Genomic DNA, 69,785 nt, shown 5'->3' with positions numbered 1-69,785 from the left:
GATAACATCTAGACGTTTATTAACTTGCAGGCTCTGGGTGTCTTGGAGACCTGAGGAGTCTAGAAACCTCCAGCTAGTGAGATCAGGCTCTGAAAAGATGCCTGAAGTTACGTCCCTCTGTCTTTTCTCAAGCAGCAGATCCCTATGAAACCCAGCATTTCTCCTGCTCATCAGACCCTATTGCCCTCATCCATGGACCTGCTAACAGGGCTGCAGTGGGACGCAGCGCTGCGGTGGCCTCAAGCACTACCTGTGGTCTTCAAACTATGCTTCAGTCGCAAAACACAATAGACTCATAAATGCAGCGCAGAAAGATGGGCCAGAAATGAAACACATTCCACTAGGTTGGGTTTGCAAAGAGAAGAGGAAAGTTCATCTGTGCTCGCGTAAAACCATACAGCCCCTCCTCTCCCATAGCAATGGGGAGCAACGTGTCCAGGCTGCCTTCCTCGTAGGAGGGGGCTGGTAGTCCCAGGCATACTGGTGACACCAGGAACCAAGGGGGGGACTGGAGGTTGGGAAGCAAATAGGGTTGTGCTATTGATCAGGGAGAAATGAGACACAGCATGATGGAGAGCCCATCTTACCCGTCTCGTCTTGAGTTCCCTTAGCTTCTCCTCAGCCAGAGGGATGCGGGAGGCCCACAGCAAAGGTATTACAACAGTAGCATCCGGACACACGCTGGGAGAGGCATGCAGTCCGTTCAGACACAGGCCTCCATCTCCTGCTGTGGCTGTGTGCAGAGCATGAATCTCTTTGGCAAGCCCTGAAACACGGCCCCCAGGCCAGAGGGCAGCAGAAGCAGCCCAGGAGCCAGCAGCACAGCAGGCTGGCTAGTGCAGGGTACCACAGCCGGTTCAAACAGCGGTCGCTGACGATGTGGGGAAAAGAGATAACATCACCGGAGCGGGGTTTGCTGGCCGCCGGGCAGTGCAGAGAGGTCAAATGCTGTGTCCCCATGGCCCCTGCCTCCCCTGCAGCCTTCTGCCACAGGGCTGCTACAACCTCTGAGCGCCCATAAACACACACCCCATCTTCCTTCCCTCTGCAAAGAGCGCAAACATCATTGATTTCAGAAGAATCCGCAGGTCTCCCCGCAGAGGTGTTTTGCACAAAGGCAGAAAGCCTGGGGTGGTTTTTCTATCCTGGTAGCCCTGCAAGCAAAGCAGCAGGCAGCTCTCCCTTCTCTGCCCTCCCCTGGCTGCTCAGCCTGCCGAGAACTGATCCTCAAGCTGTAGGAAGGATCCTCCAGGGTCACGCCAACCCCCTCCATCCTAGCCTTGCTAGATGAGGCAAGGCAGGGGGAGAGGGGGCAGAGATGCAGTCCTGCCCACCGCAGCCCCACAGCAGAGACCCAGAGACCCTCCTTCTGCCCAGGGAAGCTCCGTTGCAAACCTGGAGGACAGGGAGAAAAAATGGAGGTATCAGAACCATGGTATGAATCGCAGGGAGATTTCAGACTGATAAATATTTCAGACTGACAACTATTCCTGTCCTTGAAAGTTCATTCATCAAACTCTCAGCAAGGCCTCCACACCCCAGGACCATAAATACTAAGGCCTATTTTAACAACTGATTTCAGCATGGCCAATAGCAAAAGTATGGAAACCTGTTACAGATCAACCTATACCCCTGCATATTGCAGGGTAATTTATTGCACCTATAAAGGCTATATTCAAATATACTTATGTTGTAATTACAGTCCCTGGCTGTGCGGGATCCATTTGCCAGCTGATTGTACCTTGTTTAGATACAACTCTGCACGATGATGAAGATTTAGAAACAATGGCAGCTATTAGTATGGCAGCAATATAAGCAGCCTCATCCTTAAGTGCAGGGATAGTTTTACTGTCTGTCTGTGGACGGAAAATTTGATCCAAAACCGGGAAAACCTGCTGGCTGTCAGGAGAATAAAAATGTTGGGAACCAGGGGCTGTGATGCTCTCACTTCCTCGGCACTGATGCAGTTTCTGAACAGTGCTACGCCAGCTCATCCCTGACCCCTGCAATGGGTATCACGAACTCCAGCAGGCAGGCACGGGTCCTGCGAGCCTCAGACCCCTGGAGGACTTGAGGGATTGTTTTTTGTGGGGAGTATTTGTCTGTTTTCTCCTTAAATTAGGTCCAAATTTTTGGGTTGCCCAGATAATCCCCACATGATGGAGCAGCACCAGGAGCCTCTGGCTAAATGCCACAGCAGGAGTGAAGCACAGAGCCGTTCATTGCACCACATTCCTGTTAGCGATGGCCTACAATAATAAAGGGGAAATTTGCTCTGCTTCTGTGTTCCATGAATAAATTTCATCCCCAGATCCTTGCACCAGACCCAGACTGTGATATCTAGTGCTGAGCAGCCGCCAGGCTTCTTGGTTCCTACCTCCAAGCACCATCTTGGCTATGAGCTCTTTAAGCAGAGCTTTTGCCTACCAGGCACTCTTAAGCACATTTCATTCATGAATTAAGTCCCTGACAGCCCATATCTCTATGATCAATATGTTTGTTTATTAGCAGCAGCTGCTGTGTTTTAGCAAAACTGGAGGGCTTCAGCAGGAGCAGTTTGCTCTAACCACAGAGCAGGGCTTGGGATGGGGAGGAGAAGGACCTCCTGCTGGCAAATGGGAGCTGGGCTGGATAAGATTTCACGCTAATGACCCTTTAATTGAAATCACTGCTTGGGACAGATTGCTCAGCTCGGGGATATCTGCACTGATGGCTCCCGGTTTGGCCACTCCTGAGATGAGTCCATTAACTCAGCAGCAGAGAACAAAAGCAAGTGAGAGGGACAGCGAGGGTCGTCCATCCCCAGCAGAGCTGATCTGCACATCCAGGGAAGCCCAAGCCACCAGCTGGTTGTAAATGGAGACCCGCACAAAGGGAGGAGAGGGTGTGCAGCTTGTTGGACCTTACGCTCCTGCTTCACTGTGTCTGCTGACACAGGCTGGATGTGACCCCTACTGTCTCATTGTCTGGGCAGGGTTGTCCTCATGTGCTGGTCCTGTGTGCCCAGGAAGGGGAATCAGGACACCTGGGCCTCATCCCCAGCTCATGGTCTGACCTTAGCCTTCACTTTTCATTTGCTCCACCTTCCTCTCTCTCAGTCTCACTGCATGGATGTTGCAAGGCAGTAATATCTGTCTACCCTAATCCATGCTAGGCAGGAAGACGGACACAGCAGAGAAGAACAGTAGCTGGAGAGAAGGGAAAATCCTGCTTTCTTGTCTTCTTGTGCAAGTGGCAAGGCAAACTCCTTCCGTGAGGTCCTTGTTTGCTTTGCCTTCCCCTCCCGTAGCAGCAAAGGCAGCACCGCACAGCACAGGCATAGGCAAGGCTGCTCCTGTCTGGACTGGCAGCACAAGCCAGCAGCTCAGGATGAGGGTGAGCCGTACCCACATTCGCCCCATCCACCAGAGCAGGGCATGTGTGTGGGTCTGTGCCATGTAAAACTGGAGACCCTTCTGCACTGGGTAGGCTCCAGGTGAAGGGCAGAACATGGGCTTTCCTCCCTGCAGAGACTGGGGAGCTCTGATACGAAATGCAGGATTGGCACTAAGTCCTTGACAGCCAGAGATGCTCCAAGTTACGGTTCCTGCTCCGTGCACCTGCCTCATTCCCAGTAAAGAGGGAACCTCCCAGTCCCTGAGGACCCTTTGTATCACAAGGTTTATTAAGGGACAGAGAGTGCTAATGAAACCCGGGCTTGTTAGACGTAGGCAGCTCTTTGGGGCCTGTTTTGTAAGTGGAAATGTTGATGTGTGTCTCTTGCAATGCAAAGAGATGTCTGAGTGCACAGAAAGGAGGGTTACGAACCTGCTTTGAATGCATTTATTATTCCCATTAATTACTATGCCTGCTAAAGAGGACCAGCTGTTCTAGGAGGCTGTGGTACCAATTTATCAGGAGAAGATTCCAACAGAAGTCGCAGAGAGTTTTCCTCTGAACTTGGGAGGAGGAAGATGGAGGTTTTTTAATTAGAACTTGTTATTAATGGGAACGTAGCAAATTAAAAATAGTCTCCCTTCCCCCCTCCCTATTATATGAATCTCTGATCTCAATTAGAAAGATCAGGGACTAACCATTGAATAGGAATTACTGAGATGAAAACTGATTGAAAGACAAAAAACCAAAGACAGAAGCATCACAGGGAGAGAATAGGAGACGAGGAGCGGCAGGACCGGGAAACAATGAGCGGAGGCTGGCGGAGGCTGCCTACAGCTGCTGGGTGTCAGAAACACAGGCGAGAACTGGTGGCTTTCTGCTTTCCCCTGCAGTGAGGACACCCTGCCAGGGCTGCTGCTAGCAGGGACTGTCCCATCTAGAGCCATGGCAGCTCATCTCTGCTTGGTCTGGGACTTAAGACTTGCTGCTGGGCGTCGTTTGTACCCCAGCTTTGCAAGCTCAGCAGAGTGGGACCATAGGGTCTGGCCTATATGGGCATTTCTATAGGAAGGGCAAGTCCCCGTTTTCAGGCTCAGGGCTACCTGAGGTGTTTCTGTGCGAGCCCACTGGTAGGTTCAGGCTCCTGTCTGCTCATCCTTGCACCTGCAAAAATGTCCCATCTCATCTTGCCTCCTTTCTTCAACCATCCTCCCATCTCACCCCACCATCGTTGCACGGCCCCAGAGCAAGAGTCTTTGCCCCAGGCTCTGCCCTCATGCAGGCTATGAACAGGCTACATCATGCCCCCACCTCTATGGTCTTGTCCTGCTGGTTCTCCAAACCAGCAGCACTGAGGATGCCCTGAACCTGCTGAGTTCTCAGCAAGAGATTATCATGCTGGTCCCCAGGCCCTCCACCCCCAGAGCTTTAGCTCTGCCACCCGGGCGTGGAGCGGAGCTGGCTGCAGGATCAGTCCCTGCCATGTCTGTGTGGGCAAGGAGGGGGTAAAACAGCCTGGTGTGGGTTGGGACAGGGCTTTGTGTTTCGTTCGGGTTTTGCCAGTCTGAGTCACACCAGGCTGGGGAATGGGCGGTCAGCAGTGAAACCTGGGGTGATGCAGAGGGACGGCTGGGTCTGACCAAACTCATCTGCTGCTTCCTGCTGTTTGAAAAACTTGGTTAATGACTTCTTAATGAGAATCTCATCTGCTCCTTTCTCTGGTCACCTGTGGATCAGAGCCCCTGTCTTCCTTCCAGCAGATAATCCATGCCATATTCTAGGGCAGGCAGGGACCTTAGGCTGAAATTACAGCCTTGCTTACTAATTGCTGCATGTTCTCTCTCTGTAGGTATATCATTGCCAGCAATTAGCACAAAATCCTTTCCCACTCTTGTTAAGTTCCTGTGCTGCAGTTAAATACTCCCAGATCCCATTTAAATGATTTCAAATGCAATTCATTCTGGCTCGTTAAATAATTCCACAGCAGTGTTTGTCGTCTTCTCTCTCTGTTTTCCAACAGCCACTTTCTCCCAGAAAGAATACGATGACTGAAGAACAGATAAGAAGGGGGAAGGGGAAGCAATACAAAACCTGAGAAATTCAGGGTCCATCCTCTTCACCCATATTTTCACTTCTTTTTTTCCCTTTTAATCAGGCTGACACTTCTCCTGGTAATTGGATTTTGAGATCTTATGGCCCAAGGAGAACAGGTCATGCCAGGGTTCTGCCCACGGCATGATGCAGCACGTAAGCAACTGGAGGGAGCTGCCTTGTGCTTCCCACTGTGTTTTCCTGAGTCCAGAGCTGTGGATGGGCAAGGTTGAGAGTCAGTGAGACAGCAAGTAGCTGCTCAGGTCCAACTCAGGTTGCCCTGGGGACAACCTGATGTGTTTCTTCCGCTTACAAGCCTTATCCCTCCTTTCCCTATCATCTCCTCTTTTTCTTCCTGCATCACCCAGCTTCTGTCCCCATGTCTCCATGCTGCTGGTCCAGTGCCCCATGGCATTGCCCACCTCTCCTAGAAAACACGATCTTTACCTTGACTCACACATTACGTGCAGAGCTATTGGCAGGGGGGCAGGACGGGCTGAGATTGATGCCTGCCTGTCATCACCATCTACATGGCATCCCACAGCATTTGTCTGTGACAAGTGACAGGACACAGTCACAGTCACAGAGTCCTGCCCTTTGACCTGGGTTGTGTATGCCCCCAAACACAATCCTCATGTTGTCCTTCCTAACGCGGCCGTATTACATCATCTTTTGGTTTCAACTCCTGGTGGTGCTGCCGAGTCTCATGCATACCCTGCACACTTCCCAATATAGGATATTTTCCTTAAAGCCCCAGTTCCTGGAGACAAGTGATTCAGCAAGACTCTCAGCTTTTGTTTTATACTGAGGGGAAAAAAAAAGAAAATAAAAAAAAAAAAAAAAAAAAAGGAAAAGTTCTAGTTCTTGTGGCTGGGGAAAAAATAAATAAAAGCTGTGTTATTTGAGTGCAGCCTACTGGTTCCAGAGCCAGAAGGCAAGTGGAAAGAAAACAGCATTTAATATCTATCTTTGAATTTGGAGACCAGGTTGGCGAACTCTGAATGTCTGGGGTCAGCGGCACAGCATCTGTTGTGCCTCTGCAATGGAGAGGAGATGAAGGAGCCCTGCTTATCTCTTTAGGTAGATCTTCATGGCTCCACAGCCAGGGCTCTGTTCACTATGAGGGACATTATGGCAGGGAAGAGCTCTCCACCTCCATCAGGAATAGCCAAACTCCTACTGTGATTTCAGTAGCTTCTTATTCCCCCCGTATCTGCATGAAATGCTGCCACTTGCTAAATTTAATGGCTAACCCTTCTCCACCTAGAGATGTTACCTGAAGTGATCTCCGTATCCAGCTTGGTAAGTCAATGGTTTTCAATCTGCAGCTCTTGAGGTCTGGGGATCCAGCAACTACTTGCAGGGAGTCATGTAAAAGTTGCAAAGAAAAGCAATTTCGTTTCTGCCATTCAAGAGTCCACGGCTGTGTTACTGTCAGAAAATTTGTAGTGGTCCTTAAGTTGACAAAGCTGAAAGCCACTGTGCTAAATGCATTAAAGATCCTGCGGGATGAAAGGTGGAAGAAAAAGAGAGCGCTATCAACAGAAGGGGAGCTGCCAGACTGCCGGTTGGGGAAGGAGGAGAAGGACACGTGGGTGGAGGGATTCCAGGGTTCAAAACCAGACTTTGTGTTTATTCCCGTGTGCTTTTGTTTGTTTATGCCAGAATGAGTTTCGAGTGAGGTGCATGGATGAACTCCTCAAGCCACTTAGTTTCCAGGGTGAGAGCAGGCAACATCAAGTGCTCACAGCTAAAGTCCTCCTGAAAGGCTTGGATGAGAAATGTAAGTCTGGTTGGAAGGGAATGAGCACTGAAAGGGGTGAAAACTAACCAGAAATATCACAACAGTGTTCACACAGTAAAGTTTGCTACCAGAAAACAACTTGGCCAGCCACAAGCCTCAGACTGGGATGCCATCTTATTCCCAGGCAGCCATGGCATTGCAAGGATGGTCCTGAAAAACACCATTTAAAATAAATGGGGCAATGTAAGGGAAATCTCTGCCTGAAAAATGTGTGTCCCCATCTGTTAAACAATATTCAGGTGCTCCTGCATTTACGCTTCCTCCAGATTTATGCAGCGATTGCTTTCGAAGGCAGATTGTCTATGAGAAGAACAGATGGAGGAAACAATCCTCCCATCCAAGCTTTGCACCAGAACTGAAGAAGTTTGTAATCTGGTTCTTGTTTATGGAGCCAAGGCTTCAAATTAAGCCCCCTCTGGTCTGACTCGCTGGGTAGCTCAGGAACCCACGGCAGAACTGAGATACTCCTGGTTTTACTTATTCGTTTCTGCTGGTTTCCCATCAAGGGCTATTTTCTGAATGCAACAACAGTGTCAGGGATATTTTCTGCATGGGCACCTGCTGGGGTCAAGAATGTGGGCCAAAGATAACAGGACAGCTGAGCCAAAATTTCCTTCTTCCCCACAGGTACAGGAGAGAATTTTTTCAGGTGTCTGAGCCAGCTTCCCAAGCTTCAGGACCAACTGGTGAGCAAAGTCTCTCCACTAACCTGAAACTTCCATCAGCACAAAATTTGCTGTAAAATGAAAAGTCATTTTCTGGAAGCAAAATAATACTCAGTCATATCGGCATCTTAGCTCCCAATCTCTCTGTCTTCTGTATCTCCGTCAATATTCAAAGGAAAACAATGTGATTGTTAATTACAAACGGTTTTGAATGCATGAAATAAACTGTTTCAGAGCCAGAGCCAGCCAGAGGCAGGAAAGCTGAGACTACGTGTGTCGAACTGCTTTAAAGGGCTGAAAGTCCCATTATAATTAAAGCTGATGCAATCGTCGTAACAGACACAAGGTGGAAACGTTACCTTGCTTAGCTTCCCACTTGTCTCTCCTCTGTCTGTTCTGTTTTGCATTGGACTAGGTGGAAGATGCTGAAATATCAAGGGAGTGCTTTGCATTTCAAAGAAGTTAATGCATAAGTGATATTGTGATTCATTAGTCATCTATTGGTGCATTGGTGTTCCAGGGCCCACAGATAAACTGGCAGCCCTTATTGAAAGCCAGCGCTCCCCTTTGCTCACCTGCTGCGAGTCAGAGGTGCACAGGAAGGAAGAGGCCAGCCAAAGCCCGGCAACTCCACCTTGGTGGGAAATAAAACAGAGCTGGACGTTGGTGCAGCAGTTAATGCTGAAAACACAGTTGCTTTCCCCGGCTCTAGATGATCTTTTTAATCCCATCATGATGTAGCTCACCATGGTGAAAGCTATCACAACCACCTGATGATGTGCAGGATGAAAGAGAAGCACACAGCTGTAAACAGAGGAGGAGTCTGGATGCAGTACATGTACAAGGTAATATATATATGGGCATGGAGTGAGGCACGCACAGTATCCCTGTGTGTACTGGGCAAGGTGGAACAGGCTCATATGCAGACACAGACATGCACCACACACATATGTAGACACAAAACTGCCAGAGAAGGTCCAGGCATGTGGCACGTGGACAGCCGTGAAGCAGCAGCTCACAGGGGAGGGATGCTCAGAAGGTCCTGGAACCAGCCCTGGGCACGGCATGTTCCCAGGTTGTACACTCACAGCTCCCTTCCTAGCAGAAGGTCCCACCTGAGCAGGACCACCCTTCTCCAAACCCACCTGGGGCTGGAGAAGATGTGGAGGATGGCAGTTCACAGCAGAGTGCCTGTGGGGCAGGAAAGGGGGTACCATGGCTGGAGTGTATGTAGGGGAGCAGGGAGGAGAGAAATAAAGGATGTGAAAGACAGGCTGGATTAAACACCCAAACCCGAGGAGGCCTTTGGATAGAGCCATGTGGAGGGACTGTAGGAAGGTCCCAGGAGCCCAGGACAGCTTGCAGCACCAGTTCACCTGTTTATCGCCCTAGAGGGACTGCAGAGCCTAGTGTGTTTGCACCTGCCCAGCCAAGGACGACCATGCCACTGCCACTGCCACCTCTGACTCCCCTGGCCTCTTCTCTGCCAGCACCATTGCCAGAAGTCACCAGCATGCCGTGGCCAGAGCTTTACACCTGCTGGCTTACACTTCCACCCACCCTGAAAATAGGACAGCTGCCTGCTTTGCAGTTCAAAGGCAGCCTGCCTTCGCTTACCAGCTGGGCTGAGGCTGATTTGTAGGGAAGGAGATAGTGCAAGAAAGTGTTTGTGGTTATTCTGTCCTCCGATCTGCTGCCCACATGCTCTGGGGGGCTTGGAAGCTGCAGGTCGAAGTGGCTGGCAGGCAGAGCTCCGCTCCCAGCTGAGCAGCTGCTCCACACTTCTCAGCCAAGGCTGTTGCTGTTGGGACACCTCTACAGGACAGCCAGCTAGGCTATGTTCTTGTCACCTCTTGGAAACTACTCAAAGGGGAACGTCCCTTTGCTCAGCCTGGCTCTGCTCCCTTTGGAGCCCCCCAGAATGCTCTCAGTCCCCCATGACTGCCTTTCTCTGCCCCTGCCCTGGTTTCTCACCCACATCCGTAAGCCAAACCACCTGGGGTGCTTTGCTCTCCCCTCTCCAGTCCATCTTCTTCAGCTTCATCCACCTGCCCTCACACTCCTGCACACCCAGTACCTCCTCCCCAGAAAGGGATGTTCGGAAACATGTTGGCTCCACCACAGGGAAACACTCCTGTGGCTCTGCCCCTCTCTCAACCTAATCCCAGCCACATGTCCCCATATCATCGGCTCCATATGTGGCCCGGCACCTTCCCTCCCAGTGGGTTGCGATACCTCCAGGGTGTTTTTTCTGCACCCAAACCCAGCCATGCAATTATTTTATCCTCCCCAGCTCCAACTGCAAGGAGCAAGATGGTGAGTGGTGAGACCACATCCAACCCAGTGGCTGTCCCTAAGCCTGTGGTCTTGCTCCACACTGTGGCTCTGTTCCTCCTCCTCTGCTCACAACCTTCCTCCTACAGGAACCGGTGACTAATGCTGATGGCACACGCTCCTCTCCATCGTGCATCATCTCAGCGCGTGGGCGTGCGAGGGTGAGAGAGCGAGCACACGGAGGAGGGGGTAGCGCTTGCAAGAGTGTGAGACGGGCTGTGGAAGCCTGCATGTGGCAGTGGGAGGGGGGGAACAATCCGGGGACCACAGTCCAGGGACATGAGGGCAGCGAGGCTCCCTGGCTCGGCACAGCAAGAGCCAAGGACGCAAAGGGGCATACAAGTGGCACTCTCTAGCCATTCTAGACATTGCTCCCAGGGTCTTGCTCACCCAGAGCAAGTGGGGACATGGACTTGAAGGAGTTGGAAGCACTGGGCACACTGGGAAGATCAGAACTCCCAGATTTCTCTTACATGAGAAACAGAGCAGGAGGCCAGGCAGAATGGCTGAGACCCTTAGGCCCCAGCCCCCTGCGAAACACTTCATATTGCCACAGTCATCATTTTTAAGCAGTCTCCTACACCAGCATTCTCTCACCAGCATGGTGCAGCTCCAGGACATGACACAACACAGCTCATGGTGCACCAAGCCATCAGCAGTGACCACAAAGGTTGATGTGTGGGGATAAGGAGACAATGGGGTGGCCCAGCATTGCCCAGCATCCCTTTTGTGAGCTGCTCCATCATCCATGGGGTGTCAGACCCTCAAGATAAGGAAACACTCTGGGTCAGACACTTAGGGGACCCTTCCCTCCCGCAACAGTCCCACCAGTCTCCATTTAGCCCCATTGCCTACACAGGGCACTGGTTGGTGGCCTCTGCGGGGCACAGTGTGCTGAGGGATGCATGATGCTGAGGGAGGCAGTCCCAGGAAGCCAGATCCATGCAAACTCTCAACCCAGTCACGGAAAAGTGCATTGCATTGAGGTCATCTTGCCTGCTTCATCCTGGCCAGCCTTGGGTGCCCACATGCAATTTATCTGTGCATGGGTGCACTTATGGAAGCCGCAGATATTGCTCCTAAAGGCTGCAAGACCCCAGCCAGGGCTGCCCTTGCTCTGTAGGACACACATGGTGTCTGTGGCCAGGATGCTGCTGGGATTTCAGGCTTTGGCTGCAGGGTAAGTACCAGCATCCTGTCCACCAGGTATGGAAAAACCCCTCTCTCCAGGGTCTGCTGCCCCTCAGGCTGGTATGTTCTATCATTTCTGGCAGTCATGAACTGGTAGTGAGGGCTCATGCCACATCTGTCCACCTTTGATCACCCCACCACATGCCTGCTACCCATGCACAGCCAGGGCAGCCAGGCATGAGACCCTTTGTCCTCGTCACCCCAGGTGCACCCCCCATCACCCTGCCGCGGGGAGGCTCTTTGGTGGGAGGCCAGGCAGCGCTCTTAAACAAGACGGTTAACCATGCCTTTGTTTTCCTGGCACGCGGGCATGTGGTTTTTCTTTTTTACAAGCCCACTTAAGAGCAGAGGAAGGGGCGAGCTGCCGGCTGCCGTGCCGGCATCCCAGCGGGCTCCGGCGCCCTGTGCTGCCAACCGCAGCCCTGCGAGCCTGGCGTAATGGCCTAAAGAGCAGCGGAGAAAGCCAGAGCAGCCTGCTAATGTGAGCAGAGCAGACAGCACAGCCCGCGGGCTCCTCGCCCCCCTCCTCCTCCTCCTCCCTTTGCCAAAGCCCTGCCCAGACAGGGAGCCCGGAGAGTCTGGTTTTCTCCCTCCCTCGAGAAGACTCTGCACCCTGGGACCCCCCCAGTGGGGCTGGGTGGGGAGACAGGATCGGGCTGAGGCGCGGGGAAGCCTCCCCTCCCACCCTGCACTCCCCAGGGGTTGCTTCGACTTGGCTGCTCACACCCCTGCCATTGCCCTGCCAGCTCTGTGCCAGCTGCGCGGAGGGACACGCTGTGCTGGGGCAGCGAGGAGGACAGCAGGACCAGGTCCCTGCAGCCGGCTTGGAGGCTGGGAGCCATCTAATTGATAGAGGGTCTTAATTACCTGTGCCCTGGATAGAGCCCACACGGGGAAGAATGATGGACAGTCATCTGGGCCAGCAGGTCTAAAACAGGGAAGGTCATCACTGAAGGGTTGGGTAGCAGTATTATGGAGCGAGTGCCACTGGAACTGCACCTAACAGGCACCGTTCTGCATGCTGTGTGCCAACAGGCAGGTATGAGCCATCGTATGGGACCCACTCACACCTTACCTTCCATAAAGGTCCCCAGACAAACCCTACGAGGGGCTGGAAATGCCGCTTTATCCTGGCAGATGTTCTGAGTCTTTGAAGACAGAATGGGGATGCTGGAAGGAGCAGCGCACCGGCAGGTAACCCCAGCTGGAGAGGAGAAACCATTTCTGCTTCTTTGGAAGAAAGCAGAGTGGCAGCTGAGGGCAGGCTGAGGCGTTCGAGCCTCTGTCTGCAAAGTTTCAAGGTGCAACAGTCAGCAAATATCAAAGCAGCAGGTCAGAATCAGCGTTGACTTCAAGGATTCCTCAAGAACTAAAGAATCCCCTCAAAAGCCCCCAGACCTCAAATCCCATCATCAACCCCGTGACCACTGGCAGCGGGTTTCACTACCTAGCAGCGGTAGCAATTTATCACATAAACCTTGTCCATTAGGAGCAGAATGGAGCCCCAGCCAGGAGGTTTCATGGCAGGTCCTGAACAGGTTTTGGCACCTACTGTTTGGATCAGAAACACTGACCTCGGAGGCACCTCCAACCATAAAAATGGATGGCAAAAGCAACATGTACTCCTCAGTCTTTGGCATAAAAACACTCATAAAGAAGGAAGAGCAGCACCTTAGCCCAGGTGGCAAGGACAGAGCATCTGCCAGCCCAGCCCCATGTCACCAGAGTCCTCCAGTGCAGGTCCTCGTGCCCCCAGGCTCACCACAACCTGTCCCCCTGGCACGTCCCATCGCACCAGAGACATCTTTCCCAAGCAGCCCTCATCCAGAAGGACCTCAAGGCTTTTGGCAGCTGCTGCACCACAAAGCATTTTCCCCGGCTTCTACGTGAACATCTCCGCTCCAGGAGAGCCCATAAACACCCAGCAGCAGCTTCGGCATTGGGGTAGACACAGGCTGGAGGATGCTGCCTGCCAGTTCAGCAGTGCTCTGTACGAACGCCTCAGAGGGGTCTGTTGCAAGCAGAAAGCTAGCCAAATCCTGCTTATCAGATGGGATCTACCAATATCCCTGCTCACAGCAGTATGACTGCAGGGGTGTTTTTGTCAGCCGATGACACGAGGCTGAAATGAAGATAAATGAGAGCAGAAAAAGAGAGAAATCCCTCATCAAAACACATCTGAGCTCAGGATAAAAAGCAACTCTGCAACAAGGGTTTCTTTTTTTCTTCTCCCCAAACTTTGGGAACTCGGATGTGGGTGTGAATATCACTTTAAGGATTTATAAAATGACACATGGCCTCACCTGTCAGTATGCCAAAATCTGAATGTCGGTTTTAATTACACCGAATATTTTACTTTCTTATGCAGAGGCATAATCAATTATCTTATTTAAAGGCATTACGATAATGTGTGTGTAAAATGGAGCCATTCCCTGTATTGCATTAGATTCTCTAATTATAGGAGAATGTTTGGAGCTAAAATGTCAGCCTGTCATCTGGCGGGTGTGTAATTCATGATCTGCATTCGCCAGCACGGATGGAGCTGACAAAAATTGCATTCGTTCCCTTCCACTGCTTTGGCCTCAAATTTGCCTGGTCTGGAGGTGACAAATCCCACCCCATCTTCCTTCCTGAAGCACAGTGAGTCCATTCAGTCTTGTCTTGGGTGGACGGTGCCGAGTTTGACAAAGTGCTTTCTGTTGGTGTGTGTTCCTTAGTTAACCCACCGGGTGCCCAGAGATCAAGTGTGAGGTTATATATCAAGCTCTTGGGCAGCGCGGAGCTGCTAAGGTGTAATCAGGGGCTCAGCAAACGGCTTCCTCGTGGTCCCACCAGGCAGGAGGAGACACAAACATGAACAGAGCCAGAGGCTGAAGACAAAACCCACCAGGGACTTTTCAACACACCCTCATCTGAATTACGAATAATGAAAGCCCTCCAACTCTCAGTTATTAAAGCAGAGGGATTAGATAAAAATAGTGTGCTTGTTTCTTGGAAGCTTAGTCCTTTCTTTAAGCATTACCCAATTGAAAGCAGCCTGGATGGCTTTGCTGCCTGTATTTTGCAGGACAGTTTATGATCGCATCCACATTGCCTCTTCTAGATGGGCAACCACACAGAGCAGTGGGAGGAGAGAAACCCCTTTGACTTGGGGCAGAGGGAAGGAGGAGCTTGGTTTTTTTGGAAGTTATACTAAACTTTCTCAGTGAATGAGAAACACTGCTGGGGGGTGGGGGGGGTGGCAGGTGGGGGAGGTGTTGCTGTGAGAGCACCAAAACAGTGGTTGTGACCCCCGCAGGGTGAGAGGCAGCAAGAAGCATCACCCTGGAGGTGACACCTCAGCAACACCATCACAAAGGGGAAGGTCCTGATGAGGGAAACTCCACTGCTGGCTTTGCCATTGACAAAGGGACAAAACACACCACCGTTGCTTTGTCCAGCACCAGGTGATGCCGTTTCCCAGGCAGTAGCTACCCACTCACCTTGGAAACAGGTACTGCAGGACCAGATGCGCCACACTGCACAACGCTGCCAGCTGTGGGCAGTGCAAACTCCCGGTCTGCCCCTGTGCCTGTGTCCCAGCTTTCAGACCAGGCCACCTTCTTGATTTTCTGCAGTGACTTGGATCTGTGCAGCAGAGCAGGACCTGGGTCTCCCATGGGTTTCCCGCAACACCCCTGCCTCCCTAACCCTCCAGTTCCCAGCACCACCTTCCCCACATATGGGTATCCTAATGCAGGCATCATCCCAAAGCTGCCAAGGATCCACATGATGCCATTAAGAGGCTTATTAAAAAGTGATGCTCCAATTTAACACCTATTATCCAGCACGGTGCCCTTTAGCAGCGCAGGGGAACCTGCAAATGGAAGCCCCAGCTCCCAGCAGAACCCTAAGTGGCTGAGTTTAACTTTATGGCTCCAATTAGAGGAACACTAAAGCAGCACTGGCGCTACGGATTTATTAACACTCATCCCATCCCCAGCCCACTGCTGGTCAATGCTAGCAGCAGGCACGAGCGGGTGCTCTGCCACAGCAATGCTCCATCCACCTCCAGGGGAGGTTCTGGGAAGCTTCTAGGGAAGGGATGGCATCAAACAAAGGGGTATCAAGGGAGAAGAGGCTGAACCCGTCCCCGGTGGCTGCTGCAACAGGATGCTAAGGCAAAGGGGGGAAAAGTCTTTCTGGGTCCCAGTTCTTCCTTCAGTCTGGATGAGCAGGGCGAGGTGTGCTGCAGGAGCGGGAGGGAGAGCAGCCGCCTTCACGCACAATCTGGAGTTGTTTAAAAAGTCCGTTTGTTCCAGGAGGTTTATAGGCCGCCTTTGCCTAATAAAGTAATTTTTTAGCATCTCGCGTCACCCTAATTACTTGTCACAATAACAAGAGACAGCTCTCGCGTGCTGTGCTCCCTGGCCCTGCCAGTGACAGGCATGGCCGGCAGGAGGGACAGCGGGATGCATGGGTCTGTGGGGAGCACGGAGACTTGGCGTCATGTGTTCCCACCACTCAGCCCCAGCATTTGAGGTCACTTCCCCACGCACCTGCTGTTTCCCATTTCCTCATCACAGCTCCCCAAAGCAATAGCACAAACACCTTGTGAGGGGCCCCCCCTCACCCAGGTCGTGTTGCCGGTGGGACCCTTTGCCAGCTGCAGGGATGGGAGCAGTATTTCAGCACCGTGCTGCTGCTCAGGGACTGCAAACATCCCCTCCCTCAGGCAGAGGGATGTCCCCAGCCCTGAGCCACTAAGGCCTGCTAAGGAAAGCCAGGAGCAAGGCAGGACAGCAAAACCAAGCAGGTCCCATTCTGGACCCTCCAGTAGCACATCATCCCCCTTGCAAACCACTCATGGGGCTACAGTCACCCCACAGTGCTGCTGCCCCAAAGGCTCAGCCCCCCACCAGCTCCTACATGCGCCACTGCCCACATCACTGCCTGCACCAGCAGGGCAGCTCCCACCCTTCCAAGCTTCTGTGAAAGCCCAGGTGGGATTTCATTGCAGCAATTTTCTCCCCATCCCCACTGCTGGCTCGTTACCCAGCGTGCCCCTGCCAGCGTGTGCTGTCATTTCCTCACCATGAACAATGTCTAACAGCTCTTTTTCCCCCCTTCATTCAGACAAACAAACAAACAAAGCTTTCCAGGCCTTTGTAACCAGAGGAAAATTAGTAGCAGGTGAAAACAGATTTTAATGAGACCAAACTGTTCCTAACATAGCCCAGAAACAGCGTTTCTTTCCCCTCCCTTTTGCTGTTCTGTGGTTTGAGTGGGTAAAAAGCAAATTAGGATAGGGAACACTTAAGCTTTTCTTGAGCAAAGTACAGGTCTAACAGAGAGATTGTCCCAGGCATCTGTGTTCCCACTTGCTCCCTGCATGGAGCCCCCATAACCCATCATCTGCCTGTGCTCCCCAGGTCGAATCCAGCCCTTACTCATATGCGATGGTCCACGAAGTGGGAACTTTTCAGGCTGCAAACGAAAAAAAAACTCATTCCAGTTCAGCATGAAATGTTTCATTTCACTCCCATATTAGTTAACGTGGTTTGTTAAGCTTTTTTTTGAAAAAAAAAAAAAAGGGAAGATCAACAGTAAACCACAAAATGCCAACATACGGGAACAAAAGGTCCCAAGTTTGGGTTCTGGAGAGGTTAAACTGCCTGGATGAGGTCACATGCTCCTCAAGAAACGTCACATCTTTGAGCCAAACCAGGGTATTTGACTTGAATTCATTACTACCTTTTGTTCCTCCCGCCACTATTTTCTCTGCATTTGTTTACATGAAGAAAATCTCCCCCTTCCCATTCCCCAGCTCTCCTCACATATTAGAGGAACATTATGGGTTATTTATAACTCAGCTGAGCTTGCTAAATGCCTTCTTCTAGGAAACTAGTTCATCTGTCTATTTTGACTCTTTGTTTAATCTCTCTTGCCCATCTGTTCCCACTGTCATTGCTGGAAGCCTGGCACTGCCTGAGTGCGAGTGGGCACTGACGGACACGGGCACACAGCTCAGGTTGGGGAATGTTACCTGGGTTTAGCAAGAAGCAGCAAGCACGAACCCCAGCCCTGTCACTGCCTTTGTGGACATCTCTCCAGTGCCACTGTACAGCAAAATGTCCTCAGTTCCACAGCACTGCAAAACACCTTTGCTCTGCCACTGCACTGCAAAGCGCCCTCAGTGCCGTTGCACACCCGCAGCCAGGCTGGGCACGGCGGGGGGACTAAACCAGCCCCCAGCAGAGCTGGGGCTAGCGGAGCTGAACACCCCATTGATGGGGCAGCCAAGGCTTCGAGTGTCTGTGGGGCAGCTCAGATGGGAATAAAGGGACTTGCAGAGAGGCTTGCCTTGCTCCAAGGGAAATCCCAGTCACTTGGAGCAGTTCTGGCTGGAGGAAATACAATGTACTATGTCTGGGCGGGGGGTTGTGGGGAAAGCAACTTCTTAGATGGTTGCACCCATTTATCACATGCTGGGCAGTGCAGAAATGGACCCCTGAGGGGCTGCAGACCAACATGCTGCCTGCCACCCCGGCTGGGAAAGAACATCCCCCAGGACAAGACACCTCACTGCATGGCTCCGCTTTCACTGAAAATCTGGCAAACTTGACAAATTTTGAGGAAAAACCCTCGTGCCCACAGGCTACCAGAGCCAGCTGTAAGAATGTTTGCAAAGCAAGGAAGGGGATGCCTTCAAGAATCCCACAGCAACACGGGAGGAACAGCCCAATGTGGGAAGCCTCTGCTTTTTTCCATGAGAGAAGATTTGGATAATTTCAGAAAGGTGACAGGAGTGTCAGCCTCTTCCCTGTTCCCTTACTGTCCCCAGGGGAGCTCTGAAACCACATCTGTACCAGCACATCTGGCTGGTGCCCCTCAGAGCAAAGGCTTTGCTCACTACCTGAGGACACAGCTTTGAGGCATCTCACTAATCCCCCCGCATCCCCACTTACAACCACATGGCCAAAAGCTCCTTCACTCCCCTTTCTCTTAATATATAGGAGGGAAACATCTGAGATCACTGCAGTTTTATTGTCAGATTTGGCAGCCTTTTCATATTTGCTTGGATTGAGATATAAATTGAGTTTGGTTTTCTCCCACCGACTCAGTTATTTGTTATAGGAATAAGCATGTGGTAATGGATTAGACAGGGGAAAGAGATTTCTTTCAGGCGTGTGCACGAGGTGGGATTTGCCATGCCCTGTCCCATGTTCTCCTGATGTAGCTTTGCATCACCAATGACTTTGCAAGCTCCTTCCCCTCACTATCCAGCCACAGCTGGACATGGGATTTTTTTTCATGGCAGACTTGTGCTTCTTTCCCCAGATCCTGCAGTGTTTTATTGCAGAGGAAATTTAACCAATGGTGAAGTAATTTTCTAAATCTGCTCCCCACCCTTCTCCTTCCCTCAGTCACTTCGCTAGAAACTGTGAAACATTTGTGGGGCTCCTCAGCTGTCCCTGCAGTGATCTCCCTACCCAAGGAGCTGTCAAGATCCCTTCGCCCTTCCATCTTCCATTTGTGCAGACCAGGATCTCTGCATGAGACACTATGCTCTCTGCATCCCAGCCACATCCTTCCACCCTGCCTGCAGCAGGGCCGGGCTGCACCACCACCAGCCCCACAGGGTCTGTGACCAGAGAGAAGGGCACCACATGTGGCATTAACCCTTAGAGCTGCCTACCAGCTCTGGCATTCCAACACTCCCCACTCCAGCACTGCTGCTTCATCTGGGGTCTGGCACTGCTGGGCTTTCTCCCGTGCCCCCAGCCCACCTGGGGGCAAACAAATCCTCACAAATCCCCAGGCATACTGCAGGCAGCAGGGCCCAGCTCAGTCTCCCCAGCATCCCCCCTTCATGGCACCTGTGGGGAGTTTTCATGGAAAAGCCATAAAAGTCCTCCTGTCCCCTCCATTTGATGGGGTCTGCGGGTCCTCACAGCATCCCTGAGGCCACAGCACACTCTGCAGGTGCTTGCACCACAGCACCGACACCAAACCCTCTGCTGGGCCCATCCCAAGCGCCACAGCCCCGAGCCTTGGCCACGCCGTGCACCCCCAGGGATGGCAGCACTGGGATGCAGAGGGGCCCACGCCTGCAGCCCTGGGGTGCTGGGAGCTGGGGCCATGCAGAGGCCATGTCCACAGACAGCAGCAGGCAAGCAGAGACATCAAATAGAGCCTATGGCATCAACATCCCACCTGCCCCCACAGCTCTACCTCCCCACTGCACCCCCAGTTTGCAAACCACCAGGCACTCACTGCCTACAGCTGCTCTGCAGTGGGGTTTGGCAGCTGAGGGGCTTTGCCCCTTCCAATGCTCACCCCTGCTGCAGGGCTCTGGCACAGCAATAGCTCTGCTAATTGCATCATCATAAACATGGTTTACACTGCTACTGCTGCTGTGTATCAGCTCTTCTAGATCACCCTGTGCAGCAGTCTCCATACTCACCAGAGCACCAGCCTCTCTACCGAGGTCAGAGGAGCTGGGAGATCCCCCTCAGCAGCACGCAGTGTTGAAGCTTGCGAAGGGCTGTCTGGCAGGGATGGAGCAGGCTAGGGGTACCAAAAGCAGTCTCCAGCAAGGAAACCTCCACAGCCCTGAAGCACATCCTGCAGAAAGCCACTTAGGAAAGGGAAAAAAAAAAAATTTAAAATCCACACACCACTACAAAATACCTGGGAGAAAAGAAAAGCCACACAGCTCTATCAAGGGAGGAGATTTAAAAAAAAAAAAAAAAAAAACCAAAAAAAAACCCCCACACCAACCACACCAGAGGAACCACAACTCAAATCCCCTTCCAACCCAACTTCTCCCACCCCCTAGAGCTCTTTATACTCTGCCCAGCTCTCCCAGGACCCTACCCAGTGCCTGCTCCCAGCTCCTTAGGGCAAGCACCCTATTCAATGAGTCTACATCAAGCTGAATATGAAGCAGCTGTGACCCCCTCACCAAACTCAAAAAGCCCTCACATCAGTGATTTCACCTGCAGAAACCAACTGGCTCTAGCTGCTGTGTATCTCCCTGTCCCAGTACCACATGCCCTGGTGCAGGGAAGGAGGCCAGGGCTTGCCAGAAAGCAGCAGCATTTCTGAGCAGAGCTCTTGCAAAATCCCCATCCTTTCCCGCACGATGTACAGCAGAAACAGCCGCAGCATTCCCACCTCAGAGGAAAGGAGCCGCGAGGCAGTCAGAGTCCCTTGGTGATGAAGCATTGCAGCACAGGCTGCCAGGAGCTGGCCGGGATGCTCCTAAAGAGCATTCAGCAAGCCTCAATAACGTGAATCTGCTGCCGAAGCCCCATGCAGTGGCAAAGTCCTTGGCTGAAGTTCCTATTGAGGAGGCTGACGGCCAGGAAAGCCACTGTAGGGCGTCCCAGGGCTGCACTGGACCCACTGATGACTGCTGTGGAGCCCTGAGGAGCCCCCTGCCCCCACAAAAAAAAAGTGTGTGTGTGGTCCCTGAAGACAACAAGGATGATGGGGGCTCTAGGGATTCAGGCACTGGGGAAATCTGGCTCCAACAAGTCCACACACAGCCAGGGGGGATGTGTGGGACACCAGCTCACTGCCTGCAGAGCCCGAGTCTTCAGAGATGTGTGCGTGGGGGTTAAAACCTGCCGCTCAGTTTGCACTGGTTGTGGGAGGTCCCCTGGGTTGCTGCATCCTCCCTGCTGGAGTTGCACAGCGCACCAGGAGGGGACCTCAGCATCCCTCCCCAGGGGTACCCCAGCGCTGCCCCCCGCCACAGCCTGCATCACCCAGAGGCTGGCATCTTCAAGGCACTTCACCCAAAATCAGTCCCAGACGTTGAAAACTAAATAGCTAAAGCAGCACGTTTCAGATCCTCAGGGATTTTGTAGCTAAAGCTGCCAGGCTGCAGCAGGGCTTCTCAGCTGGCCCTGTCCACCACTCATGTCTCAGCTGGGCTGAGCCTCTGTTCAAGCACGTGTGCCTCTCACAGGTATTTAAAAATAGAAATAATAACAACCTCTTCTCTCTTTCCTGCCTGGTTGGAGAAATAGCTTAATTAGTTAATAAGGGGTTTAATTTGTTGTGTAGCTGTGTGAAGAACTTGCAGAGGGCAAGCTAAGTCAGTAAGTCAAAGCAATAAACCTTAGAGGTAGGCTGGGAAGGGGAGGGTGATCCCACTGTGACTGGCCATGTCCTGCAGGGAGACCCGGCTCTGCCTCCGGCTTCAACAAGGATTTCCAGGCCAGGCCTGAGGAGCTTCTCTTGGTGGTGAAATGATTGCATCCCAGTGGAAAAGTTGGAGCAAATCAACATTTTCTGTTTTGCTGAATGATTTCTGCCCACTTTAGCAGGGCAGCTGGATCTCAAGCAAGATGCTGCTGGCCCCAGACACACAAGTCACCCCTCCTCTGCACTGAGATGTGGGGCTCCCAGTATCCCTCCAGCACTGGGGAAAGGCAGGGAGGTGACCAGAGGATGGCTATTTATTTCTATACACTCAAACCCGGTGGCAATGAAGATGTCGACTCCTGAATATGGATTTCAAAGTCTTTATCTCCAAGTGCACTGAGCTTGTACAGCTGGGGGAAAACTGCCAGGATCTCCTGCACCCCTGTCCCAGCTGTCACAGCAGGGCCAAGTCGCTCAACACCCAGCCCCTTTGGCCAGTGGCCAACTAACCAGGGCATGTACTGTCCCAGAAAGCTCCTGCCTGATCCAAAATGACATGGCAATTAGTGTTTATCCACAGCAAAATTTTAAAAGGCATAAAGTGGGCCTTTATATGGAGTCACTGCCACACTGCAGATGAGGCTTCAGCGCTCCTTGTCCCCCAGAGCAGTGCAGGGGACGAGGACCAGGGTGCTCACCAGCAGTTACAGCCCTCAGAAGTGTTCTTACAACCCTGGTTTCTGCTGGACCTTGTTAAGGGTGAGCTCTGAGACGGAGATGAGCGAGGTAGAAGAGGAAGACAGAGACCTGACCTTGCCTTTGCCACAAGCTGTTGCAGCCTGTCAAAGCACGAAGGGCTGATGGAAAAAGCTGCGCACACACGTACAAGCACACAGACATCACACCTCTCTCCACTCCTCTTCCCCATCACACTGCTCTTCCCCATCAGGCACCGTCGTGCAGCCCTGTTGATGACTCTGGACCACACTGCACAGCACTGCTCAATTTAATGCATGCCTTTATCAAGCCCGTGGTGTCCCGGCTGGGCTTCCCAGATACGGCTGCTTGACCTCACTGAGCATCGGCTGATTTCCCGGCCAGGGGAAGGGTTGGTGCTGGGCTGCTGATGGAGCTGGAGCCAGGGAAGGTTGCTGGGCTCCACCAAGAGCCACAGCAGGAGATGCCAGAAGAGCCAAAGGCTTCTCCCCAGCAAGTCAAGGCAAAGCCACGGAAAACTTGTCCGTGTTCCCACATGGCTGCTCTACACGTCCTGTTTGGGTGTCATTACAGGTAATTCCCTGCTTGACGTCTAGTCAGAGGTGGGGGAGGGAGCCACCATTTCAAGAAAAGACAAAAGGGCTCTTTCTTCATCAGCATTAACCTCAGGCAGCTCTTGAGAAAAATTCTGGGCAATTAGTGAAGCATAAGAAGATTTATAATTGAAATCTAGTTTGTAGCACTACAGGCGGCTCCCTCGAAAGACATTTCTCAGAGACCAAAAAAAAGGCGGGGGGGTGGGGGTGGGGGTGGAGAGGAGAAAAAAGAATAGAGAGAGACAGAGAGAGAGAGAGGGAACTAGTTAAAGAGTTTTAAAATCTTGCCGAAAACTCCATTTAGTTTAACATTGCATGATAGCTTTCATAATTCAGAACAAAGTGCAAAGCTCTTTAATGAGGCCATTAATGACCCTTTAATTTACTCCACCAGGGCTGAATTCATAAAACATTTATGTTCCATTTACACAGGATTTTCCTGAGACTCTTCGGGGCAAGTCAGCATCACAGAGTAGGTGGGATGAAACAGAGGGCTCTTCTCTTCTGTTCCCTCTCTTCTTCACCCTGGTGCTGAGGCTCCACGTGTGTCTTTTAAATCTGTTAGAGAAGCCGCAGGGACCCAGGAGGAAGAAGAGCCATTTTTGACCTTTCTGCATGGTAAATAGATGCAAGAGCGCTCTCTTGTATTTCTGCTTTAGGAACAATGAAACCCTTTTAAGATCTAGCTGGGGCATGAACAGCCAGCCTTAAACACCATTTTTTTAAAAAATCATTACAGCCCAGCTCCAGTTCATTACTTGCTTGCAAGATCAGATCTGCTCTTGGGGTAGCACTGTTGCTGTTGGAGCATATGGGGGAGAGATGTCCCACCAGCTTTCCAGGCTGCTTCCCACTGCTTCGGGTGATGGTGAAGGGTTGGGGGGAAGCTTGAAGGATGCGGATATATAGTGGGTGCTGAGGCTGCTGCTGCTGAGTGAGGGAAGGCTGGACTGGGACCTGCTGCCAGGCTGAGCAGAGGTGCCTGCCAGGCGGCTGCTAGATGTGGTAGCTGAGATTGTCTCTTGGCATCTCAATATCTCCCGTCCCTGCAACTGTGGGAAGCTAAGAGAGCTGGCAAAGCACACGTGGGGCAGCACCCTGCGTGAGAATGGGGCTGGTTCATCAGGAAGACCACACCTGAGCTGCAGGTGATGGTCCAGTCTGGTTGCCCCTTTACCCAGACTAAGCTATTTGTCTCTCAACAGTTTTTCTTCTGTGACAGACTGCAAGCAGGGAGAGACACCTAGCAACGTGTAATTGCTTGTATGGGCTGAAACATCTTTCTATTAAAAAAAACACAAAAACAAAACCCAAACTTACTCTTCCTGGTTTATTCCAAAGACCTCACTCATTTCTTCAGAAGATGACTGTTTCTAAGCATCTTCAGATAAAAAGAGCCATTAATCATCACAACTGGGTTCACAGCATCTTAAGTTTGCTTTTACCAGCCTTCTCATCTGCTTTGTCAGCTTCAGAACTGTTAAGCACTTCTGGTCTGCTTGTGGCTTTCACCCAAGAAGGGTTTCCTGCACCAGCCAACACAATATTCATGACAAGCCCAAGAGGACAGAGGTGCCAGCCCACAAGAATCAGTTCCCCAAAAGTCCCTGCAGGGAGGGGCAAGGAAGATGCTCTCAGGCTATCGGCAGAGGAAAAAGGTGAAGTCTGTTGGAGAGCATGTCAAGAGTCAATGTTTCTAATATCTATAAATGACAGTAACATTCCATGCCCGAAGGTCTGCGGAGCTAGGTCTCCCTGCAACATGTGTCTGGTAAGGCGTGGGGGGGGCCAGGCCCAGAGGGAGTTTTATTTTCCCTATCACTTGCCCTCTCCCCCTCAAATTCAGGTTGGGTTGTCATTCTCATTTCCTTCCTCACCTGTGCTTTTGCTGACGCAGGTCAGAAATCCGATGGACCATCGAGGTACTGACACTGCTTGCGTCTGTACGGTTCATGAGTCATCCTCCTCGTTTCACAGTTAAAAGGACTGCTGACGCTGATGCCCTCAGAAAGGACATATCATCAGGAGCACCAATACATTTGAAACTATGTCAGCGCTCAGCAGCAGCAGGCTGCACGCACACCAGTTTGTTATTGTAGGGTCTTTTGCGTGCATTGCATTCTATGCACCAGGTTTGTGGTTGTAGGGTTATTTTTTTTTACTTCAGGGGAAGGAACCAGAGAGAAGGATTGCTTGACCTGCCTGGTTCATTCGTGCAGAATTGCTTTGCAGAGTAGGGCCAAGTTTGTCAGAACACTTACATCACAAAAAGAAATTATGGCCAAAAGAAATTTTAAACATGGACAAGAACAAAATAACAAAAACCCCACAGACAGACACTCCAATGAAGAGAAAAAATAGACATCATTTTTCAAAAATTGCAAGTGATTTTGGAATCTCACACTCAAAAGTGATCTAAGCACTAAAAGCACCAGGACCCTGACAGGATAAATAGGGAACTGGTCCCAGTTCAAGCCCAAAGTGCCCAGTGTCAGCATTGCAAGTGGTGTTGCAGGCGATCAGTGAACGGGACGGAAGGGAACCTGCAGTGAGAAGAGGAGGCGAAATGGAACTGGCTGCCCGAGGCACCAGGACAGCCACAGCAGCGGGTCACCCACTCTGCCTACCACGTGAAGGGATGCTCTCTATCCTGGTGTGAAGGTGGGATGCGCCTAGGTGGACACATCTAGCTTTTGTGGACAATAGAGACAGGAAAAGCCAAATTTCCATGCTGAAATCACCCCCAAAGGAGAACAGAGGCAGGAGGTACAAGATCAGCAGGCTAAGGGGAGCCCACGGACAGAGCTGGCTGCCCCCAGGACTGAGATCATTCCTGGGATGCTGTCCTGCATAGTGACTGCTGACTGACAGCGAGCAGGGAAAGGAGCCAGGTCTGAGCAGCACAGGGATCTCCTGCTGTCACACAGAGCTGCCTGCAGACCCAGGTGCTCTGGGGACTCTCACTCCCTTTGGCTCCAGCAGCAAACACTTCTGGGCAGCTCCAGGAACAAGTTGCCTTAGCTCGATTGTTATTTGATTTCCAAAAAACATCAATGCAGGGATCCCATCCAACCTGGACCCTGGACTGTTTACTAAGCACAAGCTGCCATTTAGTTAGAAACACATGGGCTCTTATTATTACATTTCCCTGGAAAAAAACACAATGGTTTAAATGAAAAGGGAAAATATTTAGTAAAAATCAAAACTTGCACTCACACACATAGACGCTCTGAGGTTTCACAACCACTTAATTCCCTGCTCCTCCATCCCAGTTTCCAGCTCAGCACATCTCTACCTACAAAGAACATCTCCAGGGAAGCCTACAGCCAAGGGCTTCGGTTTGCTTAGGTTACCCACGTGGCCAGCCACACGGCGTCAAGACTCCAAACTATGAAGTACAGGTAGGTTTTTGAAGCTGCCTAATTTTGCACTGATTTCTTAACATTATCAGGTAGCTTACATACCTCCAGGGCTCCAAGAGTCGATTTGCAGCTATTGCCCTTGAGGGCATGTAGTACTTGAAGCCAACAGACACACCGCCTTTATGAGGATGTCTTTGTGCTTTAGCCATAATCAGAAATGCATAGTTTGAGCTACACTGAAAGAGCCCTGCGCATATATCCATGACTCACCTGAGCAACTCTGAGCAGTCCAAGATGTCTCTCCACCACTGTAACTGAGCGCACCTGAGGATCTTCACACATCCACTTTCCTTCTGCTGCTGTAAAAACCCCAAGAGAGGGCAGCCGAAACATTTAAAGCCTCAGTTTGGTCACTTTGATGGGCCACAGGAGGTGGCCGATGCTCACAAGGTGCCTGTCCTACTGGTAGTGTCGATGCTGTCTTGAAAATCAAGGTGATTTCATGGCTAAACTACAAGCTGCAAACAGGAGAAAATCAGCAGGCCAGTGAGAAAGCCCTGTTTTCCTTAGTACTGCTGCTGGGTCTCATAATCAAGACTATCGGATACACAGATGTCATGCTAGTAATGGTATAACTCTATATCAGCCTGACGGCACAATGGGTTTACAAAAGGAGCAGTATATGCAGAAATACACACTCATGCTTACTAATCCCTCGTAAGCCTGTAATCCTGATTCTTTCTTTTCCAAATAATAAGTGCAGATCTATTAAGACCCTATCACTAGCAGCATGTTAAATTCCCCTCTTCCTGCCTGGAATCTGCTGCGTACCCTATGCATTGTAGGGCAAGGAGTAGACGTGCCGTCCCTCAGCCCCCTATAATAAAGACGGTGATGGTGCATGCTTGAAAAATCCCACCCTGGTGTTTCTCCCTTAGCCCTACCAGGGGGAGCACATGGAAGCAGCCACAGCCTTGCTCTTATTTCCTTTCTGGAGGGTCTGAGGATGTCTTCTAGAGGGCATTTCTGCATCAAAATGAAACACACTTACTCACAGCCATGCAAGTAAGCAAGGGGATACCCACCAGTGTTTGACAGCCTCCTCCAGCCAGCCCTGGTGGAGATTTTCCACCCCCTTCTTGCCAGCTGTGTCCTAGTGCTGCCAAATCCCCACCTCCACCAGCATCCCCAGCCACAAACAGCTACTTCCAGGGAGACCTGGTATCAAACAACGTTTCATAACCATTCCCCAGCCACCGCATACAAATAACCTGGAAATAACCCTTCCAGGAGTGACAAAGTAGCAGTCACTAATTACACAATTAATTTATTCTTTGGCACTAATAAAAAAATGAATTTGTGTTACAAAGGAGGAGATTAAAAAAAATCGAAGGATTTGTTTAATTAAAACAACAATGTATTGAAAAACCAAGTAATTTTAATGATACAGACAATGCTGAGATTGTATAATTAGTAATTAATTACCTATACAATGACACTTTCTTTTCTTTAAAGCTATTCCTTTTTCTCCTTGTTTGTTTTGCTTTTTTCTTCTTGCCCGCGACTGTCTTCAGGGCACACAAATCATGGGAGCGAATTACTGTGCGGCACATTAGCTAACAACCTGGCTCTGTGTGCAATTCTTTACCTGCAGGCGGAGGTGCCACATTCTCGCCTCTCGCATCCTGGTCCCCACCGAGGAGCAATCGCAGACCTCCCTCCCCACCCACCCCCTGCCTGTCAGGGCTGCTTTCTGTACCAAGAGCCCAGGCAAAGCGGTGAGCGGTGCAAATTGTGACTCCAGCCACCAAGAGCCACTGGGACAGTTGACAGGCAGAACAGCTACAGCCTTCTGTAGAGGGAGTCAAGGAACAGACTGTTAGCCCAGTGCTAGATACATATTATGCTTATAAGTCCTGATGTTAACCAATGTTATATATATATTTTAAGTATTCATGTATTCATAGCTATAAAGGCCTTTTCTCTACTTGAGCTAAATTGTATAACCGTGACCTATTGTCCCAGAAGGCTTTTTATTCATGTTAAATGGGTACTGAGATTATAGCACTCCTTGGTAGTAGGTGCAGAAGTGTTCTGGAGGAGACAGGAGAAGACGGATGATCTTATTGAGGCTCAGCACAGAAACCAAAAACACAAGAACCAAGCAGCCCTGCAGCACAGCTGGCTTTCGCATCTGAAAAGTCAGCTGGGAGGTTGGCTCACTCAGGAGGACAGGACATCACCCAACCTTGTCCCCTCCCTAAGGAAGTGCTAACTGCATCCACGGATTGGAGACAACATGCCCAGCGTGCACTCTTCACACGCTCACATGCCCCATTCTGGTGGCTCCAGCTTGCCATGTTGGTCCCCGATCGCTCACTGGTCCCATCTGTTCCCTGACCCTTAAGCCAGCGAGAGTGAGCCAGGCTGGCCTCTGTGGCGCTGCTGCTAGCAGTGCTTCACATGGTGCATCTCTCATGTGTTCTTCCACCCTGCCTTGTTCTTTGGGGGCAGCGTGCTCACTTGCATTTCCCCACCCACCCCCCCAAACAGTAAAATTTGTCACTGGCTCCCTGGTACCCATGGGAGCCTCCAGTCCCATCACAGAGCCCAGATGCACCCTAGCAGCTACCAATTAGTACTCAAGATAAAACACAACCTCCTTGAAAAAAGCTCTGCATCAGCATCCTGCAAGTAGCTCCTGCAGCCTCGTCCCTCCCTGCCCAGCCATGAGATCACTGCAACTCATGTTAGTGAGACTGGCAGGTCCCCTGCTTGGATCTTAACCATTATCCAAGGCCCAGGGGCCCCTCTGGCTGCTGGTTTTGAATCTCATCATCACACAGGCACAAGCAGTGAGATGTTCCCAGATCATCTGTTCGTTCCCAGTGCACACCAAGGAGAGCCCCCAGTTCCTCAGAGACGTGTTTACCTCCACACTGTCTCGGGAAGAAGTCAAGACAAGGCCAGCCCAGGTGCTGGTGCCAGGATGCACAGTGGTGGCCAGGGATGCTGCTGTCCCCTTGCAGTCTCCAATACTCCAGTCACTCCGACGCAGTCGGGGTAGAAGCGGCAGCGAGCTGGCTGCTGGCTGTTACACTGGTGCCAGATGGTGGATGAGATTAAAAGAATTTGATTTTCAAATAATCCATAAACCTGGCTGAGCTAATGTCGTTTCATATGCATTATCTTGTAATCCCAGGGAAGAGAACGTTTCAAAGCAAAGAGCCTTATTCTCCCTCCCTGCAAGGACTCTAACAAGCTATAGATAATCCCCTTTTTGTTGGAAGGTGCTTACAGGAGACCTACAACACCCGGAGCGTGGCACAGGGGTTGCAGCTCTGTGCTGGTGCCTGGGCAGAGGACAGCCAGGCACCCAGCACCACAGAGGCTATCTTGTCCTGAGCTTTGTAGGGGCAGGAGCAGCACATAGCAGGGCCCAGGGACACCTTGAACTCAGGCCCCTGGCCAATAAGGGAGAAATAAAGGAGGACTTTTGCCACTGCTGTCCCCTAACACTCCATGGAAGCCAATGCTGCATGACCGGGGTAGGGGGGGAGATACATTCCCTCTTCTAGGTAAACACACTTTTATGCCCACTTTTGGGAATAAACCCCAAAGCCCAACCCAAGTAAATCAAAGGCATGCTACGCCATCCTGGGAAGAGGATCAGGTCCTCCCTGGTGACCGAACCCCACAGCCAGGGTCTGGTGACCACATTCCCACTCACAAGGTGAGGGACAGCACGAGGCTCAAACCTGAACACTGCTGGAAATCCCTTCACTACCCTCTCCAAAGCAACCACTGCACAACCAGGCCGTAGGAAATTAATCCTCAGGGATTTCTTGACTTCTCCTTGCCCGTTTCAAACGCCTACAATCATTTTTTGCCCCTATCTCTACCCTATATATGGATGTACCCCTTCTGCACCTCTATCCCTTCCTAACTCCAGCACAGTGCCCTGGGCAGCCCTCAGCACCCACCTGCCATCCACCCTTCATCCTCAGATGCTGCCTGCCTGCTCCCTGCTCTTTTCTTTGCCCTAGAGACTCCCTTGAGCATCCAGTTACTCGACAAGCCTCCACGGAGCAAAGCTGGCCTTCTGCCGGTCTCCGAGACCCTTGCAAGGCACCAGGCTTAGGCACAACAGTTAAAAATCGGTGATCGTTACTCCATGCTCCAGGTTCCCCCACTGGAGCAAGCAAGAGCTAGAGCAGGAGGTGATATTAAGGGGAAAGGGAAGGAAAGCTCCACGATGGGATTTCCCAGTCACTGCCTGCCACCTAGTGCCTAGCAACTGAGCTGTTTCACAGGCAGCAAGTGACATCCACATCCATCCTCGAGGGAATTTAGCGCTTAAATTAGAGCCCTCGACATTTGTGCATCAGGCTTCTAGCGCTAGGGAGTTCCCCACTGTGCCCCTCACTCTGGGCCAGGGCGAGGGTTTTGGACTCAAATAGCCCAAATCCTGGTGGGACCTGGCCAGGGAAAACAGCCTAGAAGCAAGGGGAGGTGATGCTGTGTGCCTGTCTGGGTTGCAAACGCGATGCCCAGCTACAGCAAGCTAACTAAATACAACACATCTTGCTTTGCTGCATGCTGTTACCTTCAAGGTCGCATTCTCATCAGCAGCGGGTCTGATCAAAGCAGTGCACACAGGCATTGCGTGAAGAATGCCACAGACAGGCTAAAAATAGGGAGACAAATGGAAACATGAGAGAAAGGGGCGAAGCATGAGGCTTGTCAGCTGTGCAGGAGACTGAAAACCTATAGAAAAACAAGAAACAAACAAAAATAATCAAGAAATACTGACTTTATGACTTGGATATGCTGGCGCTTGGAGATACTACTGTAGTTTCTCACCCAGTTCAATCCATGGGCAACCATTGCAGCAGGAACCCAGGCCCTACGAGCCACTTGCAGCCTTTGGGTTGGTACCAACAGCAGGCGGTTTGGAATATTTTACGGGTCTTCAAGTAATTTGGAGGGCTGATGCTCTCCCTTCCCTCCCTTCATATACCTGTGCTCACCTTATTGGCTGGTCATCTGGCAGCTTCTTGTCCCTCTGAAAGGACTTTGATACCCACCTACCCACAAATGCAGGAGACAACAGGCAAGACAGCTACAGCTCACCACAGTCCTGTCTCCAGGCAGAGAAAATTAAGGGATACGAAATCCAGAAGGGTTTGGGACAGGCAACATCCATCCAGCCCACTACCTCCAGCCCGTGCTAGATCATGAGCCTTTAGCACGCTGCTAGCAAGGGGCACCTTCTGCTGTGCCACATCCCTTACTTCTGCACAGGGGGCAAGGCTGGGCGTTGAGCTGTGAGCGCTGGTAGAGCAGGAGCAAAAAAGTGGGTCCCCATGGGTGCCACTTCCAGCAGTCACCCATCCCGCACCCTGAAATGGGGAACTCACTGCCCCTTTACACAGGGCACTGGTGGGATCAGACACCCCAAATGCCCAGCCTCCCTCCCCAGCAAGCCCCTTATCACTTGGCTGCCCATGCCCTGTCACACCCCGGTACTTTCCTCAAGCTCATCCAACATTTACAGGCTGTGCTATTTGCTAGTGCCACAGCTTGGGAAACAATTGCTGTTTTGCAGAGGGGAGCGTTGGGTCTGACACAAATGGGCTGCACTGATCATTTGGAAAAGGCAGGCAGGGCAGGGCACCAGCTTACAAACACGAGGAACCAGATTTACTGATTAGCACATGGCTCTGATTTCCTCCAATGCTTCCAGAAAAGCAATAGGCGACATTAACAAAAGGATTACTCAGAATTCAAAAGCAAATGGGATTTGTGACCCATTATATTAACTGGGGACTGAGGAAAGCTCTACAGAGAGAGAACACTGCCGGCAGGTCACCAAACCAATTATTAAGAGCTCACAGATCACGAAGCTAGATATATACACACATCATGATAAATTTCTATTTGCCTGCAGAAGCAGGACGCTGGCTGAGCCACCCTCCCAACCCAGTGTGCTTTTTCTATGTGCCCATTAAACCTGGATTATATCTAGTTACTTTCCCCAATAATTCACTTCCCCCACAGGTTTAATGCTGTGGAATAACATTTGGGAGGGTAAAACCTGAAAGGAGAAATGTAATGGGCATAATTACTTTGATAGATGAGAGTGAGCAGAAAGCAGGCAAGCAGCACACGGTGGGAGCAGGCCAGCAGCACACATACTCACCCCTGACATCACTCACCGTCCTCCCAGCAGCAGCACTGGCCCGTGCCTCGTGCCTGACATCCCCAGCTTCCCTCTGCACAGAGCAGCCCTTCGACACAAGGTCACCTGCCTCTGACATCCGCCTTCACCTTCATCTCCAGCAGAGAACAGCTTAAGCCGCAAATTGTTAGCTGTAAAATCTTTTCCTAAACTTTCGCCTCAGTTAATTATGAGATTGGATGTTCATGGTAGCCAGGTAACGGGCCGGCTCCTGCTCACATGCTGTCCTGCTTCTGGACTAGGCCGTGGTGGTGAGTCCTAAAACCTTGTATATGCTGCATAAAGGTTTATTGCCTTGCCTAGGTTTTGAAGAAGCTTCATTTTAACGTTGCTGAATAACCCTTTGTATTTCAATTAAGAAATGCCACTGGGTCTCCAAGCATTGCCTGTGAAGTCCTGCCAAAGGATTTTATAGCCCCAGCAAGATCTGTTAGGGAAACGTAGCCTTCACAGCAAAGCTGTACCTAGAACTACCCGAAGAATCTTCCTGCTGTCAGCATTTTGTACTCGCCTCACAAATTCCTGGCTTTGCTTTTTGAGGGCCTGGTGTTGTTTGAGGATTGGGTATTATCAGCAAAGCTTCTGGAGCAATTTTACCCTGAGTCCAAGTTCCCAGTAGCTCTCTTTCGTCTATATCCATTCTTACCTTCGCAGAGATTCACTCAAACGTTGCCTTCTGCGTGATGTATTCTGCATTCTTCCAATGCTCTGGTTATGTCAAAACACAGGGGCGATTTCACAAGAAAAGGGAGGAAAAAGGTGTCCTCGAAACAAAAGGATGGGACCTCATCCACTCATATCACCGCTGACCTCAATCCTGATTTTCCATGTCATTTTCTGCTGGGTCTCTGGGCTGCTGTGAGCAGATCACCCCACACTGCATCCCCTGCAGGCAGCTGAGCACAGCAGGAACAGGCCGCACTTGCAGAAACCCCAGGTGCTACTAGAAAAACTCCCTCCAAAGAGACAGATCCTTTCCAATACAAACACAAGAGCTTGAACAGAACAGAAGGAAAGTGACTGATGCTCCTGGAGACGCCTTATCCTCCAGGACAAGGAGTGACTCCACAGGCTGCCCCAGCCGAGATAGCTGAACTCCTACCCTCCCTGAGCCAGCTCACCCCTTGGCCCAGCAGGAGGGAAGCTGCAGGGTGGCTCCCAGCACTCGAGCAGCTCTCCGTATTTAGGAGCAATAGCATCTCTCCTCCTACAGGTTTTCAGAGAGCAGAAAGTGGTGGCCTCTCCTGGCTCTGTGTGTATTTACCTTCCAAATGCTTAAGCCTTTGGTTGCTTGGAGCCAGCCAGGATGAGCAACAAACAGCAGCTTCCTATTATGTGAGAAAGCACATGGGTCTGAACAGTTCACAGCGTATCACAAAGCGCACGAGCAGGGCTCTGCTTAGAGAGCACCAATCCCCAAAAAGCCCGCAGACAGGGAGGGATATCAGCTAGGGAAGATACTTCTTAGGGAAAGTAGAGGAAAGCTGTATCTGTGAAGCTGAAAAGTGGTTTTATTAGGACTTGTTATCTCCCCTTCACTGGAGGGAAGTGGTAGCATCAATTTGTCACAAAGAAAACCTTCATCTCTCTTTTTAACATGGTAGCTTAAGCAACGGCTTAGACACTGGTGGTTTAGACTGCAACTGATCCTTAACATTTGCTTCTGCTGCTGGAGGCTTTATAGCAACACCCGCTGGACTGCATTGCACCAAGTAAAGATCATCTTAATACACCTACTTCCCTGCTGGAGGGGGGGGAAGATCTGGCTTTTGTGTATCATCCTCAGGAATGGAAGTGCCCTGTGCAGAAAGCAGCTTTGAGGAGCAGAAAGTCTCCACAGTCTGACTGCTCTCCAGCTTCCTCCCCGAAGTGCGCAGTCAGATAATGCTCAGACACCAGCCCCGGCAGCCGCAGCACTGCTCTTACGTTGGACTTCTTAGATGAGCCCCACGTTGCTGCTCTCAAAGCGAGGACTCACAGGTCCTTTCCAAAACACCTCTCTCCTGTGCACACTTCACAGGAAAGCTCTTCGATTGATCTGACTGTGCCTTGCACTTAAGAGCCACAGCAAACTCAGTGCTTTCCCAGGTACTTGCTGCAGCTTCAGGTTCTGGTAGAGAGATCTCACATGAGGTGGCCTTTGCCAAGATGAGAAAAGCCCTCCAGGCTCTGGGTGCAAACAAGCTGCAGACTCCCTCAACATCCAGGCAAAAGCTCATGCAGCTCGTCTCCATCTGCAAGGGGAGTTTTGTGTTTCATGCTCAACACAAGTGAAAGGCTTCCCCTGCTCTTTGTGCTGGACCACAGGAGGCACGCTGCAGCTGCAGCAGCTCTCTCCCAGCCACAACTCAACAGCTTCTTCTGTTCCAGGAGAGAGAAAAGCTCTCTCAGAAAAGGTTTTAAGGCTTTGTACTATCTGCCAGTAGTTACTAGCAAAATATATCCCACCAGCCCACCTGATCAGACCTCTGCAACTCTGCAAGTATGGGCCTAAGTTTGCACCAAGTGGAAAGACAGCCGGCAGCCACCAAGCCCTCAACGGAAAAGAACAGCCTCAGTCATGTACTGTGGTACCTCTTGGAGTAGGGAGGAAATGAGAAGATACAAACCATCCTCTCTGCTAGGAAACCTGCATATCTTTCTGCCTTCCCTCTCACCAAGGCCAGAGAAGAGGAGAACAGGCCACACAGCAGAACTGAGCAAAAGCACCCGAGCTGCAGGATCTGGGATTGTTTGCAGCAGCTGGCTGAGAGTTTTTAAATAAAATCAGCTGCAGGAAAAGTAACAGAAAACAAGAAAAGTGCTGTTCCTATGTAGGCTGTGAGCAGCAATTTGTTTTAGGTGATCAGAAAGCAACGATTTCAGCTTCCAGAAAAGATCAAGCTTCTCACACATCTGCTACTTGTAAGAACAAAGGCCTGAGCCCAAGGAAAAAAAAAAAATTAAGGAGGCTCTTGATTCTGATCTTTCCACTGCTGAAGGGAGCTATACCTCTCTTAGCAAAGAATGCCCAAAGACTTGGAGCTTGAGTAAGCCAGAGGGCAAAAACTGCCTGGGTCTGAAGATCAGCAAGCTTTCAGTAAAGCCTTTTCCCTCTTTTGTGCTCCTGGTTTTAAGAATAAGCAAACACTGATTAAACAGCATTTTGTATGCTTTGAAAAGTTTTGTTCCAGCAACACAAAACCTACCTTCAGCACTGGAAACTGGGCAGAGACCTTGGCAAAGGGCACACCCTAAGCTTGTACCCACAGAGCCAGGGACAGCCTGAAACAATGCAGCAGAGAAAAGCCTAATCCTGAGCTGACTGCACCCATGACCCCCCAGGCTGGTGGGGCACAGCTGAGGGAAGGACTCACCTCTCCCCTCTGCAGGAGCTTTCAGTGCTGGAGAAGGCAAGAGTCTCCCATTCAGCAGTGCTGACCTCAGACAGCAGCCAAAAAAATCTGCAATTTTTCAGCCATGTATTCTGCTCCACCTTTATTTCCTCTTTGCAAGTGCTCCCTGCGGCAGACACAGCCCCCTTGCCAGGCCTGCGAGGATGCTTCAAGAACCCAAGTTTTGTTTTGCTGGTAATTTATGGCAAGCCTGCAGCTCCCAAACTGCCCAGCATTAGAAAATGGAAGGCTGCTGTGCTACCCCCCACCCCAATGGCTTGTGGAGTGATTAAGGATAGCTTTAATTTGAGGCCTGCAGCTCAACAGCTCCCAAAGGATTGATAAAATACATATAGCAATCTCCAGTTCCACCTCTGGAGGCCGAACTCTCTCCCGATGATTAACGACAGCTATTTCCTCCCTCTCCCCCTGCCACTAAAGGCGGCTGCTGATTCTCTGCAAGGTCCAGCCAGCACCGTGCCCACACTCTGACTACCAGCTACATTTACAACCAGAAAAAAAAAACCCCAAAGAAATAGAATTTGCCCCAGAGAGGTGAGACAGCACCGTATAAGCCCAGGATAGATCTAATAAAGAAATCGCACTACTAGGGCCAGGCTACCTGCGGCAGACCCGGCTGGGCTGGGTTTGCAGTGCTGACCTAATGCACCAGGAATAGGAGCTGAGAACTGCCCAGAGCCACTTTTGAGGCTGCTCCCAGGAGGCCGCAATGCTAGAGCAGCCTTCCCCCACCAGGAAATATTAGCCTGCCAGCCCAGACAGAGAGCTGCTGCTCAAGCGTCACCCTCCCTCAGTATCTGTTGCTATAGCTTGAGGCTCAAGAGGAAGGCAGTGCAGGCAGAAAAGCAGCACCCATCTAAAGAGAGAGCTGCTCCACAGCCACCATGTATCACAGACTCTAGGCCAGAGGCAGCTCCACCACAAATTAAACATTAAGCTGTGAATATCCCAGCTTCCATGTCCCCAGAAGCCCACCTTGCCCAGCCTTGTGTCCAGGATGGTTTGTTCCCACCTGGACACACAGATAACCCTTCAGTGCTGTTCTTATTAAAGAGCAGGTACCAGCGACAAGCATTAGCCATTGCACAGAAGAAACCATTTGAGCTTAAAACTATGACAGGAGTCTGGTGGGGAAAGCGAGCCTCCTGGGTACCACAGCCCCAGGGAATCACACACTTGGGAGAGGAAAAGATCACAACATGCATTTCCAGAAGAGGTGGAGGAGGAGGATTCAAGAAGAGCAAAGAACTCTCTCAGGAGAGCTTCACTTCCAAGTATAAGTTTTAATATTTATTCAGTGCAGGCCTGGTGAAGAGAAGTGGGAAATAAGGCAAAGGCAAATTATCCTCCAGAGCCCAAGTCACCATCCCATACACACAGACCATGCAATGCAGCAGCTGTGCTCCTCCCTGGAGTCACGTCCCACATCTTCCCCATCTGCTGGAGCACAGCCTATCGCTTAGAAGTCCAGAACGAATCGATTGACTTTTTTCAGGTATTCTGACTTCAAGTAATCTCCCAGCTCATCCTTTGTGACCCACAGGTAATCTCCCTTCAGCTCTGCCTGGGACAGATCAGTGCTTTGGAGGAAGGCTTTGAAGAAGAATACTTTGGCTCCCACATTATTCTCAGTCCTGATGGCCTTGGGGAATTTATACTTGTAAATCCCATATGGTGCATTCCCCAGGACTTTGGCTTCAATGTGATCTCCTGCAAGAGGCAGCAATGCAAAAGAAAAAACAAGACATAAGAACACAGAACAACAGTGACTGCTCTCCTGTAGTAACAAAAACCACTCTATATATCTGGTTCAGACTGACTTCCCTCCTCTTCGCAGAAATACTGCCAACTGTAAGCCTTTTCTCATGAAAAAAGAACTTGTCTGGAGTCCAGCTAGTCCTCTCAGAGTGAGGGAGGAAGGCAGAGGATATCAAGTTTTGCCAACCCACAGTGAAAAGCAAGGACACACTGGTTTGCCATGACCCATCTGCCACAAAAGAGAAGCCATGCACCTGGAGCAAGCCAAGACGATTCATGGGGCATCTGGCAATGCTCCAGCAGCAGACCATGAGGGCCAGACCCAGCGCTGCAGCTGCTGTCAGCCAGAGATCCCAACTCACAGCCTGCCAGCCCCGTCAGCCTTCTGCATGCTGCAGTCACTCTGCAACAGTACACAGTTACAGAACCGATCACCCAGGACCACAACTCTTGCTGGAAAGCCCACTTCATTGAGCTCTGTCCCTTTGCCATGAAATGCCTTTTCCCAGAAAATGGGAGGCGATTTCACTACAGCAGATGGCAGGTATCCCTCAGATAGGGCACAGGAAGAAAACCCTGGGACAAAGAGGGGGGAGGGCCAGGCACAGGATAAACTACACACCCAAAAATGTAGCCATGGCTCGCTCAGCTGTGCTTCGCAGGGTCTCTCCAGGTTGCCATTCCACTTGAGGCAGGAGCCACAGTTCCTGGTTACCAATTTTCTGTTTCACCAGAAGCATCAGGTTACTGTCCAGCTTCCTGTTCAACGACTTTCGATTGTTGTTTTTATCAGCATCTGCCAAAAACCAACACATGTTGGAAACAGCCTCCTGGCAGCACTGCTCTAATCCCCCTGATTCATCAACCCTCTGTATCTCACACTCTTCCAGCAATAATACACAAACACAGACAATGTCAAAAAAGTCTGGACAGTGCTCTCAGTCACTCTATAAACCACTGCTAGACTGTACTCTGTTTCATTTCCAGAAGGAATTTATAGCAAGCAGCCTGGATCTCTACCTTGACAAAAATCAACAAAAGCACTAGGTGGAGCATGGGAACAAAGCAACCAAACATTTCTCTTTCCTGGAAACAACATCCATTTTCACCATGTTACTCTGGTAAGGTTGAAAACACACCACTTTGCAGTACAGGAACACTGATTTCCTTGTCAACCAGTTAATTTCTCATGTGCTAACAGTACTGCCACAGAGTGAAGACTCTTTAAAACAAGAAAAGACTCAGCAAATGTTTTTCCTCTACTGAATTCCACTCAGCTGTGTTTGGCCAATAATCAGGGTATTCACCACAAACACACAAACCACAGCCTGTACCTGTTATCCGTGAAGCAGCTTTAAATTGCAGTAACTTCTGTTCCCACTTGTCCTCCAAGTCTTGAGCCATAATAATTGTTTTGCCAGGTGCTTCATCATCATCATCATCATACGTACTTTCCTTTCTTCTCCTAAGCAGCTCCTCCTCTTTCAGCTTGCGAATTTCATGATCTGAATAGTGGCTTTTCTCCAGCTCTATCTACAAGGGCAGCACAGAGAATTCTTAAACCACCAGCAATATGGGCTGGACTTGACAAACAGAATTAAATTACTTCTACCTCTGCAAACGCAAGATGATGCAAGTTTCCCTGAGACTGAGCAGGGCCTCCCTGCTCGCAGCAGGAGCCTCTAACAGGGACATCAACAGCATCGAGGAAGACCACGGGAGCACTACCACGACCCATGATACCTGGTGCAGGCAGCAAATTACACACAGAGCACTCAGTAACGCTTCACGGCGGGGAGCGACATGACCCATGGTGCCCCCAGACTGGCTGTGCAGGGCCATCATCTCCTTCCACCCCGTGGCCTGTCACTCCAGAGCCTCAGGCACCACCAGGGACAGGCCGCGGCTGCCAGCCCTGCGGGGTGCTCTCCCCTCCAGGCCCGAGGCGGCCATTTTCCCCTCTGCAGACCCCCAGCACCCCCCCTCTACCTGTTCCATGAGAGCCGCCATCTCTTCCTCCTCCTTCTCGAGAGGCTGCGTGATGCGGGGCAGCCGCAGCAGACACATCGCCCCGAAGAGGCGCCACGGCCGCGGCGCCGCAGCGGTACAAAGCCACCGACCCCAACCGGCCGCTCGCTGAGCGGGCGCCGCCATCACGCTGCGGCGCGACCCACAATGCACCGCGGTGCGCGCCGCCACCTTTGCTCCCCGCTCCCGCCGTGCCTTGCGGCGCCTCGGCGGGCAGGCTACGGGAGCCGCCATGAGCGCGGCGATGGCAGTCGCCTGGCAACGGCTGCTGGGGGCGGCCTGGGGGTGAGCGGCGGGAGCGGGCCGCGGTGTGGCGGGGATCCCCTCGCTCGGGGCTGACCGTTGGGGCTTTCCCGTTCCGCCGTAGCGGCCGGCAGAGGAGGCCCCGCTGGGCCTAACCCCTTTCCCCCCTCCCCGGAGCCCGCGGCTCGTCCTCCCCCACAGCCGGCGCCTGGGGCAGGCCCCGATGCCCTCATGCTCGGATACGGTTTCTTTCCCGCAGGGGCCGTACTGCCACGCTGTGCCGCGGCCTGCGTACCGGCCCCCAGCACCTGCAGGACCTTGCGGAGGCGGCGGCCGCGAAGGGGGCGGAGAACCAGAGCGTGACCGACCCGAGGTGAGACGGCCAGGCCGAGCCCGGAGGGCCCTGCTGGTTTTCTCTCGCTGGCAGGTTTTGTCGCGTTCAGTAGTTTTTCAGCCGAGGATGGACGGGAAATGTGTCAATCACAAGCACAGCTTTTTGGAGACTCGATCCCTTCTTTCTTTCCCAGTATGAAATAAAACTGCAAAAATTAAACAGTGCTTGATATCTCTTGTTTTGCTTCTCAGCCCTTTAATCCTGCAGAGGAGCTCCATGAGATGGGATGGAAAGATCTATGAAGAGATCCCAATAGCTCACATCAAAGCTACGTACAACAAGTAAGCAAATAAGCTGTTCTATTCCTGCTCTCATGCAAAATAAAACCTTGTAACATACCCAGGCTTTGGCCAGTCATCATTTTGATCAAAAGGCTCGAAGGAGAAAAAAAAGCCAGGGGAGTGGTGGTCATGACTGGGAAGATAATAATACTGAATTCAAACCTTAGTGCTGTTCAGGAAGCATAACTGTCCTTATAGCATCTTCAACAGCAGTAAGATTGTTATTACAGTTCTTGACTACATTCTGGTATGAATCACTAGATGCCAACAGCTCTAATGGCAGGTTACTTCTAGCCCTCCATTCTAATGCTATTGCTGTACAGCTGTTGAAAAAAACTGTCGTATTCTCTGTGAGACATGGTTGTGTTTCATTAGTGATCCCCAGTGTGTTATTTTACTGTTTATTAAAAGCTCTTCCAAGTTCTAGAAATGCTTTGTGCAATTTTTTTAAAAAACAGAAAAGGTGAAATGCTCACAGTGAGAGGTGGGTCTAAAAGGGTTAAGCAGTATCTGAGGTGTACCTGGATTAAGTAAACCTTATCCAGAAAGGTTTTGCCACCTTGCTCAGATTCTGTAGGGTGACTGGAAGGTCACTGCTGGGAGGTCTCTGCAGCAGGTTTGTGTAAGTGGGATACCTCAAAAGGGAGTGCTGAGTTAGGGTGGCTTGGAGACAGGAGTCCTGTGGCAAGCCATGCCAGTAAGGTGAGCAAGAAGATACTGGAGAATAAAGCTTTGTTCTAGCTTGCTTCTTTCTTTTGCCTCTGTCTTTCTGTAGCACCCACATCCAAGTGGTCAGCTTTGACAACAGGCCGTTTGCCCGTACATCCTGTGGCACAGAAGGCTTCCAGAATGCCAAGAAGGGAACTGCCATCGCAGCACAGACCGCAGCCATGGCAGCAGCGGTGGTGAGTCTGCGCTGATGATTCTCACCCTTGCAGAGGGGAGCACTGACTGCCTCCCCTCACTACCTGGGTACATGCCTTACTCGCAGGCAGAATTCTGTTCCTTAGCACTCAAGACAGCACACCGCTGTTTGCTGACAGTTTCCTTAGCTTCATCTGACGCGCTGCCGTCGTGGTTTATCCCCAGCCGGCAACTAAGCACCACACAGCTGCTTATTCACGCCCCACCAGCAGGATGGGGGTGGGAATCAAAAGAGTGACAGTGAGAAAAGTTGTGGGTTGAGATAAAGACAGTTTAACAAGTGAAGCAAAAGCCACATATGCAAGCAAAGCAAAACAAGGAATTCATTCATCACTTCCCATCAGCAAGCAGGTGTTCAGCCATCTCCAGGAAAGCAGGGCCCCATCATGCATCATGGTTACTTTGGAAGACAAATGCCATCACTCCCAAGTGTCCCCCTCCTTGTCCCCCAGCGTTATGTGCTGTGCATGATGTCGTATGGCATGGGATGTCCCTTTGGCCAGCTGGGGTCAGCTGTCCTGGCTGTGTCCCCTCCCATCTCCTTGTGCCCCTCAGCCTACTCACTGGTGGGTGAGGAGCAGAAAAGGCCTTGACTCTGTGCAGGCACTGCTCAGCAGTAACTAGAACAGCCCTGTGTTATCAACACTGTTGCCAGCACAAATCTAAAACCATCCCATACCAGGTACTGTGAAGAAAATTAACTACCCCAGCCAAAACCAGCACAACTGCACATCTTCATACAGACAAAGCATGTTTGAAACAGCAGTTGGAAATGCCCAGAGGGTGAGCTTAGCTGTGTGTGGGGTGATTGGGGAATGTAACTTGGAACCTGTCCTTTTCGAGCACCAGCTTGCATAGCTTCTTTTTTCCAAGTGAGCATCTTAGCCGTTTTGGAAATGTGGCCCCTGAATCAGCAGTGGTTCAATTTTTGCACTGTAGGGGCCTGAGAAGCAGATGTAATTATTGGCTGAATGTTTTATATTTGCTCTCTGTTACAGAACTGAGCTGCTGCCAGCAGTTCCTGTCAGAGAAGGTGATGTCCTTGCACAAGTAGTTTCTAGCTGCATAGTTTACTGTAATTGTTTCTAAAAAAACATGCGGGTGTCCAGGTGGCAGGAGAATATGAGGCTGGCTGCGTCACAGTCCTCATTACAGCAGAATGAGGCAAGTTTAAACTGCAAATCCTTATCCTGAATTAGGTGGAACTCGCTCCAGCCTTTCACGTCAGAGGTGTTTTGGTGCTGCTACCAGCCAACAGGTTATTACGGTTGACTCAGAGGAATAGAAGAACATCTTCACTATTAATCTGTGCTCATCGGAGCCTCGTAATAGCTGCATAGCTGTGCTTGGCCAGATTTATTCTGTCACTGTTAAAGTTGTTAGTACATTAATTGCACCAGAACACAGAAATCAAGAGACCCAGAGGAGCTCCATCCACATGGTGGCAGCACGGCTATGCTTTACAGCAGGTGTTTTTCATTTTCAATTTGCAAGCCGCTAGAATTTTTGCACTGAAGGTGTGGACTCCTGCACCGCAAATACAAAGCTTGCCTGCTTTTCTCATTTACCCTCTAGAAGGAGTCCACTGATCACAGGAGAGAAGTTGCTGCATTAAAGAAGGGAAAACAGCTTTGAGTTAGTCCTTGTTAGTCCCTTGCCAGTTCAGTCACGTATCCATGGATATGTCATTTTCTGCTGTGGCTTTAGGTCGCAGATAGTTTGATCTTAAAGCCTTGCATGCAGAGCTGACAGCTTAGCACAGAAGTTGTCTTGAAACTGCCATGGCTATATCCAGGCCTCCTTCTCCCCTCGTGTCTTTGTGCAATAATCCCCGTACTTGTCTTCTGTATCCATCACTACCTACCCTTTATTTTTACTTAAAGAATACTATGATAGTGGCTTAAAAGGGAGTGAAAGACTCCAGAGGAGTATGAGCAGCAGTAATATCGAAGAGAACACTAACCAGTTGTTCTTTCTGCAGAAAGCACGTGGGAAGGGTGTATTGCACGTACGAGTCATGGTGAAAGGACTTGGACCAGGACGCAAAGTAGGTGTCAGAGTTTCTTTTCATATTTTTCTTTCTCAAGCATCACCCACATTTTTTTTTAAATTCAGGTTAATCACGTGACTACATCTATTAACTTCGTTATTCTGAAGGTGATTTAAAGAATTCATCACTCAAGTGCCTAGTAATGAAATTTTAGAATCATTAGAATTTTAGAGTACTATCACTTTAGGAGCAGAATAAAAGCTGTATTTATGACTTCTTCCAACTAAAGTAGGAAAATTGATGGGAATGCTGCCAGAAGGACTGGAACAGATCGGTTTAAACTGGGTTATCTGGTACAGACTAATTTTTAAGAAAATTACAAAGTAGAATCGTTGGAAGAAGTTGGTTTTTGGATGGGGAGCCAAACTATTTTCCCCTGAGATTTTTTTCCTTCTGTGCTATTTGTTGTGTTGATAACAGCATGTCATCTGCCGTCTTGTTCTTCCAGGCTGCCATCAGGGGTTTGACTATGGGAGGTTTGGAGGTCATCTCCATCACTGACAACACCCCGGTTCCACACAATGGCTGCCGCCCACGGAAAGCCAGGCGAATGTGAGAGGGGAGCGGAGGAGACACAGAGCTTTCAACATCAGTGTGTGCAGCAGGGACTGTTGCTCCTGTCTGTGACAAATTCTGGAAAGCCACCCTCCCTGGATATACTTGCAGAGGGAAGCTTGAAAAAGAGAGGCTGTCCTGGGCCTTAAAAGCCCAGGTGGTAGAAGCTGTGGTAAAAGCAAGAATACATGTACTCCCTTAGTGGGAATCCTCTTGTGTACAAGGTTTGTTGATTAAAATGTTGATCTTTTGACAGCTGTTCCTGCTGTGTTCCCAGAAGCATTTTGGATTATTATTGCCTCTCAGCTGCTCTCTTCCTCTTACCACCGTATGTGGCTCTTGTCTAGCCCTCCACGCTATTATTGCCCTTATTAGGCGGAAGGGGAACTTGAGGTCTAGATCTCCTCCTAGTCATCTGTAGTAAACAACTGCATGGGGTCACATCATCTTCCTTCCCTCTTTCTCTCGCTACACACATTTGGAAACAAGGCATGGCGTAACTCTTCCGCTTCCCCCTGGCTTGCAGAGCTCAGTGTGCTGCGCGAGAGGCAACTCCCCCTGTTCGCACAGCATGGAGCACTGTAGTCTGGATCCATTACTGGCAAAGATCTGTTGCAGTGCTTTGTTTTGCCCAAGCTGTAGCTGGCCTGCCAGTGCTATTGGCCAATTGAACGTGCCAGCCCTTCTAAAGGGGCTGGGATCTTGCCAGTTTTGATGCTTCCATCTCTTTGGTCCTGCCTTGTGCACCATGAACTGGATTTTCTGGGGTCCTGGGGAAAGCAAGCAGGGGGTTAGTAGGCCTGAGGAACAATGGAATGCTGCCAAGGAGATTTAAAACACTTAAGTCTTGAACTGTACCTCTGTATGTCCACAGGCAGCATGAGCTTGTCATGGGTCTGTGATGTATTATTGCTGTCCCAGCTCCATCCAGAGAATTTCTGCCAAGGAAATATGTCTGAGGCTCTCTGGAGCATCAAGCAGGGAAGGTAACAGCAGTAACTGACTACAGGATTGATTTCCTGGATGGCAGAGGCACACTGCCTAGCAAAGGGCATGTCCTTGAAATCCATGCTGCCAGAGAAGCCTTGCCTGTATACAGCATATTTTACCTGTAAACAGAGTGTATTTTGGTGCAGCCAGCAGTCCTACTGCAAACCCAGAATCTTCCTTTCTATTATTTCTCTTTCTGTCATTCCTCCTTAGTTTCTTAAATTGCATAATTAACTATTCTGTTCCTCTTTAGAGAAAGGGTACCATGGCAACAAGGCAGTGAACCTCCTTCATGGGGCTGAATGGCATACAGCAGGTTTTGAAAGAAATCGGTCTGCTTAGAAGAGCCTCTTGAGTTGCATTTGACAGAAGAGAAGAAAACAAGATTCAGATGAATCCCCTACCTTACTCAACTGTCTGAATTTGAATAGAGGGTAGGTTATCTTAAAGGGAAGTTCCTTGAGCTGTCACAGATTTGACAGTGAGGAAGAGAGGTTTTTCCATAGGTGTTTGACACACTAGAAGAGCTTCCCCCTCGCTCCAGAAATATAGCTGAGCTTCTAGTGACTTCATATTCCTCTTTTTAAGGAGAAGATACCAGGTCTGCTATAAACTACAAAGATTAACTCTCCCAAGTATCTGGGCAGCTAGCTGGGGAAGGCATGCGTGAACACTGAGGTGCCTTACAGCAAGGCTGGACTCATTTCTGTGCTGAGCACAGCGACGAGCCCTGAGAAAGGAGGAGCACCAGCCCGCGCTGGCAGGCTTCTCGGCGATGTACTGTCTAACACGCAGAAAACCAAACACTACCCTTCTCTACCACAAGCTGCTCATTGCATCAATGCAGAACTGCCCACATCAGATAAAAATGATAGAACAAATTAAAAAATAAGATTGCAAAGAGATCTGCCGTCCTTCTGAAATTTAGGGAAGAACAGATGGGTGATTCGAGAGTTAGAAAACAAGAATAAACTTTTGTCTTATCCAGACGTAGAATCAAGGCTGTGCCCTTTGTAAAGGCCACTCCTTAACACTTGGTTTCTGAGCATTTGTGAACATTTTATGAAGTCCACTAACGCATTGCCACTGGTTGTACAGCGGGAAGTTTTACCTCCCTGTCTGCCCTGCCTAGCTCTAGTAGTCACCCCTACTTCCTCCAACCGACATCTAATATAGCACTCTCTGAGCTGGACAGAAGAGGCTGACGCTATTCTCCGTGGTTCAGCAGCTGGCTCTGTACAGTATGGTGTGGCATTTGTCTTCCAAACCCCCAGCTCCATGTACCCGCCCTGAGCTCTCCAGCACAGTGCTTCAGTTGTGCAGCTCTTCACTGAAGTCCTATTTTCCACCCACCTTTCCTCCTGCCCTGATGGAGCACCCCTAAAGTTATGTCCTAATGATGCTCGGTCTGAGCTGTTTATCCTGCAGCACATCCTGGTCCTCTGGGGCAGCTGTTAGTGAAGTGAGGAAGCACAGCTGCACACAGCAAGCTCTTCCACCTTGTGCAAGGGCTCAGTTGCTCCTTCCTGCACACACTGTACAGTGAAAGAAGTCTAAAAACTCTCTATTGTTGTTCATCTTGCAGGGAATTAACAGACACCAATAGCACTTAATGATTTCCTCACCCTTCAGATGAAACTATTAATTAAGAGCCTGGTTTTAGTCAGTCACTGGTGTTTACCAGTTCTAATTGCTTTTCTTGGCACCTGGGTGGAATGCTGTTTTCTACTGGCTCACATTACTCCTGAGCAGCAATTCGTTTATTTGTCAGTAGCATGGCCACAGCATTAGTGCCCTCACTAGAATCACAGAATGGTTTGGGTTGGAAGGAACCTTAAAGACCATCTAGTTCCAACCCCCCCACCACAGGCAGGGACCCCTCCCACCAGCCCAGGTTGCTCCCAGCCCCATCCAGCCTGGCCTTGGGCACTGCCGGGGATGGGGCATCCACAGCTGCTGTAGGCAACCTGTGCCAGCGCCTCACCACCCTCACAGTGAAGAATTTCTTCCCAATATCTAATCTAAATCTTCCCTCTTTCAGCTTAAAACCATTACTCCTTGTCCTATCACTACATGCCCTTGTACAAAGTCCCTCTTTAGGTACACATCCTCTCCCTTTGGGTTTCCCATTGCTTTGGAACATTTTCCTGTCCACTTCCTCCTAACTTTTGATTCCCTGCTTTCAAAGAAGCCACCTTCCATGAACCAAGCTCAGAGAGAGCAAAGCCTCATCCTGGTTCAACCCTGGCCTTTCCGGGGTTTTGCCCTCCATTTTAAAACACCACGTGGACCTTTCTCCATCACACAAGGGGTGAAACACAGTCTTCTGACTTAGAGATAAGATGCTGCCTCAGGTCTGTTTACCCCATAACAAGTGCCACACCACCTTGGGGAGTCAGTCTAACTCAGTTACCCTTCCCTTGGACAGGGACCTGGTGACTTAGAAAAATAGCCCCAGGCTTCTCCCTAATAGTACATTATTCTGCAAAGAGGAATTATTTCCCTATCCCCAGCAACAAGGACTTTCTACCTAGAGCTGCGGCTTTATCTGCTGAATTGGTGATTTACTATTTCTTCTGTGAGCATCTCAGTGACGAGTCAGGCAGCCAATTTTGATCCCTTTGTGAGATTCAATTAAACCGTTAATTAAGTGATGTCAGTGTCCTTTAACAGCTGACTGCATGCACAAGCAAGCAAGAAGGGGACAGACCCTGCAGTGCTAATAAACTGTAGCAGCAGGGGTGGTTTACCGCAGCCCAGCTGCAGCTGTTGGGAACATCTGCCCAGGTTTTGCTGGCTTTCGCTCTGGTGCGGGAATACCTGGCTCAAGATGCGCTCAAAGTGGGTCAGTGAGTAGGTGTTTATAACCCTAAAGCACCCCTCGGGAGCCTTTGAGAAGTAATGGTTTAAGTCAGGTTATGTTTTTGCACTCAGACTTTGGCAGATAATCAGTGTTGCTTTCATGCCTGGCGTCCCTGCCTGGCCCCTCTTCTCCCAGCTGCCCCTCCAACCTCAGCCCATGACCTCTCAAACCAAAAAGAGATCAAGGACCCTCAGATCGTTTTTGTGCTTTTCCAATGCTCTCCTCTCTCTAATAGGTACTCAACAGCAGCGGGAACTGCTCAGAAATTTTACTAATGAACTGCCTAATAGCATTCCAAGTTCCTGTGCTGATGGTGAAGCTGGGCTGTGGGGTCCCCTTGGGGAGGTGCAGAGGGGAGCCCGGCCTCAATGCTACTCCCTTTTCTTGACACGACTTGCACCTCCTCTGCTGCACCCTCCAAGCTCCCCCTGCACCAGTGCCACTCCGAAGGGCAGGGTCCTCTCATTCCCCTGCAGTTCATAACTCTCTTCCTACGACCGCATCTACTGAGAGTCGGAGGCTGCGCCCCTGGACCCAAACCTCTCGGCAGCTACAGAGCCCCAACAGCCATCGCTTGGGACAGCTGCTCCCGGCAGCAGCTTCACAGATTGTTTTCCAAAGAAAGTAGGCAGAAGGGAGAAAGCACTGGGTGCTAGGGGCTGAATGCTAACTAAGGATGCAGGCAACAAAAAGGTGGGTCAGGAAAGAGAGAGAACATGGGGGAGAAAATGCAGGAAGAGAAAATACAACATCAAAAAACCCATAAAACTTTCCTAAGGCTAAAACTGCGCAGCTGGTGGTCCAGAGTCAGCACAGATTAGGAAAGGATGTAGGGAAGGGCTCTCCAGAATCAGGCTAGATGTAGTCTCCTTTGTTGTTCTCCCAGCCGGACCATATCAGAAGCACGGAGTGGCCTTGCTTGGGAGCCCTCCCCACCAGCATGACCAGCTCTTTGGGGCTTTCCCTTCACCATTGTAAAGAAGGCATGAAGACCATCCCAAAGTTGTATTTAGAAACTGTTCCAAAGCCTCTCCAAGCAGCAATGACAGTGCTCAAAAACCTTTCTTCCCTTTCACAGCTGGCTCCAAAATCCCTCCTCTGTGCCTTGCCACTTAATAATTCATTTTGCAAAGCCAAACTAAGCGGGCGTGGCTGGGATTGATGTCCACCGTACCTCCTGGCCACATCACTAAGACTCCAACTTTGGGCCCTTTCTCCCTCTGCTTGCCCCTCTGTGCAGGAGCAGGTCAGGCTTCCCAGCACACACAGGACTCCAGGTAGCAAGCAAAACCTGGGGCCACAGCCAGGAGAAAGACACATATTTCAACCCCCAGCCCCTTGGCAGGTCCCTAGATAAGGTGGTGAAATAGGACTCTTATCTCTTCATGCACCAGCCTGCAGGCAAACATCTCGCTCTCCTAATTGCCAGCCACGGCTCTCACACAGCCCCTTGCCAAGAGCTGGATGCTGCCTTTCATTTTGCTCCTGCCAAATCCACAGAAGTAATTTATCAATTTACTGACCAAGTAATCACACTGACCAAGGAATGCAAATGACTGTAGACAGGCCAGCCCTCTGGGCTTCTCTGTAATGCCAACAGCCAGGAAGCAGCCTGCTCCAGTGCTGGGAGAAGCTCTGAACGGATCACATCTCGGTCCTGATCGTAAAATCAGCCCTGTTTACAGAAATCCCTGCAAAAGAAGCAGTACAGCCATCTGGGGAGATCCCCTTCCTAGTGATCCTGCAGCCAAGAGTGCTGTCACCAAGGTGCCAGTGTAAAACTGGGACAAACTCTGCTGGGTCTCAAGAAACCACAGGGCAGAGCTGCTTTCCCCCACCCTTATCAGAGCCAGCAGGTCGGCATCTTCAAATCTGAGCCCTCTCTGGGCAAGAAGCTGGCATGGGCAGAGCCACTCTCGGTGTTTAAGGGGCAAGAGGCAGGACAAGGAGAAACGAACTTGGACTTTGCTGCCTGAAGCCAGATGGGCTGCACTGCACAATCGCGCTGCCAACATAACGTTCGTCTGCCCTGCTACAGGGGGCCTGGTTTGGCTGCCAGCTGCCCTTTCTCCCTGACAAAGAAGGGTTTTACCAGCATTAAGGACTCACCTGTCAGAGCTGAGCCAGTGACCTACCTACACTGCTGCAGGTATCAGCACAGCTAATCTGGACCTTACTCCAACCTCAGGATCAGCCCCTAAAAACCAGGGCAGCAGCAATGAAAACCATCCTTCATGGCCGAAGACGCAAGAGCACACGCTGGCTTGGTGACGGGGGCGATGCCAGTGTTTCAGGAGGGATGTCCCACCCGCGGGGACTCTGCCGTTGCTGCAGTATCCCACAGGATGCAGGTTCAGCCCAGAAGCATTGGTCTGGGCTCCCTGCTGCTTGCTGCAGGAATGCCAGCACCCCTCACCTCTCCAAACTCACCATTTGAACCGTTTTCTCCCCAGAACCGGTTGCTGGCTGCAGCAAGGCCGTTTCCATGCAGGTGGCTGTTTCTCCCCATTGCCGTGGTGACAGTGCTAGGTGCCAGCAGGCCGGAGGCGGCAGGGCTAGGGCCATATCTCCCTGGTGCTCACCAAGGACAGTGGGTACATCTAATCCGACGTTGCTCCATTTTACGCCTTTGAGGAGCACCAAGCAGCTATCGAATGACCAGCTCAGCGGCAGCGAGCAGGCACTCGGAGGGATGCAACACTGCCCGCTGCTCTTATTAACGCCCTAAAAATCATGTCAAACAGCGTCCAGCTGGCTCTGGCAGGGCTCCTCTGCCACCTGCCTGGCTCTCAGCCCTCTGAGCCCCCTCGCGCAGCCAGTCTCAGGCATCCCCTGGCTCCAGCAGCCCCAGGGCTGGGCTGTCCTCCAGCAGGGCTCAGGGTCGGATGTGGATGTCAGCGCTGCCAGCACATCCTCACCAGCCCCATTCAAGGCAGCTGCTGCCCAGTTCACCAGGCACTGGGATGGAGACAGTGTGCTGGGCCACACAAGTTTCTCTTGTACCACTCTGACTCCTTACCCGAGCCTGTCACAACATACCTGAATGGAGGAAGGACACTGGTAGATGAGAGGACGAACCTGTGCAAGAGCAGCTTTCAGGGGTCACGGTGCACTGCCAGGAGCAGGGGCTCAGTGAGTCCTCCAGGCAAAGCCAGGGCTGCTTCGGCCCATGCTTGGCATGTTGTAAAGCTATTGGGGAGAAAGAGAGAGGAGGACAGCCATGGAGAGTGAAAGTAATGTGCTCCTGACTATAAAAGGGCTGAATTCAAACTAGTTCTGTCACCCACAGAAAATAAACTCCTCCAAAGGCTCCAGTTCATTCCTGGACAAAGCAGAATGCAGAAAATGTTGAGGGCTTTGTAGTGTTACCCACAACTTTCTACTGCCTTGTTGCAGTTTCTATAGGATTTTCTTTCACAGTGGCCAAATGTGTTGCTCCTCCTCTAGCAAAGCTCCCCTGGGGGGCACCTCTCCCTGTGGTCCTCCCCCCTTTGGCCTGCCAAGGGCCCTGGGCACCCACCAAGCTTCTCCCTGCCACAGTCTAAAAATTTCTTCAAATTTTCAGGTGCACTTGGCACCCTCACACAACCAAGAACTGACAGCAATCACCCCACTAGCAAACTGAAACTGCACCAGCCAGAAGGTACCCTAGGAAAAGGATTTGACTTCCAGGAGGAAAGAAACAAGAGACACTATAAAAAATTACCTCTGTAGAAACGCAGCAAAGCCGGTAGGCTCTTACAGTGTCCTCCACTCCTCGTTAACCAAGCAAGGGACAACATGTTACCCAGGTGCTGCAGCACAGCCCTAAGCAGTTGGGACTAGGGGCACTGTGCCCCTTTTCGGTTCTCCTCCCATGTAGGACCACGGTAGTCACTCGTGAGTTACTGGTTTCCAGGCTGCTAGTCTAAAACCGGTGCGGTATTTTTATGTCAAAACATCAGGAAAAGAATGTGCAATTCAGGGTTTTTCCCACATCAGTATTTTTCTGAGAATTCATTTTCTTACACAGTAAGTACAGCTCTTCCCTGAGAGAAACAAAGGCAAATCAGACCTTAGCCAGCAAACGGCTCTAGCAGGGGATACTGCTGCCTGATGAGCAGTCAGCCTGGTGGGCAGGTAGTGCCAGGCTGTTACTGCTACAGTGACTGACTTTGCACAGCTCAGCCCACGTCCCCTGCAGCAAGGAAAAAAATAAAAATAAAATAAAAGCCCTTTCACCATTCCCTCCTCCTGAGGAGTATTTGGCCAGAAAAGCTTTTACAACCACATGACAAGACAGGGAAGCACAAGGACTCAGACACATCAATGACCTGAAACTCAGAACGCGAGGCAAAAGCAAAACCACAAAATCTTGTCCCGTTGCTTGCACACAGGACCATCTATTTGCTCTGCAGCATGCACCTATCTGATAACAGGTTCCCACAAGGAGGAAAGCTGATGGAGGGCCACACATCCCATCGCCATCCAGCCTTTAACATCTCCAGCTTCACCACAGCCCTGAGAGATGCTGCAGGAAAGCAGCAAGACATAGGACATAAACAAGGCAAGCGATTTCTTAAAGCATCAGAAATCTGATTCTTCTGGCTGGATCAAAAGGACCAAGAGAAGCATAACAGACACAAGCACCTGAGCAAAAGAAAGGTCCTATAAGTACACAGAGAACATCAGGGAGCTAAATCAGGGCGAGCCACTCAGGGCTGGAAGGATAATTGAAAGGAGTCTTTAGTAGATACACCATTAATGGATACACAGGTTTGAATCTAATGGGATTTCTGTGGCTCGCTGTCTAATGTGGTTTAGATAAGAAATACCACAAGTGTCCTGCTTTTAGTACCACAAGTGTCCTGCTTTTAGTATTTTTTTTTAAAAAAAAAAAAAAAAAAAAGAAAAAGGAAAGGCAGCACAAGAAGTAACAAAAGATGGGATTCTGCTGCCAGCCAAACATAGTTTCCGAGTCAAGCACCTCGTCGCTTAGTGCCTATCTGAAAAGCCACGGGCTCAAGAGCTTTCCCATACACTCAAGGTCTCCAAAGGAAAGTACCATAGAACTGCACACACGAAAACAGAGGAAGTGTTCAAAGTGGTTTTCACACCCAAGATGCGGACGCTTAGAGGAACTAACACAAACAGGGATGCTGCTAGGTTGACAGAGCAGCAGTGGATTACAAGTGGACCCCAGACTTTGGGAAGGTCCCGTCCACATGTTCTTAGCCACAATGTTTTGCAAAGCTGCGTTATGGTTGGGAACGGCATGCACTGGAAAAATCCGAGTGCCTCAGCCCAACCTAAAAGCAGTGTACAGGCAATGGCTCTTCTGCCAAGCAAGGTGTGTTCAGTTTTTGCCTCTTGATCATGGGCCACCAGCAGAAAATGGCCACAAGTTTATACAAATGTTATAAACAGAATAAAAGAAGAGTCTCTGAATACAAGTTGGGCTAGTAATAATGTACAAAGGGGAAAACGTAACTGAAGGCCAAGAATCCCTCCCCCAGCATTAGCTCATGTAGACAAGAATTTGAGAAATCTGCAGTAACTACGGAAATGTCTCAGGTAGGAACATCCTGGTCCTCCAAGTGTCAGGAAGAGGCAGTAAACCCACACACAATATGCCTACGTAGTCCAAGGCACACCGCTGCCGGCTCTTAGCAAAGGGAATCTCATCTGCACCACTAAGAATTTTGGAAGACAAAGAAAATAAATCAGGCTCTTAAAAGCAAATTCTGTTTATTCATTTTCATCTTGTGTTGCTAACAAATCTTCATCCTAACCTAGGAAAAATATCAGGTAGAAAATATCTCCCCTTTCCTCCCACCCTCCCCACCACACACACACTTTTTGTTTCTTAAATAAAAGAATCAAAATTTCAAGCATGAGAGATTTTTCTTTCAATATATTTCTGTAATAAAATTAACTCTGTCGTAGATACAAAATGCAGCAGCCAAGACCAGAGGATCTGCTATGCTACTCCAAGGCAATTAGTACCCAGAATGATCAGTTTGTCTGCAAACAGAATAAGAAAATACTTAGCACTTATCCAGCACTTTTTATCCATGAATCTCAAATTGTTTTACAAAAGCTGAAAATATGTTTTTGGCCTCATTTACAGAGAAGAAAACACCAGCTGGAACAGGAAGAGATTTGCCCCCAGTCACAGAACAATTCAACAGCAGAGCGAAGAACAGATCTCTGGTCTCTCAGCCCCAAGTCCAACAATCCGTGCCACGCTCTCTGCTTCACACAGGACAGCCTGAATCTGGCAAAAGCCCCCAACTGCAGAAATGCTGAAGTAGTTGATATTTTTGCCAATGAAAAAAAGCCTAAACGGAGATCTGACAGCTATTTTAGTAAGCACTGACCTCCCAAGGCTGTGATGCCAAGGAGTAAACCCAGCCTTGAATGGAGCTGCTGAGAGCTTTGGAAAAGAATGAGAAAAAAAAAAAAAAAAAGAAAAAAAAAAGTCTCATACTGGAAGCGTGAACAAATGTGAGTGGTGCAGAAGGAGGTAAATCCATGATCTACAATGTGCAAATGATTCTCCACTCGGAGCTCTAGTTGAATGTTTGAGGAACAGATCACAGGATAAAAACCTAAACCCTTGACAAATAGTGTTATTAGTTGGAGAGGAACCTGGAGCTAAAGCACACACAGCCTGACATCTCCTTTATTAGCAGTCTTCTGACCTGACACTGCTCCTGACAGACCTGAGAAACCAACAGTGCAGTCACCAGGAAAAAAAGGGTGGGGAAATACAATGTCTTACCCTAGAAATATGCTTAGCAAGGCCAGGAGAGAAGTACCACAAGACAGAGAGTAAAGGCTGATTCAAGGACCTCAGAGCACCCTCCACTACGAGGTGCACCATTCATGCTGTAAGCAGGCACCAGCACCTCACACAGTTATTTTCCTATGCATTACCATGCAAAATGAATGCACGACTTCAACACTCTTCTTCACAGGCATGAGGCCACAACAACACATCAGCCACAGCTCATTTTGGTCCAAACAAGACACCCACAGGGTCCTTTAAAGTAGAGGGTCTCCCATGTGTAAGCACCAATTTTCTAATGCCCCCCTCCGTGTCTTCTACAGGAATGGGACAGCAGCAAGCTCCAGCTTCCGACAGATCACCTCGCAATGCTGGGATGGTTGCGCTGCCCGGCAGCACACAGTCATAAACCAGCCTGTGTGCAGAAAAACCCAAATATTGGCCTACAACCAAAACCTCCATCTTCAAGAGAAAAGAGCAGGCCAGCCTCCTCACTAGCCCACACTGGCAGGTAATATTACACCCAGGAGCTTATTTTATCAGCAGCATAAACACCGCAGTGGTCCAGTCAGCATCGACACACCAGCCAGCCGGGCTTTGAAGCCCAGGAATATCGAATCGGGTTCTCACAGAGAACAGCACATCAAACGGGGATAGGTAAGCAACCTAAGTCAACCAGCTCATCTCCCAACTGCAAATCTGCAGCAACGCACATAAATTCAGGCCTCCTCCCCCCTTTCTGGGCAAACCCAAATGCTACTAATTCTCCGTGCTTGTACTCCAACCTGCAGGAAGGTGCCAGCAGCTGGGTCTCCCTTCCCCTCAGCAGCAGAACCTACAGAAGGCCGTGAGGATTCACCCCCATGCTGCAGAAAAGTCCTTCCAATGTGAGCAAGGAGCCAGTGTGTGCTCCCCACTCCCCTCCCAGCCATCCATCTTCCTTCTGTGCCCACCTCCTCGTGCATTAAAGACACAACCAGCTGCCCCGGCTCTCTGGTGTTAACACAGCACTTTTCACTTAGGAGCTTTTACAGATATTAAGGCACAAAGATTAAGTGACTTGCATAAGAGTCAGGAACACACCTCACGTCTCCCAATTGCAGTGATTTCTCACACCTTTTTTCCCTGACCTCTTGCATATTAAAATCACATGAGTAGATTGCATGGATGAGAACAGGATTTCATTTCCCTAGTAATACCGAAGATACAAACACAGGTAGCTGTATTTCTAAGCCCTCCCCTTGGCTACTACACATTCCCTCTATGACAGGCTGTTTGTCTCAACAAGGTAGGAGAGCACCAGTGCAGAAGGGAACACTCCACAATGTGTTGCAATGCTCCATCTTTGCCATCCTAAGACCTACAACAGGAGAGAAAACAGACATGTCTCTGGGAAACCAGGAAAGGAACCTCAGCTACACTTTGTTCATCAACTGGAACAGGGAACAGCAGCAGCGCTTAATGCAGCAGGACCTCTGCAGTAGACACAGGGTCAGAAGAAATATTCACATGCCTAACTTGAGCGGTTCGGCTTTCCACAGCTGGGGGCCGTGTGAGATGCCAACTGGTAGGAGCTCCCAGGTCAGGTTTCTTGACGTGACTGATGGTTTGGTTTCCTAGAAGGCGTGAGTGTTTGGCTTTGGTGTGTCTGTGGCAGAGGCCCAGACCCAAGGAGAGCAGCCGCTCCAGCTATGCGTCGTACTACGTGCAGCTGTGCCTCATGTGGAAGTTAACCACGTACTCTGCGTTAGTGCGCTGCACCGAGATGGCAAAGGGCTCAAAGGGGTGGAAGGTGAACGCAACCAGGCGTCGCACTGTGTGGTTGATGGGTCGCCCCAGGAGTCCCGCCTGGATCTCAAACTTCAGGAGGCCAGAATCACGAGCGTAAAATCTGAAAGGAAGAGAAAGTCAATTATGGCTGTTCCCGACTATGACTTTGCCGTCTGGGCTCTTCACACACAGAGACAAGTGCCCTTCTCAATCCCTGGTACTCCCTCAGGGGCATGAGGTCCTCAGCTGGCTGTCTGGCTCTTGGTCATACAGGAAAGTCCCTCCTGGGGCAGCTAGTTTTCCACTGTCTAGAAAAGCTTGACTTCATTTTAGTATCATCAGCGAGAGAACTCTGCCTGTCATTTTGGTGGATGTAGCTGACTTTGCAAGAGGGAATAAGTTTCGTCCAGACTCCACCTGTGCTGGCTCTCCATCCTCTCTTAATGCAAGCTGCTCCCCTTGATCCCTAAGGCTGATATACTGTACAGAACTGAGCTCACTTCCCTCGGCAATGGCCATCACTCCAAGCATAAGGCCACTCCTTCCCACTCCTGGTGCTGCCAGGTAGGCTTTACACTGCTGCTGTTGCGCCTCACTACAGCCCCATTCAGTCAGGGAAGGTGAACAGTTCAACCCAATTCTGCTCAAGGGTGCCAAGTTGTGCTTTAAACCTCAAGCAAGGCTTTGCAGTTCCTTTTAGATTTGCATCAAAAAAGCATTAACAAGACAGGCTGGGCTGGAAGTACCTGGTGGATTGTGTTCAACAATTACAGCAAGGGCAGAGCTCAAGGGAAACCTTGCGTCTTTCTGCCGTCACCCACAAACCTGCCTGTGGGTCAAGCTCATTTGTGTCTCCAAACAGGTGAGCTCTGGAACACAGCTTCAGCACAAAGCAAACATTGCCAAGGGGATGAGGCCAACAGCACTGAAGAGACAGGCAAGTCTAGAAAGCCTTTTGCTTCCTGAACCTTCTCTGCGTACCCTGTGTACCACAGCCCAGGTAACACCGCCCAGGACATAAGCCCAGGTAATGCCACTGCCCTGTGCTGCTGTGGGAACAGAGGACCCTGTGATGACCCCACCCTCCCCAAGACTTCGATGGTGGAGGTTTCTGGATGTGGTACCTTCACAAAGCAGCTGGGCTCTAACTCAAGTCCTCATCCTCAGGTTGTCTCAGTTCGTGAAGACCATTTTCTCTGCTCTTTCAGTTTCGGGCACAGAATTGCCATTTTGCCTCCCAGCTGTTTCCTTTTCCACCATTACTTAGTACATATGTGTATTTTGCATTTTCCTCTGGTTTTAACTCAGCGAATGCTTTTAATCTCAAAGCACATTTCCCCCCGCCAGCAATACAATGCACTCAGCTCTCAGCCTGGAAGAACGGGTGATGACAGACACAGGCGATGCTGTTTCAGGAGCAGACACACTCCACATTTTAACAACACAGCCTATTGAGAACCTCATGTTCTTCCTGGAGGGCCACTCTCCTCTCCCTTCCCCTGAATAAAAGTGCTAGCAAGCCCTGCCTGAAAATTGCACACAAGAACCCAGGAAGAGAATCACAATCTTGGTATTTGGTTTTTCAAAAAGCCCTTTTCCTCCTACACAAGGCTGGGTATGCAGAGGGTCATTCTTTAAGTAAAGCACAGTCCCCCGTCTGCTCCTCTCTCTCCCCAATTCACAATAATTTACTACTCAAGATGAAGCTCCCTGTAATCTCAAAGATGTGCTCAGTTTGGTATTTTAAAATGTATTTTTAAAAGTGCTCTGCAATCAGAAGCCATTTCCATGGGCTCTCACTCTGGGGATAAATTAGGCGCTGCAATATAAAATTGTATGTCAACAGAAACAGCAAGACCAGCCTTTTCAAACCGTACAAAAATGGAAGATTTATCTGCAGACCAATTTTTTGGTTAAATGGCTCCTTATTAGCCATCTAGATGGATTTTACAGACCTCCCACTATAGGGAAGGCTGTGTTAGAGCCTCTTCCTCACAAGTGCCATCATTTCACCTAGTAAATACCTCTTCAAGCCTCCTCAAAAGATACTGGAAGACGGCAGTGATAGGGAAACTAAAATACTTCCCGCCCGAGAGCAACCAACCACTAGTCTCTCAAGTGGAGTTGAAAGTTGAACCTTCTGGGATGCAGAAAGGCACTAAGGGTTAAAAGGACACAGTGCACAGAGGCACTGAAACCAATGTGTCAAAGGTATGGAGGCCTTCCTATCTCCCACGTCAGGCCAGGAAATTGCACACAGATTATAACACCCTTAGCTGCTGAAGGGTTTTGCACTCCAAACAATTATAGGACTTACATTACAAATCCTGTGGCCCCTTATTTCCAAGCCCTCTAACCACAACAGGCAGCGGCATTATTTTATTAATCCCTTTGTTTTGCATATGAGAAACACAGCAGTACTATTTCAGCTACTGAATGGTTAAGGTCAGTGCCTTGCCTTCTGCTTACTTTCCAAAATCCAGGAGCCCCACTGCTCTGAGGCCCTATTCAAGTCCTAATTGACTCTGCACAGCTTTGAGCTTTTAAAGCTCTGGCTCTGAAATGCCGGTTTGCTCAGGGGAGGGAGGGAAGGTGGCACTTCGCTTTGTTTACTACAAAGACTTAACCTCAGCAAATGACTGCGGTTTTGCTCCCTTTTGTCTGCAGGATCCATACGCAGGTTGGCGCTGGCAAACAACTGCCGCCCTGCGAGCTTTCCCAACGTCAGGCATGACAAGGGGGAAAGGGCAGGCTATTCTCTGCAGATAACATGGGAGCTGGAGATCAAACCAAATCATACAGGCAGAAAAATCAATTAAATATACATAATTTGGGAACCGAGAGCGCAGGAATAATCAGAGGTTCCCCACCACCTGAGTCAGGGCCAGGAAAGGCATGAAACCATTTTCCAAGAATGCAGATGAAAATAAAGTTGGGAAACCAGCCAGAACGGTCTCCCTAGGCTGCCTGAGCCCCCAACAAGTGTGGAGCCACTAAACAAAACACTTAGGCATTGAAGGCTCTCTTTGTTTTCAGAGCATAGGTTTGCTTTTGCAGTACTGTAAGTGGAAAGCCTATTCTGCCTGGAGAACTCAGCCTCTCTGAGTCTTTCAGGATGGAGATGTTGGATTCTTAACTGCTACTACTTGCAGCCATGGCTGCGGCTAACAAAAAGAAAGAAACAGACCTGGTGTTTCCGCAAGAAGCATTGCAAACCTCCTTATTCCCAAGCTTGGACTTACTCCTTCTGGCAACACTGAGGACTCAGACAGAGTCTCAGAAGAGGCACAGAATGGCCCTTACACATGACTAAAACTCCTACTACAGAAACAAATTCCCTACAGGTCACAGAAAGAAGGGGGCTATGAAGAGAAGTACAGCTCCCAGGGTAAGAACTGTAAACAATGAAAGTCTGAAAACAGCTAAATCGATACCACAAGCATTCTGAATACCACCCAACCCAGCTGCTATTTTATTCATGGGACAAACCAGATCACCCTCGCCAGCTAAACCCACATGCTCAAAAGGGATCCTCCCAGCACAGGGAAACAGGCATCCAGAACCATATCACTCTGCAGCCCAAACAGGATGACAGGACTGCAAGAAGAGGAAGAGGAACAACAGCATTCATGTGGAAAAGGCTCAGGCTTCACTTCCCCAGGGCAGCTCAGCGAGAAGACCTGAAGAGCCCTCCCACACATACAAGATAAAACAGTTACTGCAAGAAGAGAGGCCAAGCTTTGTGGGACTGCTGAAACAGACTGTCTGGTGAAAGGATGTTATAAAAGAAAGGCCTTAATCTACTCCCTTTCCTGCACATTTGATGCCACATGGGAGAGTGGATTTAGAGCTACTCTCGCACTGCTCTCCTCACATACAGCTCCTTGGCCTGTTTCATACCTTATAGGGTGATCACCGCAGGTCTTGGGCCGCTCCATGACTGACACCCACTTGTCATCATAGCTGAAAAGGGAGAGGTCGAGGTACGGGCTGCCACTGTACGACTGGGCGCTGATCGGGAGCTGGCCCAGCAGCCTCCGCACAGCCTCCGTGTGCCCTCCATACTTGGCATTCACAATAGTGTCTTTGAACCTGCAGCAAGCCAAGAAACAGGTTTTACTCACAAAGGCCACAGGTGAACAGCACAGCTTGAATAAAGTAAGGAGTAAAACAGATAGGGAAAGAAAAACAGCAGCAGTGTAAGAACTAAACCAGCTCATTTCCAAAGATGTATCACAGTGATTCAAGCACCAGCCAGTTCTGGTGACCTTTTTATCCTCCCTCGTCATTACAGTTTCTGCTCTGAAAGTCCAAACTGACAGAAGGACAAGACCGTGCCTACCCACAAGGTCTGGCCCCAGCTGCTCTGCAGTACAGGAAATGAACAGGATCAGAAACAGGGAGAGGTGGATTAGCAGTTTATCAATCAATCCAAGTTCTACCATGAAGCCTGGAAACAACACACGCAAAAGCCAGAGGGTTTCACAATTAACAACTGAGCCCTTAATGCTGACTTGAGAATCCCCTGCTCTCTGGCTGCTATGTTTTAAATGCATACAGGGAGAAACCTTAGATGAGGAAGAACCTTGATGAGAAGCCTAAAGCTCTTCAGAAACTACAGTGAGCTGAAAGTTTTTCCTGGTGGAGAGATTAACACAGGCTAGATTTCCCTTTCCAAGTAAAATTTGAGCTTTCCATGCACAAGAACAGTCAGATCAGCTGCATGGATCATACATCACGGAGGGTAAAACATTTCCATTTGGCCAGAAACACTCAGTCAGCTCACTGGAATTATGCATTGTTAGTTTGCTACGGAAGTTAAACACTCCTGTTGCAGGCCCTTATAGCCAAGGGGATGAAAAGATTCTCCTCCCTAAGACAAGGCAGGAGTTCTTCAGGTGTCCGTGGTGAGCTCTCATTCTCTCTCACACTAAGCATTATGGATTTCCTGACAGGCAGTTCTAGAAAGCTACAGTCAAGCTTCCTCTTACTTATGGGATGTCAACCTAAAATCAACAGCGCTTCATGCCCATAAGTGATTGCCAAGTACTTTGGATGATGGGAAACAAGTCACTGGAAGAATAAAAACACCCAGAGTCACATAAAAATATATTCCAAGAGAAATAACACACTCTGCATCATTAAAACCACATTCTACTGTTAAAGCACATTCTAGAAACCCAGGTTATTTTGCTATTTTGCCCAGATTTCACAATACGTCTACAGATGAGCTTCCTTTCTCCTAGGCAGTTTGATGAGAACCACAAGCTTGTGACTGATGTTGGAGATAATGCTACAGAACACAGCTTGAGACACGCTAAATTCAGAGAACACCACTTGGCAAAATATGTCCAATTAGATGGCTAATCTTATCTTCAGGGACCTAAGCTACTGGGCAGTAACACTCCAATAACCTCCAGAAGAGTTACTGCTCAAGGACAGCCAGAAACATCTTTCCCTCAAAATTTCTCTTCCTTCTTCTAAGCACTGGATTGCCACTGCTTTGTTCCTTCCTGTAACAAGACAGATGCCACAGAATATAAAATCAGATGCATGGGGCTGCAAGATGAACTATGTACAAGCCAGACCCTTGCATCACCCAGCAACTAAAGGAACTGTTTTTTTCAGGATTGCCATTGTTATTTGATACTAGCCTTCAGCTGATGGGGGTGAGCGTGTGTCTATACGGTATAAAGCATGCTCCGAATGGCTCACCGGCGCTGGATCTGCCTGGCAAAGTTGTTGCTGGAAGCTGAGCAGGGGAACTGGACCGCCTCACTGTGCAGGGTGGCATTCCTGAAGAGGTCACAGAAGTTCTCAAACAGTTCCAGCAGCTCATCAGATGTATTCTCGAATACAGCAATAACCTCTGTGGTCACCATGTTGTACACAACAAAAAATGAAGGCTGGGGAGAGAGACAGAGGCAGCGGTTACCCAGGAGAGTACAGGTGGAGAAGCTGTCCCTTCCTTCTCCTCACATGACACTGCAGACCCTATCCAAATTTCCCTGCAGTGCAGGAGAATCGCACATGCTCACACTAATCCATTCTGCTATTCAAATGCTTCAACAGGTACCAAATTATCCACCTCTATACTGTTATTATTTATGAAAAATAACGGGCTTCCAATTTTTCAGCTCAAACTCTGTGTCAGTATTTCTGTTTTCCTCTCTGCCCTCCACCAAATCCAAAACGCTTTCTAAAATGCCAAATTTAATTTTCATTCCTGCTGACAAAATCATTTTAAATCCAGTGCTAGCTGGCCACAAATTATTTTTCCCTTTGCATAGAGATATTTTTTCCCCCCTTCTTAATATTTCCATCACACAGAGATGAGTCTTTTTACTGTACTGTGCATATACCACTGCCCACAAAAAGTTGTGCCCTCCAGGCACCCTGCCAGCACAGAAATGAAAATATGAAAGACATTAATGATTTCTTTTTAATGCCAACATTCTTGTGCACGAAGGCCCAGGTACCATGCTGTGGATTGGCAATGGCAGTGTTTCATGGCATGAACAAGCAAGAAATCAGGAAAAAGGTGACATTGTGTCAGTGCAGCCACACCAAAGGGAGATGATGCTCCCATCCCATTGGGAAAGGACCGGCTTAATCCTTGGTCATCAAAGGTAGCTTTTGTTAGACAGGAGTGCTAACAATCCCAGCACCCCAAAGTAAGAACCCGTCCTTACTTCAAAGGTAACTAATTCCCATGGTATATGTACATATCTGGTTAAATCTTCTGTCATAAAGATAATTTCTAAATGCTTCACCTCCCGCTCCCAAACGATGCTCAGGGATCACAGCAGGCACTCTGCCCAACCCACCCGCCTGCAAATATCACAAGGCTTGTTTGTTTTACAGCCCCAAAATAAATGTGATAATACGATCCAGCCCCCACATGTCAAAATGAAGCGCGCTAGATGAGGTTACTCACTAGACTACCGCCTAAGGAAAGGGAAGCCCTTCTGAAACACAGGGTGGGAGCAGAGAGAAAATAAGAGGAGACAGCAGAAGGAAAAGCTATTTACATCACTGAAGATTGCAGGGAGTATCCTCCAACCTTAAATATAAAAGTTCCACTGCCAGTTTAACACACAGACACATCTACAGGATGCCCCTGACCAGAGAAACTACCCTCACTGCTTTTTAGCAGCACCTGCAACACAGGCAAAACATCCCAGCATGGGTGGCAGAAGTCGAGTGTCACAGAAATCACGCAGCAAAGCTGTCAAGTCTATCAACACAAGCCTAGAACAAGAACAAACCCCAAGCTACATATACACCACAGAAAATTGTGAAGGATTCAGTGCAGACCATGACAATACACAAGCAACCCACAAGCATGAACATCCTCAACTCTCTTGGCAGAGAAGCCAGAGAGAAGAGAGGAGCCTGAAATTGGATGAAATCTCACATCTCTCTCTGATAGATGAAAAAAAATGGGACCTTTAGGTATTTTGTGAAACAAGGTTTCTTCAGGAAGCCCTAACACAAAGCCTACATTCAGGCAGGTGTGTGGAGACTGCTCTACATCTGGAATTATCTCCTGAAAGAACTGGGAAATTAGATGCTTTTTCTCCAGCATAAAACACACTGCCTGAGGAACACCGCAAACAACCACAACCTACATCTTACAGTAACCCTGGGGCGAAGAGAGTCAAGAGCGCGCTGCAGCAAAGCAGGCACAAAAGCCTTGGTAACCACAGCAGAGAGGGAGCCGAGCCTAACACAAACACTTACATCGAGGTCAGAAGCACCATTCCAGATACCAGCCAACAAGCAAAATGCTGCAGGCCATTTCCACAAAGCTTTAATATTTTTGAGACAGCCACTCAGTTTTACACAAATAGATAAAATGCATTAGATTAAGCCTTACCTACTCCCTCCCAAAGCAACTCCACCAAACAACCACAACGTAAGAGAACAATAAAATCAACAAGTCATCTTCCAGAAAGAATTAAGACTAAGGCAACATGCAAAGAACTACTGTCTATTTCTTCTACGATCTAAGTCCTGGATCTGGCAAACACAGGGAGGAAGAAAAAGAAAAGCAAACATCTGGAGAATAATCAGATCCGGAGATTTATTACAAATTCTTGCTAAATACTTTCAACAGAAAAAAAAACCCACAAGTGGGTTAAAGGAACAGAACAGGTTAAAAAAAAAATCCTTCTCAGTTTCACAGAGCTCAAAACCTGACCACCACCCTAACAGTAGTGAAAAGATATGATCAACCTGCAGAATGGTGAAATGTCTGGAGGGACCCAGCACTGACTAGGCTACATTTGCTCTGATTCAACTTCTTTAGTACTATAACGAAAGCAGAAGCAATTGGCACATTAGCTAGATCTAGGAGCTGCTACTCTAATTTGGAGAGATCATAAATAGTATCTCTCATTGCACCTTGAAAGAGTAAGTACGTAGGTAGAACAGAAAAGGTAATTCTACCAGGGACAAATGAAGGCTATTATATATGAAAAATATGCTTGATGATACATGAGAAATGGGAGAGACTACCTAAGTGTACTATATGAAATACCAGCAAAAAAGAAAAACCAAAAAAAAAAACCAGCTGGGAATTTGAGTGGGGAAGAGGGTTGTACAACATCTATGAGCATGGGCAACAACCTCGGGAGAAAGGGGACTCAGAACCATGTCAGATCTTTTCTCTCTTATTTTCAGTTGAGATGGAAGTGATGAAATTATGAGAGCAAAAGACACAGTTATTCAGTTATTCAGTATCAGAGGCATCAAATATTCACACAAGAATGAAGTACCAGGGTTCCTAAACATCATTCACAGGGTCAGCTAAGAATCGCAGCTCACAGCATTGCACCTGCTTCAGCACTTGACCCAAAGCAATGAGCAGCCTGAGGAGGCAGGCAGTACCTGGGAAGGATCCGTCACCCGCAGCGTGACCACATCTTCGCTAGTGTATTTGATAAACAGATGGTTTTCATCCAGAAGCTGCATCTTCCACATGCGGAGCTGCCTTAACTGATCAAAGTACTGGAAGAACCTTCTTTTTGCTATAGCGCTTCCATCCTGCTCGGCCCTTCTCCACAGGTACACCAGCAGCCTGTGCTTCAAAGAGTTTATGAAGGGCTCTTTGTAGGGGTTGGCCATCCCTGTCTGAGTATCCCGCTGCACCTCGGGATACACCGCAGACAGAGTCAGGAGATCGTCCTCATAGCAGAAGCGGCCGATAGTCCGTACATCAATGAATGTACCCTCAGGTGTTACCTGAAAGACGTGAATAGTCTGCTGCTGCACAGAGAGAATGGCCAAGATATTCTTATAGAGGTACAGCCCCTGGTTGTGAGACAGAATGACTTTGTCACATTTGAAAGTCCGTGTGTCACAAAGTCTACCTGTGTGGAGGTCTATGATATGCAAGGAATAATCCTCCAAGGGGGACCGGGGATTAGGCGTTACCGACTCACTGTTGCGGTAAACCTCGAAGAAGGGAGGATGAGGCTCCTCGGGCAGGTACGCGGCAGAGCCAACAATCACGTATCGACAGTCATCAGTGAACAAGCTGCACTCCCGGTTCAAGTGCTCCCCATTGGAGGCCACATTGGTGATATGGAGCAGGACAAAGAAGCGTTCAAAGAGCCGCCCCCGGATGTTGACAGATCTTTGGTCATTGCCGTTGGCCAGGATCTCTCCCTCATAGCCTTGCAGGAGGTCTTCCGCCGCCTGGCAGCCTTGATACTCGTAGATCTCCAGAGAGGTCTGGTCAGAGGAGAAGGCAATGAAGTAGCGACCGTCAGGGGAGAACTTGCGCAAGAAGCAGGGTGGCTTCTCCACGTTGACCACAGTGAAGTTGGGGAAGACATTCTGGTGGAAGACGCGGACTTGGTGCCAGTGGGTGCCGGCTTTGCCTGAGCTGATCCGGCGGCACTCCAGGCGGTGGATGACATTCTGGTTCTGGATGCGGCGAGGCCTGATTGTGGGGGCGTCATGGTCCATGGTCAGAACTCTACTTCATCTTCACCCTGCTAGGGAGAGAGCGTACATGTGCCCTGGAACTACTCCAAGGTGGGGGTAGAACTCAAGAGTACTGGGGAACCTGCTTGCATGGATGGTCTGAGAGAAAGCCCCACAGCACCCAGGGTGGGGGGTGGCTGAAAGGTGCGGACTTGCTTTTGGAATGGGGAAGGTGCCACTGGACACTGGGAGGTGGTGGTGAAACTAGGAAAGAGACCTCAGTGGGAGATACCAGAGGAAATGGAGGGAGCCCAGAGATAACCCCAGTGCACTGAGGGGTTATAGTATCTGCAGGTCTGTCTGATGAACAGGGAGACACAGAAGGTTCTGGGAGGGGACGGAGGGAGCCAGGAGGGCAGACACAGGTGGCCACCAAGGGAGTGGAGGGAGGCCGGGGAGCCGAGGATAAGCCGCAGACCTGCTCGCTGACAGGTACAGGGGGGCAGCCTGGAGAGAACGGAGGGAGCTGGGGGCGGGGGGGCACAGGAGGGGTCACCGGGAGGCGTACGGGCCTGCCTGCCGAGGGAGGCACAGGGAGCCCCGGTTCCCCGGGAGCTGTGAAAGGGCTCGGAGCTCCAGGGGAAGCCATGGGGAAGCTGTGGGCCCGCCTGCCGATGGGAACGGGCTCCCAGCTGCTCTCCCGCTGGTCTGGGGGGTGAGGGGGGGCACGGGGGAACCAGGGATCGCGGTGACCCCCTGACAGGGCAAGGACCCGGGGAGGCCGCGCGGCGGGGCCGGGAGCGGGGCGGGAGGAGGCCACAGCTTCGCTCACCGCCCGGGCCCGCCGCTGGGTCCCGCCACCGCCGATCACTCTATGGCCGCCGCCATCTTTCCGCCACCGCACGACGACGCACCGCGACGGCAGCGGCGAGAGGGCGTTACCGCCACACTTCCGCTTCCGGCCGCCGGGCCAGGGAGGCGGCCCGGGCCGGGCCAGACTGTCAGCAGGCTCGGAGCGCCCGCGCCCCCTGCCGGCAGGAGGGAGCGCTGCGGGGCGCGCCCGGGCACCCTCTGCACCCCCGCACCTACACCGCACTCACCCGGCACCCACTGGACCCATCCTGCACCGCCCGCTACCCCGCACCCACCCCGCGCGCACCAGGTACCCACTCTGGACCCACCCTCCAGGCCCAGCCCTACACCCCGTGCACTCCCAGCACCCCCTGCACCCATCCTCCAGCCCCAGCCCTGGGCACTCGCTGCACCCTTACATCCCCATCACCCATCCGGCACCCTGTGCCAGCACCCCCTGCACCCCGGCCACCCCATCCCAGCACCCACCTGCACCCTCACTCATCCACCCCAAAGCCCCCTGCATCATCCTGCGCCCCAGCACCTCCTGAGCCCCGCCATGCCTTGGACATCCCAGAGCCCTCCACCCCCAGGTACCCCCTGCACTCCCAGTCCCCACGCAGGGACATCCCAGGGGACATCCCACCTGCTGCCAGTTGGCGTGCACCCTGACACCCCAACCCCAGCACTGGCAGCAGGGACTGGGGGCACCCCTTTGACCTTTCCGAGGGGCTCGAAAGCTTTTTGCTCATGCAGGGCTCCCCGCAGCCTCCCCCATCCCACCCCACGCAGCAGCTGCTGGGGCACCTGGCCTTCGAAGGGAGGGAAGGAGGAATGTCGGGGGGGCCTTGAGAATTATTTGCCAGCCTCTTGCCAAGGCCGAGCCACCGTGCTGGTGCTTGGAGCCCTCCCACCGGCAGGCGCGAGAGCCAGGAGCGGGGCAGGATGCTGAACCCGGGGTGCTGGAGAGCCCGTGGGGTGGGTGCACCCCCTTTCCGTGGGGTGGGTGCCCCAAAGGGATGGAGCAGTGGTACCCAACCGAGCCAGCCTCGCCCCAGGGTGGAGGGGGCATGCTCCTGCTGCACCAAAGCTCCTGCCACTGAAATTCCCAGGGATCTTCCCTGTGGATGATGGGGTGCTTTAGGGTTGCATCAGCGGCGGGGCAGAGTGGGACCCCACCGCTCCAGCGGATAGGACCTGGGTGGCTCCAGCTGCCTTCCCGCAGGAATGGGGGAAGGCAGCCTGCCTGGTGCTCCTGGGCAGCGAGCAGGGCACCCTGAGGGACTGGGGAGACCCTGCCGCCACCCCACCTGCCTGCCACACTCCCATCTCCCAGCAGGTTCGTTCCCAGCAGCCGTATCCCATGTCCCTCCCCACTCTCCCCATTGCCTCCTGGTTGCAGAAGGCATGATGACAAGACTAAAATGAATGGCCCCAGCGTCTCTCTTTGTCTCTCTGCCTCCTGCCTAATTAATTGAGATCCACCTTAATAGGATCAAACTAAATACCAAAGAGCATCCAACCACACAGCAGCTGGCAGAAAAACAACCGCCCAGTACACACACACCGAAAGACAGCTCGCCATACAAAAGAGCCATTAATACAGTGGCAATTAGTGCTTCCGGAGCTAATAACTTCATCACCGCAATCAACCCATGGCCACAGCCCCCCCCGGGGCTGGGGAGGGGGTCAAAGGACCCTCACTGGAGCAGTTTCATCCATCAGCAGGGATTTGCATTGCATGCAATAAATCTCATGTCCAGCAAACTTAGTCCCTGCTTATTTTGGCCTGGGGGTAGGCAGGAGGTGGGGGGGTCCTGGGGCTGGATCTGCCCCCACCCCAGGTGGCTGCTGAAGGCTCAGGGCTCCTGGCATGTTTTGCTGGCTGAAATTTCCCATGCCCTACAGCATTTTGTGCTGCCTCTTGGGGGTCCAGCACTGGGGGACACGTGGCTGTCTCTGTCCTTGTCTGCTGGGGACAGTGGGGAGGTGGGGTGCCCCTTCACATGTCCCTGGGCCTGGGGGAAATGGCAAGCTCCAGTCCAGAGCCTGGGGTGCTGGTACGGAGGTTACTGGAGACTGGTACACAGGGTACTGGGAGCTGTTATAGGGGTTGCTGGGGACTGGTATAAAGTTACTGGGAATGGGGATGGAAGTTACTGGGAGCTGGTCCAGGGAGTTGCTGGGCATCTCCAGCTTCACAGAGCAGCTGCGGGCCTGTGGCTTTTGAGTATCATTAGGCTGGTTTGGGTGGAAGAAGCAGTGTCTGGAAGACAATCCCTGCTCTCCCCAGCCCAGAAACAGGCAGCTGGGGTGGTCAGGGGTGTCCCTCGCCCAAGTCATCCCTTGTCCAGATTTCGGCTCCCAGCTCCACTTGCTCCCCTGTGCAAAACCCCTTTATCATCACAAATGGCCTCAAGCATGTCCCTTCCTACAGAAATGAGTGATTCCTGCCCAGGGGGGACAG

The 69,785-nt window shown here is 50.4% G+C and overlaps 3 protein-coding genes across 6 annotated transcripts; 1 reads left to right on the top strand and 2 right to left on the bottom strand.

The window, feature by feature from the left end:
- Positions 1-37,176: 37,176 nt before the first annotated feature.
- MRPL46 (mitochondrial ribosomal protein L46) lies at positions 37,177-39,928 on the bottom strand. Its single transcript, XM_056346091.1, has 4 exons — positions 39,656-39,928; positions 39,001-39,199; positions 38,289-38,462; positions 37,177-37,618 (listed from the first exon to the last, which is right to left on the bottom strand). The coding sequence occupies exons 1-4, from the start codon at positions 39,926-39,928 to the stop codon at positions 37,368-37,370; spliced, it is 897 nt and encodes a 298-aa protein (XP_056202066.1). The 3' UTR covers positions 37,177-37,367.
- Positions 39,846-44,394, top strand: MRPS11 (mitochondrial ribosomal protein S11). Its single transcript, XM_056346092.1, has 6 exons — positions 39,846-39,979; positions 40,197-40,310; positions 40,523-40,612; positions 41,388-41,517; positions 43,518-43,583; positions 44,035-44,394. Exons 1-6 carry the CDS (start codon positions 39,927-39,929, stop codon positions 44,140-44,142), a joined length of 561 nt encoding a protein of 186 aa, XP_056202067.1. The 5' UTR covers positions 39,846-39,926; the 3' UTR covers positions 44,143-44,394.
- A 139-nt stretch (positions 44,395-44,533) lies between these two features.
- DET1 (DET1 partner of COP1 E3 ubiquitin ligase) lies at positions 44,534-67,433 on the bottom strand. 4 transcript variants are annotated; one of them, XR_008822988.1, is made up of 6 exons: positions 67,299-67,433; positions 65,426-66,534; positions 62,249-62,439; positions 60,434-60,625; positions 45,000-51,183; positions 44,534-44,911 (listed from the first exon to the last, which is right to left on the bottom strand). XR_008822988.1 is itself a non-coding variant. In XM_056346090.1 (5 exons), the coding sequence occupies exons 2-5, from the start codon at positions 66,506-66,508 to the stop codon at positions 51,090-51,092; spliced, it is 1,560 nt and encodes a 519-aa protein (XP_056202065.1). In that variant the 5' UTR covers positions 66,509-66,534; positions 67,299-67,433; the 3' UTR covers positions 44,534-51,089. The 4 variants fall into 4 exon arrangements, 3 of the variants coding, with proteins under 3 accessions (XP_056202065.1, XP_056202062.1, XP_056202063.1); XM_056346090.1 differs by having other exon boundaries at positions 44,534-51,183; XM_056346087.1 differs by lacking the exons at positions 44,534-44,911; positions 45,000-51,183 and adding an exon at positions 56,091-56,654.
- Positions 67,434-69,785: the final 2,352 nt, after the last annotated feature.

This window comes from Falco biarmicus, chromosome 7 (genome assembly GCF_023638135.1).
Source record: "Falco biarmicus isolate bFalBia1 chromosome 7, bFalBia1.pri, whole genome shotgun sequence".
Classification (NCBI taxonomy): Eukaryota; Metazoa; Chordata; class Aves; order Falconiformes; family Falconidae; genus Falco; species Falco biarmicus.
Note: the sequence above shows the minus strand (reverse complement) of the source record. Positions and strands in the feature narration are given on the sequence as shown.

Excerpts from the sequence above, each read along its gene's own strand:
- MRPS11 (XM_056346092.1), top strand. The coding sequence starts at position 39,927 with ATGAGCGCGGCGATGGCAGTCGCCTGGCAACGGCTGCTGGGGGCGGCC. Across the intron at positions 41,518-43,517 it reads CAGCCATGGCAGCAGCGGTG|AAAGCACGTGGGAAGGGTGT; the intron begins GTGAGTCTGCGC and ends TTCTTTCTGCAG. Across the intron at positions 43,584-44,034 it reads GACTTGGACCAGGACGCAAA|GCTGCCATCAGGGGTTTGAC; the intron begins GTAGGTGTCAGA and ends TTGTTCTTCCAG.
- DET1 (XM_056346087.1), bottom strand. The coding sequence starts at position 66,508 with ATGGACCATGACGCCCCCACAATCAGGCCTCGCCGCATCCAGAACCAG. Across the intron at positions 62,440-65,425 it reads GGGTGACGGATCCTTCCCAG|CCTTCATTTTTTGTTGTGTA; the intron begins GTACTGCCTGCC and ends CTCTCTCCCCAG. Across the intron at positions 60,626-62,248 it reads GCCAGGCAGATCCAGCGCCG|GTTCAAAGACACTATTGTGA; the intron begins GTGAGCCATTCG and ends GGCTTGCTGCAG.
- MRPL46 (XM_056346091.1), bottom strand. The coding sequence starts at position 39,928 with ATGGCGGCTCCCGTAGCCTGCCCGCCGAGGCGCCGCAAGGCACGGCGG. Across the intron at positions 39,200-39,655 it reads TGGCGGCTCTCATGGAACAG|ATAGAGCTGGAGAAAAGCCA; the intron begins GTAGAGGGGGGG and ends CTGCCCTTGTAG. Across the intron at positions 37,619-38,288 it reads AGCCATGGCTACATTTTTGG|GAGATCACATTGAAGCCAAA; the intron begins GTGTGTAGTTTA and ends TGCCTCTTGCAG.